The 72,089-nt window shown below is 46.6% G+C and overlaps 1 protein-coding gene across 5 annotated transcripts; it reads right to left on the reverse strand.

Annotated features, from left to right (window-relative positions):
- Positions 1–6,593: 6,593 nt before the first annotated feature.
- Positions 6,594–50,973, reverse strand: CDH3 (cadherin 3). 5 transcript variants are annotated; one of them, XM_079723579.1, is made up of 16 exons: positions 50,676–50,973; positions 50,347–50,461; positions 23,958–24,037; positions 22,616–22,741; positions 22,230–22,385; positions 22,003–22,147; positions 20,560–20,726; positions 19,776–19,904; positions 18,670–18,855; positions 16,989–17,230; positions 16,461–16,606; positions 15,443–15,667; positions 12,134–12,340; positions 9,618–9,748; positions 9,102–9,248; positions 6,594–7,471 (listed from the first exon to the last, which is right to left on the reverse strand). In XM_079723579.1, the coding sequence occupies exons 1-16, from the start codon at positions 50,733–50,735 to the stop codon at positions 7,262–7,264; spliced, it is 2,472 nt and encodes an 823-aa protein (XP_079579705.1). In that variant the 5' UTR covers positions 50,736–50,973; the 3' UTR covers positions 6,594–7,261. The 5 variants fall into 5 exon arrangements, with proteins under 5 accessions (XP_079579705.1, XP_079579702.1, XP_079579704.1 ...); XM_079723576.1 differs by having other exon boundaries at positions 22,616–22,736; positions 23,830–24,037; XM_079723578.1 differs by having other exon boundaries at positions 50,347–50,467.
- Between the last annotated feature and the right edge of the window lie 21,116 nt (positions 50,974–72,089).

Here is a 72,089-nt window from a genome sequence, read left to right on the forward strand (position 1 = left end):
AGAAGGCCTCAGTTGTCAGGTTCCAGGGTGACAAGAGACCTGCCCTTCCCTGCTCTATTGGCTGGCCCTGGTTTACTGGAAGGCAGTGTGGACCGGAATGGATGGAACCCAGCCCAAGCATTCCTGACCCACCCATCCCCTCTCAGATTGCTCTCCAGGCCCTGTCACACCCCTGCCGCTTGCTGGGCAGTGGGCACAGGAATGCTGAGGCAGCTGAGGGCTGGGCTCCACCCCTAACTTGGAGAAGGCCTAATAACAAGCCACAACAACAGTAACGATGGCAGCTTCCACTTATTGCACCCTAACTGCCAGTCAGGCAAAGCACTGAGTACTTTTCACATGTCACCTCCCAGCGGCCTCTTTTCACCCCTTTGAGAGAGGTGTGGTCTTGAGAGAAGGGAGGCTGTGGGTCACACCCACCTCTGGGACCTCTAGGGGCTGCACTCTTCACCAGGACTCTGTGCCCACAGACTTGGGGCTCCTTTCTGACAGGCTCCCCGCTCAGTCCGGGGACCCCCAAGAGAGAAGAATCTTGCAACTCCTGCCTGCCAGCTCTACAGCTGCCTGCAGGCCCGGACAGGTCCAGGCCGCCCCCTCAGTGGCTGAGAAGGGAGCAGAGGAGGGATCAGGTTTCTCCAGCTCCTGGATGGAGGCGGGATTGCTGAACCAGGCCTTTTCCCAGGGCTTCGTGAACTCAGCCTCCAGGCCGGCTGTGGAGGTGGCAGCCCAGGACTGGGCACCTGGGCCTCACCCCGTACCTGTCCGACCTCATCTCCCACTGCACTCTTGCTCGCTCCCTCTGCTCCAGCAGCCTCCTTGCTGAACTCGGCTGAAATCCCCCGCAGCACTCCAGCCTCAGGGCCTTTGCACTTGTAATTTTTACTAGACATACCTGCATACTCGCTCCCCAGTACCCTCCAGTCTTTGCTCAAATGCTCCCTTCTCAGTGAGAAATGGAATAGTTCCTGCCATATCAATAAACAAAGGATGTCACAGTCATCAACGATTGCAGCCCTCCAACATGACCTGGTGAGCCCTGAGGAAACTCAGGAAGTGAAAACACAAGATACTGGCCCCAGATGGTTGAGGTGCATATCAAAGGAATGATTTCAGTGAGCCCAGACTCTTGCATCTTCCCATACATAGAAAAGCGCTAAATTCCTTAACTTGAGATATATAGTTTTCTTTAATTAACTATAATCTTTTGACGCTCCCGACTACCTGCCCTTTGTTGCAAAACTCGTAAATATCCTGGCTCCTCCCCTCGCCTCCTCGAGCAGTTTCTCAGAGCTATCTGAAACGCTGTCCCCCGGGCTGCAGTCCTCATTTTGCCCCAAATAAAACTTAACTTGCTGGGGGGCTTCCCTGGTGGCGCAGTGGTTAAGAATCCGCCTGCCAATGCAGCGGACATGGGTTCGAGCCCTGGTCCGGGAAGATCCCACATGCCATGGAGCAACTAAGCCCGTGTGTCACAACTACTCAGCCTGCGCTCTAGAGCTCCCGTGCCACAACCACTGAGCCCGCGTGCCACAACTACTGAAGCCCGCACGCCTAGAGCCTGTGCTCCACAACAAGAGAAGCTGTTGCAACGAGAAGCCTGTGCACCGCAACGAAGAGCCCCCGCTCGCCACTAGAGAAAGCCCACACGCAGCAAGGAAGACCCAACGCAGCCAAAAATAAATAAATAAGACATAAAGAAATTTATTTTAAAAAACCTTAACTCGCAACTCTCACGTTGCACATAACTTTAAAGTCAACATCCGTAAGGCCTTTCCCGACTACTAGAACTGAACCCTCACCCCAACCCCTTACTTCCTATGCCCCATCCCAGCTTCATCTTCCTCTATAGCCTCACCTTTCACTGTACCATCCATACTACTGAGTCATCTTGTTTATTGTCTGTCTCCCACTGAATGTCAGCAGGATCTCCCTTAGACTGGGCAGGAAGGGCCTTCGCCCTGTGCATTAGAAGGCTCTGCTCTGGCCCTCCTGCCCCTCCTATGGAGCTAAGGAGCTGTGACTGCTAGAACCTGTGCCCCCCACCCTGCCCTCTAGACCATTCCCTGCATAAATTGTCCCAGGCCCTCCCCAGGTCTGTCCTGAGGGCAGCCAGCACAGCCCAGGTGTGTACTCCTAGGCCCAAGGGGTGGTCAGTGGAAAAGCTATTTGTGTAGGTCGGTGGACAGAGCCTGGATGGGTGGGCTGGGGAGTACATACACACACACACATGTGCACAAGGACCCTCATAGTGTAGGATGGAGCCTGGGGTAGGTAGAGTAGTAGGCTGACCACCGCTCCTGGGCTGGGGTCTAACTCTGCCCGTGCAGCCGCATTCTGCCTGGTACTCTAGGTGTCTGGGAATCCAGATTAAAACCTGGCCTTCCAGATTGCCATGAAGACATGCTTATCTATGTAGGAAGATAGGATATCTTTTATTTAACAGTTTTTGACCTAGACTCACATGGTAGGTGGGCCCTACACACATTTTTTTCCCCAGAGCCCCCAATATATTAGGGCTGGGATTTTTAAGTTTTCTGCATTTCTGTATCCCCTGCAACCTAGAACAGTGCCTGGTATAGAACGCATACTCAATAAACAGTTGTTAAATTAAGGAATAAAGAAGTCCTGGGGTGATGCCCCACATGCCCCAGATGCAGTTGGAAATGCTGTGGCTTTTGTGTGTCAGGACCTTAGAGTCTCAGGGTCAGGTGGGGCCAGCTCTGCCGTGGAGGCAGCTAGGCCATACCTGAAGAGCCCCCTCCACTGCCTGCCTGCCCCATGTTCCCAATGTAGCTGGAGTTTTTTTTATTCCTCCTGGTAAAAAGAGCGCATACTAGGGAATTAAGGAGACCTGGACCCCAAAACTGTCTCCGTCACTTGTGTGAAGGGCACGGCCACATGTGTGGCCGCATGTGTGAAGGGCATGGCCAGTCACCACCCGATAAACAGTGATCGCTGCCACTATCACCATCACCATCACCATCACAGTGTCCAAGGCAGTTCCTGCCACATGGCAGCCAGTGTGGCTGTTCCACCCTCAGCTTCCCTTGCCCTCAGCGGCCAGGCTGGGAGGCGCTGGCCGTGCTGTGGTTCGAGTGGATGGTGCCCTCTGCTGGGTGCAGAGGGGAAGGGCCTTCGGGGAAGCCACAGCCACCCTAACCACTGACGTCCCTTTCTGCAGTCGGAACGCTAAGGGTAGGAAGGGCTGTTTCCGCCCAAGCTGTGAGTGTGGAGATAAAGGAGCAGGACCCTGTCAGCCTGTCAGCCACCACCACAGCAGTGATAAGAACAACACAGGAGCAGCGTTCCTGAGCCAAGCACCCTTCTAAGCACTTCACAGATACTGACGCATTTACTCCTCCACCTTCCAGGTGAAGAAAGTGAGGTACAGAAAGGTTAAGTGATTAGCCTAAGTCATCATGCCTGGAGGTGCTGGGATTTGAACCTGTGCCCAGAACCACGCCTCCTCCTGGGTGGATTATATTCGTGGGAGGTGGGAGGTAGGCTCTGCCTTTAGCCAGAAGGAGTGGAGCCCCCAGTGAGTCTGGAACTGGACACAAAGGGTGTGGGCTGCCCAAGGGGCTTCCCAGGGTGACTGACTGCCCCCACCCTTTCAATGGCAGGACCATTGCCCAGCTGACCTCAGGCGCCCCCCCTTACTGGCCATCCCTCAGCATTTCCCTACCTGGGTCTTCTTGCTGCATCCCTGTGTGGGCCTGTGGTTAAGGAAAGTCCATGTCTAGCATAGGAAGCCAGGAATTTGAGGCCTCGGCTACTTGCCAACCTTCTGGGGATGAAAGCCATCCCCTCAGGCCCCTTCAGGGACTGGCAAAGCCCACCTGGTGAGATGGCTCCTATCTTCAGCCTTTTGGGGAGGAAAAAAGAGATTGTCAGGTCAGCCACCAGGGAAAAGGCATGGTGAGAAGTGAGGCCCGGGCTCTGCCCATCTCTGCCCCGCTGGAGAGATCCTGGGGAGTCCCTGCTTTTGGAACCTCTATCTTTTCCAATCTGAAAAATGACAGGGGTAGATTGGGGGCGATTTTCAAAATGCTCTGCATTTGGGTTCTTAAGGAGAAGCACTGGGAGGATGAGGCCAAAGGCAGGTCTCTGGGCACCCTGACCCCTTCTTCCCACAGATTTACTTCAATTATTTTCTTTGTTGGGTTCTGCAACTTTGGCTTTAAGTCTGGGGTAAAATCATTTAATAGAATGAGCCTGAGGGGTCCTTTCAGCACCAACCCGTCTGAACCCTGCACTTAGAATTAGGCGGCCTCGATCACAACCAGGACCACAGACCCCCTCAGCCCTCCCCAGTTGTTGGAGGGCTGGCTTTTTTCTTTTTCGGCTATACTGCGTGGCACGCAGGATCTTAGTTCCCCGACCGGGGAGCGAACCCGCACCCCCTGTAGCGGAAACACGGAGTCTTAACCACTGGACCGCCAGGGAAGTCCAAGAAGGCTGGCTTTGAAGCATGTGAAGAGATGGATGCTCCAGGGAATTTATTTTATCATTATTAAGGGCGAAAAACTAGAAGCACTAATGTCCATGGATGGTAGTAAGATTAAATACATGCCAGCACATCCAAACTAGATGCGATGGAGACAATAAGGCAATCCTTTTATGTCCTGTTATGAAAAGATATAATGCAAAATGTGTATGTAATGTATAGGGAGGAAAAGATTGGAAGGATGCACGTTCAACTGTTAGACCTCAAAATGTGAAAGATTCACATTCAGGGTAGGCAAAGCAAACATGCAGGTGGTCCCCATTGGTATGGCGGGCCACACTGGTTGCTTACAGTTAGCACTCACTCTGAGCGGTTAGCACTGGAGACCTACCAGCTGCAAATAGTTTGACTTATTATTATAGGCCCTAAAGACCAGAGTCCATTTTGCAGATGAGACGCAGGCCCCGAGTGAGAGTGACATAACGTGCATCCGCAGGTCGCAAGTGAGAGAGTGACATAACATCCATCCCCGTCACACAGCCCAGGCTCGTTCCTTCCAGATCACTCAGAGGCTGGTGGCGGGTTCCATCACCAAGGGAATCCAGATTCACCCGCAGAGACGAGGCTTGGCTAGGAAAGGCTGCTTTTTCTCCTCCACTCCCTCCAAAAATCTCAGGGGAGGAAAGCCAGCCTGGACAGTGGCTCCTTGGTTTTATTATTAGTCTCAGCTGAAGATAGGGTTTCAGGCTTTATTCAGGCTTCTCAGAGAGGCGTTTAAGATAAGGGGCAGCAGGTGTTTGCTGGTTGAGACACCTAATCCTCCCCACACAGCCTTAGCAGTAGTAGCAGCAGGGCCCTGTTAGAGGGGAAGCTGAGGCTGCGGGAGCCAGAGGCTGCAGCTTGAGGGAGAGGCAGGAGGTGCTGTGACCGTGGGCTCAGGTGCTACGGTCGGGTGAGGAGCTTTCTTAGCAGACTCAGTTCCCTTTAAACTTCCCCATCCAGGGTCTGAGGCTTCAGGACACCCACGGCCTCACGCTTCAGAGCCTTGGTCTTAAACTCACAGGTGCATCAGAATCACCTGGAAGGCTTGTTAGAAAAGATTGCAGGGTCCTGCTTGCAGAGTTTCTGATTCGGCAGGCGATGCTGACACTGCTGGTCCAGGAACCGCACGTGGAGTACCATTGCTTTAAAGAGTCACTCCTGCAGGAAGGACACATTGATTTCAACTTCAGCGACATTTTCAGCTTCACTTTGGATTCTTTTCTTCTGGTTCATTGCAAAGACAAATTTAAAACTTCGCTTTAACAAGACACACATGGAATCCCTGCTGCCTCTTCATCCTTATTCCTGCATCTGTGCCCTGGTGTTGTCAGGAATGTTCCAATTTCATTGACATCCTGGGTGAGTTCTCTAATTTTCTGTCTGGCTTGATTTTGATGATGATCAGGCGTCGTTTAAAAAAAACACAATGAGGCCATTCTTTAAAGAAGGAAGATCCCCTCAGAGGGTGATTATGAGGATTTGTTTAAAGGAAGTAATTGAAGTTAAGGGCTGTTTGGCTCTAAAAAGTACTGAATAAATGGTAGCTGTTACCAGTGAACACAAATAGTGCTTACCATGTGCCAGATGTTAATTCACTTAATCTCCATAAAAACTCCCCATTTTATACATGAAAAATCTGAGGCAGGTAGAGGTTAAGGGACTTGCTGGGAAGGAGCGGAGCCGGATCCTCCCCACTCCCTGCCTTTCGACACAGAGCCCACAGCACAGGAGAGGAAATCTTCACGTACTGCACCACGTACGTGTGCGGTCACTGGTCCAGAAAAGACATCGCCTGCAGCCCTGGTGCCGCTAAGCCCAGGGGTAAGCAAGTTAACGGTTCTCACAGAGATAGCAGTTTTGAATCTGTAGGGAGGAGAGCAGAAGGTTTGCCCCTACCTGGGCCTGTCAACAGATCCTGAGCTTCCTCTACCATCAGGAGGAAGCTAGGCGGAAGCCCGCAGGGCTAAAAGCATTTTCTCCCCCTTGCACAACTCTGAAAGTTCTAGAAAACCACTGAATTGTACACTTTAAATAGGTAAATGATATGGTGTGTGAATTATACGTCAATAAACTGCTATTAAAAAAAAAGTTCACTCCCCTGGCACCTCTGGGAAAAGTTCCTTTAATAAAAAAGTTCTAGTACATTTACAGCATTGTCATCACCCTTCCTCTACAGCACTCGATAGGGAAAGTAAAAAATAAAGGACCACCTAAACACGCTCGGTATAAAAACGCAGTAATCCATTCAAACAGGAGGCCTCGGGACCCAGAGATCAGAGAGAAATGCAATGCGTGAGGGCACGTGAGCCAGGTAGCTCTGGCCTGGGCTTCTGGAGGACCCCAGGGGCGGCTGAGGACCTGGTTCTAACTTTTTGAAAATAGCATTAAAAAAAAAAAAATCCAGATTGCAATAAGAGGCCTCTTTCTAAGGAGGAGGGTCCATTCCAGAGAGAACGTCAACATGGGGCAGTCAGAGTCGGTCCAGGCCCAGTACACAGGGCTGAGCATCTTACGGCAGGGGAGAGACTCCTGGAAATTCGGCAACCCTGGCCGAGGCTAAGAGGTTTTCACTGTTGAAATCAAACTGCCCGGGTCCCTCCATGCTGAAAGGCTTAGAAACCTGCCCCTTTAACGTCACGCCTCTTCCCTCCAAGTTGCTAAGGCTACTTCTTAACAAGCTTCGAAGTCCCTGGCCGAGGTGGGGATGGAGACCCCTTGGAGATGCAGCTGCGGGCCTGGTGTTTAGGCCCCCGGCGGTGCAGGCGGGGAGGCCTAGTCGTCCTGGCCCCCGCCATACATGTCTGCCAGCTTCTTGAAGCGGCTGCCCCATTCGTTCAGATAGTCGTAGTCTTGGTCCTGGTCTGAAGCTGAGGAGGTGAGCGAGCTCAGGGAGGCGGCATCGGAGCCGCTGCCCTCATAGTCGAACACCAACAGGGAGTCATAGGGCGGGGCCGTGGGGTCCGTGTTGGCCGCCTTCAGGTTCTGGGGGACAGAGAGCAGGGGGTTAGGAGCTGCGGGATCAGACACCTGGCAGCTGTGGGAGCCCTGGCAAGTTAACTGAGCCTGCATTTCTTCATCTGCGAAGCCAGCTCTCCCCTCCTTTAAGGTTTTGAAGGTTGAAACTGAAATAATGCACATAAATCCTCAGCACAGGGCCCAGCCTAGAGCGAGTGCTCAGTGTGACAGGCCAGCAGTTCAGGGTGGGGGCTCTGAAATCAGACTGCACACACGATGTGTAAACTTAACCTCTCCATGCCATCTCTAAAATGGGAAGACTTCTTGTAGTTTTAGAGGAATAAATGAATATACGTAAATATAAAAACACTTATTAGCGTAGTACCCGGCATATAGTGGAACACTATTTCCTCATTTGTGAAATGAGGAAGACAACAGGATTCCTACTCTGCAGAGTTGATGCAGGCAGGCATTAATTGAGACAGTATCTGCAAACTGTCCAACACAGATATTCCGGAAACTGTCTTCATCTAACTGGAGGGAAAATCTCCTGGTTATTTGGCTCCAAGGCAAAGTTGCCCTGAGCAACTTTCCCCAGCCACTTCTGTTTTTGCACAGGATTCTCAAATATGCTCAGGCTAAAGAAGAGCGTCTGACCACCAGGCTATTTCTAGAAAGCAAGAAAGGTAAGAAGGGTTCAACCCAAAGTGAGGTATCCTGACCACCCATTCAGCTCTGTGCCCACTGCTGCTTCCCTGAACTCCCCAAATCCATCCATCCTCCCCTCCTTCCTTCTTTCCTCCCTCCCCTCCCATCCCTCCCTCTTCCTTCCCTCCCTCGTATTAAAAACCTCCTTTTACTGCCTGCTGTCAAGGTACCAGGCTGTGCTAGGGTGATATCACTCATCTTCTATGTACCTAGGTTGTGGTTCTCACAACCCTGGCTATATATCTGATTCCTTTGGGGAACTAAAAAAATATCAGAGCCTAAAATAAATGAATGTCTGGGTCCCAGGCATTGATATTTTTCAAAATTCCTCAGATAAATCAAATATGTGGCCAGAATTGAGAATATCAGAGACACTTAGCTATTAGCAACAGTAGCTATCATTACCTAATACATGTTAGGTACCAGGTCAGCGGTTCCCAAACTTAAATTATCTGGGAATCTTTAAAAGAATTCTGAAGCTCCAGCCACATCCAGATCAATGGAATCACAGTCTCGGGGGGGTGAGTCAGAGGCATCCGTTTTTGATGTTCCCTAGGAGATTCCCTGTGCTAGCACTGTTCCAAGTGATCATGCATCCAATCCCTAAAGCACCCTACGACAGAGGACACCAACTTCGCTCCAGATTGGAATCACCTGAGATCTTTAAAAATTCAAATCCAGGGAGTCTGGCTCCAGAGTTTTCTCCTGACAACCACTATATTTGCTGAATAAAGAAGTAATTCCTAACCTATTCTTAACCACTCTGAAACTTAGGGTTTTATGGAGGAGGAACAGAAGCCCAGAAGTTACTCAAATATGCCAGAGGTCACACAGCAGGTTGGAGGTAGAGTCAGGATTTGAACCCAGAGCCAAGACTCCAAGCCCGTCTGTGCTCATGCTGCTGCTGCTTGAATAAAGGGCTGCCCTAGGATGGCCCCCCATGCCTCACCTCGATGATGAAGTTGCCGATTTCATCTGGGTTGGCTGGCCGTGGACGGTATGTGGGTGTGGGGATGAAGGTTGGTGCCACATCGTTGCGGAGAACCAACTCAGGCCGGGCCTCCAGGCCCCGGTGGAGTTGGGTGATGTCATAGTCCTTCATGAAAGGGGAAGGTCATGGGATGGAGAAGGACCCTTCCACTCCCCCCGTTTACATTTCACCCTAGTTCCGTACCATTTGGATGTTCCGGTTCATGGGTAGGTCTTAGAAGACAGATAATGTCAGAGATCTCTGAAAGCCCTAGTTTCCAAACCCCCTCCTCCCCAGTTAAGCACAGGTTCAAGGTCAAGGTGGCTGGGGCCAAAGAGACTAGAGCCATGGACCAGACACCCTCTCAGAAGATGGATGCTTCAGACCAGGGTCTGGTTGACGCAGCTGACATGGTTAATTGGTTGACCCAACCATCCCTGCCAGTGGCTATGGGGGCCATCCACCTCCCGACCCCCAGACCCCCCAGTGCCCCACCTGGTCCTCCTCGCCACCCCCCTCTTCGCCGTAGTAGAAGACGTTGTCACGGGTGTCGTCTTCTGGGAGCAGAAGGGGCTCCTTGATCTTCCGTTTCTTTCTCACCAAAAACAGGAGCACCAGCAGGAGGACTGCAAGAGATGGGGAGTTTGAATATTCACCCCCCAACAACCACACGGCTGGCCAGGACCCACAAACCCCCAGAGCCCCATCTAATTCTAGACCCCTCTACTCAGTAGCCAGAGCTTAACACACTTCAGTGGCCCCCTTGCACCTAGGAAAATCCCTGACTCCTCATCAAGGCTACAAGACTGGCCCCTGCCTGTCTCCAACCCTCCCTGCCACCCAAGTCTAGTCACATTGGCCTCCTCGGGGTTCCTCAAATATACCCAGCAGTCTCCCACTTCAGAACCTTCAACCAGGCTCGTGCCTCACCTGGAACACTCTCTATGCATATGCATGGCTCTCACCCTTGAGCTCTCAGCTTAAAATCACCTCCTCCTACTGGCATTCTGACTTCATTCCCCCACCTGTAATTCTGTATCATTTTACTGTCAGTCTTCCCATATTGGTGGTACTGGTCCTTAAGGAAATCCTCCTTAGTGGGGATGGGAATCTCCCAGCAGATGTTACTTTTCAACATGACTCTGTTTCAGTCACTAGGTGTCCTCTAATAACCATAGACTTTAAGTTAAAAGCAAGACAGTGCAACTTTGATATAATGCAGTAATGTGAACTTAGGTGCAAATGCTATTTTGGAATTTTAAGAGAGGGACTAGGTTTTAGTAATATGGTTTGAAAGACTGACAGTCTATTTGGACACAGTGGGGACTGGCCAGCTAGCGCCTAGTTGCTCGCCTTACCCCCAGTTAATCCCATATGAGGAGGGTACTGCCTGGCCCTCTCTATGGCTGTTTAATGTAAGAGGACAGAGCCACTGTTTAGCTTTATCCCTTTTTTTGCCTGCCGGTGGAACCACTGTCTCCCTCTGGCCAGACAAAACTGACCTAGCCTTCTTTGGGAGTCCATGGGTTCTCAGGATGCACACCCTCTGTGGGCTAGACTGTGACCCCTCCCTCACCTTTTCCTTCCCCCTGGGTCTGAGGAAAGGCAGGAGGCAACCCGGACTTCTCACCTGCACCCAAAGCTTATATATCCAGCTGCCTACTGATACCTCCATTTGGACTCTTCCCACGGTCCTTCCCAAATTGGTTAATGGAAGCTCCATGTTTCTACTTGTTCAGGCCTCGGAATCATAGATGGCTCTTTTCCTCATACCACATATGAATCTGAATCGATTCCACCTTGAAACATGACCACCTCTCCCTCTGCCACCCTGGGTCTGAGTCACAACTACCATCTCACCCCTAGATTACGGCAGTGGCTCCATATGGCAATCTGTCCCCACCCTTGGGGCCCTCTACAGCCTGTTCAGTAGGAATCCTAGAAAATTCGAGTCAAATCACATTGCTCCTCTGCTTCAATCCCGATGGCTTCCCATTTCAACCAGAGTGCTTACAATAACCTACAAGGCCCAACACACTGCTCCGCCACACCCAGCACTTCTCCGACCTCATCTCATCTCTTACTCTTCTCCCTCCTGCTTTTTCCATCCCAGTCATTGCTGTTTCCACACACAAAGCACAGAGCTGCCTCAGGGCCTTTGCACTTGATGTTCCCTAGATATCTGCACGATTTGCTTGCTCACCTCTTTCAGGTCTTTACTCAAATATCCCCTTCTCTGTAAGGCTACTTCTTGCCCACCCTACTTAAAATGGCAGACCTCCTCCCGCGACCTTCTTTTAATCCATAGCAACACCTATTTCTCTGCCAGATTATTTGTTGTCTGCTCTCTGCACTGGAAAGTAAGCTCCATGAAGGCAGGGACTGGTCTGTTTTGTTAAGTGTTGCACCCTCAGCACCTAACACAGTGCTTGCTACACAGTATGATGACTAATTAAAGCTTGGCCTTGTATTCGTATGTGATTGAATGCACGTTTTCTGTGTAAGGACAATTCAGAGAGTGAAAAAAGCAAATGTGATAGGTTCTACCTTTAGAGCAAAGAAATTAGTTTTTAACTAAACATTTCTGCTCACTAGACCAATGGCTCTCAAGCTCTAACATGCATCAGAATCCCCTGAAGGGCTTGTTAAAACACAGATGACCGGGTCTTACCCCTAAGCTTCTGAATCAGTAGGTCAGGAGTGGGCCAGAGAATTAGCCTTTCTAACAAATTCCTGGTGATGCTAACTCTGTTGGTTGGAGACCATGACTTCAGAACCACTGCTCTAGCCACTAGATGATCTGACAGCAGGGTCGAGTCTGCTCCCCAATGTATCCCCAAAGCCTGACACCTTCCAGAACCTCCATAAACATCTATGGATTGAATGACACTCCCGGAATTAAGAGTATAAGGAACAGTTGCGCATTGTTGGTGGCCCCTTAGTCTGTGAAGTTCAGGGTAGAATCAGGTCTTCTATCCTGTCCTCGGAAGGGGAAGGGTGCCGGCACTCACACAGCAGAGCCAGGACAGCACCCAGGATGGGGAGGAGGAAACTCCCCTTCCAGCGTTCAGGGCAGGTCTCCACGTGGCCGTGGCAGTCACACACGGTGGCCCTGATCACCGTCAGCTGGTCCTTGTCGCCGTGGTCGGACAGAGAAAGGTACACATCGTATGTGTCTTGCTTCAGGAACTTCTTCAGGGACAAGGCCACTGTGTCTCCTGGAGTGGACAGATAATTATTCATCTCAGGAAACCACAAATGGTGGGAACCGAGCACACCATAACGGAGGTTTGAGGAGGCAGCCTCTGCATCTGGGCAACAGGAAGCAATATCCCCAAAGCACACTAAACCAAGTGTTAAAAACTGATATTTGACCAAAGCCAAATTTACCACTGTGGAAAGGATTATTTGGATAGAAGAATAAATTCATCACTTTATTTAAAATAAATCAATAATCACAGCATTTTTTAAATACGATGTTTTTAAAAAGTCATGGCATGTAGAGCCAATAATTTCTCAGTACCATTAGCTGCTAGATTATTCCTTGCCACAAAACAAACAAACATTGTTCTTCCTAAAAGATAGCTAACCCAATCTTTTAATATTTACATTAACTGGCCACCTGTTTTCCTATTTGAAAGTTCACTACCATTTATTACTGCAGCATTTTGCTCTTGCAGTAGTAAATATAGTGTTTATACCTCAACTGTATGATAGAATTTCAGTTTCTGAAACACGTATATTCTGAGTGAGCATCAATTATTAATAAATCCAAACGCATATGACTTGGTGATGTAACTGATGTTGTTAAGCAGATCAGAGAGGGTGCTAACCTGTGTTATCCCAGCATTAGTGACAGCACACAAGTTCAGAGATGCCGGCAGTGAGGCTGCAACGGGCACTGTGCTAACCAGCCTTCAAAGGCCCGGGGCGGGCAGCAGGCAGCCACAGAGCAGAAGCCAAGCCTCAGTGCAACGGGTACCACTCTGGGGAGGGTGTGCAGCACTCCTGGAGTGGGGAGGGGGGCTGTGTTTGTGGGTGAGAAATATAGGGTCAGAGGCCTCTCTGAAGAAAGGCCTTCAGTTTAGACCCAAGTTTCTCAAAGAGGGCGCTATTAGCTTGGGTGGAACTATTCTTCATCATGAGGAACCTTCCCAAGCATTCAAGTCCTCACCACTAAATGTTAGTAGTGTCCCCCCATCACTGGGACATTCAGAAACAACCCCACGTTTCTAGCCCACCCACCCTCAGGCTTGCTGGCCTATTTCAGCAGTGACTAGGAGCCATTTTCAGTTCAAAGGCTCTGCACGCTCGCTGGGACCCTCTTAGTTAAAAGGCCAGAAGGGAGAATTCACCCTGTTGCCACTCAGCAGCGGCAGGCAGAGAGAGTTCTGTAGGCTGAATGTTTGGTCTACCAAGTGGAGAGGCCAACATGGGGTATTTCACCCAAACATCCCTCCTGCTATCCTGTTCCCACGCTGGAGGGCTGAGTTCTCAGCTGATGATGGTGCTGGTGGCAGCATCAGTGATTAAACTGACACTTACTATGTGCCAAGCCCAACTTTGACATAGACCCCAACTTTAAGAGGCAGGTTCTGTTATCCTCATTTTACAAATGCAGACATTGAAGCTTAGGGAGGTCAAGTAAGCAGCCCAAGGTCACAGAGGTGTAGAGTTTGGATTAACTCCTCTGCCAAAAAAAAACACAGTCAGATAGAACAACTAAGTCAAAACCAAGAACCGGGTATCAATGCTAGTATCAGGTGTTGGTACCACTGAGCTTTGGGCATAATGCTCACACTTGACAGAGCCAGATCTGTGACTGTTTGGGAAACAGTGGTGGTGAAGATGGCCACTGGCGTCTACCGAGCACTGATATACCAGACAAGATGCCTTTCAGGCACTCATTTAATCTTCACAGTGATTGTATGGAGGTAGGTATTATTATGGCAGCCTTCTACAAGTAGGGAAACTGCAGAACAGTGAGGTTCAGTAACTTGCCCACAATCACAAACCTGGTCAGTGGAAGGGCTGGATCTTGAACCAAGGCATTCCGGCTCCAGAGTCTACGCTTTGTCAACGATACAGTCAGGGAGGAGAAAAACTGGCTTCTAGGCCACAAGGTGGTGACAGGAGACCAACTTGGGTTCCCTGAAGGAAAGGTGCTGGATATACATCCCCAAATCACAGGAATCATAAAAATGAGACAATATGTGTGTCTGAAGCAGGTCTCCCCAGTCCTTTCTGGGCGGGGCTCAGCAGCAGTAATAGGTACCAGGCATTTCGTTACTTCGGGGCAGAACCTGAATGTTCTGGCTCCCCATTCCCCTCCTGGGGGACTCTAGCCCCAAGAGGAAGAGGAAGAAGCTTTAAACCAGAGTGAGCAGGGTTCCTCCAGGGGCCTTAGTGGCACTTGGGCCTGGATGCATCTTTCTCACACACCTGGGTCCTTGCCCACTTGATGCCAGCAAGTCCCTTCTCCAGTCCTGTGACAACTGAAAAACCACTGAAGGCTGAGGAGCTCCAGGGGGATGGGAAAGAGGAAGGACAGGGAGGTGGCTGGGAGCAGGGATGTGAGGGGGTGAGGGACCCCAGCTTCAATTTCTGCTCCACTGCTTATCCACACTGTGCCCTTGGACACACTATTTAACGTCTCTGAGCCTCATTCTCATCTGTAAATAGGGATAGAAATACTGACCACAGAGGATGGTAGAAATATTAAATATGGAAAAGTACAAAAAGCATCTTGCATATCACCAGGGTTTGATAAATGGTAAGCTGCAAAGCATCCTGGTATGGCAGACTGCCTGCATTCCGATCCTGGGGCCATCATTTTCTAACCATAATGCCCTTGGCAAGATATTTAAGCTTCTGTAAGCCTTGGTTTCCCCATCCGTAAAATGGGTGCACGTGCATGTATGTGTGAGATAACAGTACCTTCTTTACAGGGTTGTTGTGAGGATTAAGTAGCCGAATCTATGTAAAGTGTCTGAAGCGCACATAGCACACAGCAAGCATGCTCAGGCATGTTAGCTGTTATCACCGTGCTGGAGTTCTGACTCCCTCATTATGTGAGAGTGAGAAAGGCACATTCCATCTCTCTGGACCTGTTTTTCCAACTGTACAGGCAGGTGGTTGAGCTAGAATGGTCTTTAAGGGCTCCTGTGGAATTCCAAAGGCTTACACTAAGTTAATAAGCAGCATTTAACTGACATTCTTGAGGAGACTGGTAATTCGGTGACCCACAAGACACTGGGGCAGGAAGGTGTGCCGGGTCTTGGTAGGGGGCAGACACCCATCTGCCACCACCACTCAGTTACCTTTCTCATTGACCTCTGCCGTCCAGTAGATGTCCGAGTCGTGTGTGAGCCGGGCCCGGAAAGGGGAGGTGTGGGGGGACAGGTCTTTGTCTGTGATGTTCAGCACCTGAGGCAAAGGGCTTTGGTTGCAGATGGTGATCTGACGGGGTTCAGGGACTGGGCCATGGTCGTTGACATCCATCAGTGTTAGCAGGAGGGTCCCCGTGCCAGTGGTGGGAGGGCTCCCTGTTCATAATCACACACATGATCTCTTTTCAGCATGTGCCCTTGGTTGGGTTGATGAATCAATATTAAGCTCCCCCAGGACCTACCCAATCAGCCTCAGGAGGGTCCTATTTACTGTCCAACTGTAACCGTTCAAGAGCCTCTGTACACTAGCTTCATTATAGATCAAACCAGTGATGACAAATGCATGGCAAACATACTATCATTCTCATTTTGTGTCCATGGCAGACATTACTAACTGATCACAGCACAGTTGCAGCCATTTCATCCAGACAGCCACTACCAATCTATTACAAAGAGAAACCTATTGGCCACCTTAGGGCTGATGCAGTGTTTGCTGATCAGCTTCAGGGAAGTTTTGCTTCCCAGCCCTGCAGTAACCTCTCGCCTGCCTCCAGGCCTTGGTTCAGTATGTGTCAAATAGAGATGGTAATTACATCATCACCCCCAATCCTGTCATGGTGTGACATCACTAATCAATCATGCCACTTTCCAGGCAGCCCCTTTCAATCATTCACAAGGGGAAAACAACAGGCCAATTCAGGGCTCAGTGAACCCCAAACTTAGGCTGAAAGGAGTCTTCAAGATACCTCCTAACTCCTGGGTCTTAGGGAAATTGAAACCAGCCAACCCTAGGACCACCCTCTAAAAGACCCCTCTGAGAGACCCCTCTGACCTCCCAGCTAGGATTGCTGACACCGCTTCCCCACACCACACTCTGTCTGTGGAGGAGACATGCTGTGTCCTCGGCTCCAAAGGCGCTCATGTGGAGGGGCTGGGAGGAAGCTCTCACCATCGTCCGTGGCCAAGACCATGACTTCGTAGATGTTGGTCCTCACAAACTGCTCATCCTCACGGTCCAAGACCCCTGCAGCAGTGACCTGCCCACTGTCTGGGTCCATTGCTAGCCACCCTGCCGGGTCTCTCAGGATGTGGTAGCTGGAGCAGAAAAGTTGAGAAGAATCACACTCAGAATACTCAGAGTTCTGGAGTCATCATTCAAAACCTCCTCATGCCAACTGGCAGAGGGTTTCATAGGACTCAGGGCTCCTAAGCAGGATTACGTGGAAAGTGCATCTCACCCCCAAATGGGAGCCTGAGCAGAAGGTGGGGTCCCAGCAGGGACACATGAGAGGAAGCAGGAATACCTGTCCCCTGGACTTCAGCCATGTGGAGGGTAGGAAGGGAAGGCCCTGTACAGGGGTGACGTTCAAAATATTTAATAGTCTTTATGGCAATTAGAACAAATTCTGGCTATAATAAACAACCCATCCAACAGTACCCATGCATTTAGCTGAATTTAAGCCCAGCTCCTATGTACCTGATCTTCTGACTCCCCTTGTCCGGGTCCTGCGCGGTGTAGGTGCAGACAGCCTCGCCGACGGAGATGCCCTCCTGGACCTCGATGACTTTGGAGGGTGGGACGAACACGGGCGGCTCATTCACATCCTCCACATGGACCACTATGGTGGCCGTGGACGTTGGGAGCTTCACCACAAAGGGAGCCTCGTTGATCACTTCAACGTACAGGGTGTGCTGGTTTTTGGCCTCGAAATCCAAGCCCTGGGACAGAAGAGGAAGGAGGACCTGAGCCGCCATTTTGTGAGGAGGCCCCATGCAGTGCTGTGATGCCAGAAGGAAAGGGCCCACTATGAGGGGCTGGAGGCTCCCACCAGCAACAATACTGCCCCCTCCCTACCCCATAGAGCCTCCTACATTTCCTGAGTGGACATCCAGTGAGGGCTCTCAGACCACCACCCCAAAGGCAACTAGACTAGTAAGCCCTAAGCCTAGAACTGGTTCCCTATGGGGTGATGACACCCCCTAGGGGGTGTTGTAGAAACTTGGAGGAGGCATTTCTAGGTGTCCTAATGACTGGGGATGCCACTGGCATTTACAGGCTGGGGCAGGGACACAAAGAACTGTCCCATATCCCATGTGACTTGCCAATATCACCATGGACATTCATGTATTTATGGGTGTGATGTTCTGTTTATAGTCTAGAATGTGTTTTACATATAAACCGAGTTTTTGGTGTGGTTTTAATTTATACTGAATTTTCCAGGAATGCAACTTCTGAGGGGAGCTTGTAATTTGATTTGTTCAGGCCTTTCCCAAAGTTGTTTATTTGTTGTTCTGGAAAAACATCAATACCACTCGTGATATGAGTTACTAGAGTGACATATAGTATCTACTACATCTGGATGATGAGCAAGAAACTGACCACTTCGTTATGTTTTCTAGTGTACTTGTGCCCAAAGTTTTACATATGGAAATATTATCAGTAACTTTTCCTGTAAAATTCTCCTTTATTTTGCAGTTAGGGCATTCCAGTTTTCTAGAAATTATGTAAGTTAAAGAAGTTATATTATAAATGAGGTTCATTTCACACTGTGAAAGGGGTGTTACAAAGTTTTGGTTGCAAGGAGGGGACAGCCTTTAAAGTATTCTATAAAGCCCCACTTCTCAAACTGGGCCATTCTTCATAATAAACCAGGAGGTAAAAGAAATCAAAGAAAGATTGGACCCATCTTCTTGAAGCATCAATTTTATTAAAAGACTTTTTGAGAGGCAAGGGTATGCCTAACTACTAAGTAATTTAAAACATTTTACTATCCAAACACCTAGATGTGAATTATGGATTGAATGCAAAATTAGCAAGAATTCCAATAAAACAGAGACCCTCTGTGTAAGACTGACTGGGAGCAGCCACTGGACACTGGGATCTGGGAGGGGGGGCCCACTGATCTGCTTCAATTAGATCAGCAACTCTGTTTTATGAATCTGTTTTATGAACTGGGTCCCTGGGTAAGGTTTAGTTTGAACAAAGGAATTCCCCAACCCAAGAGGAATGGGAGAGTGTTGCAAGCCACTGGCCTGGTACACTCCCTGGTGAGTGGTCCAACGTATGTCTCCCAAGGCAGGTGGTACCCCCTAGTCCTGGAGGCTGCAGACCTGACTGTCCCAGGTGTGGCCCTTGTACAAAGCCCAAACCGACTCACCTTCTTGGTTGTCAGGATACCCTGGTTGCTCTCAGGGTGGGTGGTGATGGTAAAATGGTCCCCGTTGTCACCTTCCACGATGCGGTAGGTAGCCTGCCATGCCGGTGAGTTGGGGGCATCCAGATCGGTCACTGTCAGCCTCAGCAGCTCGTGGCCCACTGCGTTCTCAGGCACATGGGCCTCGTACTGTCAGCGTGGGAAGCACAGCACAGTCAGAGCGTAGAGACTGACCACCTTGAGAGGCTGTTCCACTCTTCACTGGCTGTGAATCCTCCATCCAACTCCAGGGGAGCCCCATGCCGCTCACCCTTTCCGGGACCACCCAACCCACTTATTGGGGTTTCAAGGCATGCATGGATGCAGAACATCCCAAGAGTCAGTCTCACAGCTGCTGGGACAGACCACAGCAATCTTGGGCCTGCTTTCCCTACACCCAGGGGCCTGACGCTCCAGGAATCTCACTGATCTGGGTGCCCAAGGCCTCGCCATTGAGTAGTCACCTATATCTAGCTGAGATCAGAAAGGCATAAGGAAGGTGGCGAGAAGGGCTAGGTGTCTGATTGCTCTGGGGCACTGACCAGGACCTGTTTTTGGAAATTCTAGAACAGGTGGCAAAGATGGGGAAATCAGCTGTTGAGAACAAATTTTTAATCAGGCCTAAACAATGTTTAGCAGTCAGAGTTACCTACAGATGGAAGGGGGTGGGTGTCACCTTGACTGGCACTGAGTCCTCTGTCACGTGAGGTGTACAAGCATTCACTGGGGGAATGTGGGCAGGTATAGGTGTGAGGCAAATTAGGACTTTCCATAACAACAAAGATTTTCATATTGAGCACTTGTGTACCTGGGATTGTGTTAAGAACTGGACATAGATTATTTCATTTAAAGCTGAGAAAAATGCAGCAGGAGACAATGGAATATCATCTCCATTTCACAGATTAGGAAATAGGGCACAGAGAGTTTAGGTAGTTCACCTCAGGTCACATAGCTCACAAGTGCTGGGACTGGGACTTGAAGCAATATAGGCTGGTTCCAGAGTTCCATCAGAAAGGAGACACTTAGTCCTTCATCATCTGACGAGGGAAGAAGGAAGGAAGGGGCATTACCTTCTGGGGCTCAAACACAGGAGCGTTGTCATTGGCATCGAGGATTTCCACTACGGCCATAGCCGTGGTGCTGGAGCCGTCCCCGTTCATGTCCGTAGCCTGAATGGTCAGTGTGTACTCAGGGACTCTCTGAGGAGAAAAGGAGAGTGGAAGTGGAAGGCCACTGCGCGTTGGGCCCAGCCTTGGGTGTACGGGGAGGGAAGCGGAATGTAGTCCTCCCTCTCGGTGTTCTCTTGATTCCTGACCCACTGCTTGCCCACTGCAGGAAAGACCAGAAGCAAAGGGTGGAGGGGGAGCGGAACTGTGGATCCAAACGGTTCTCCTGGGCCTGTCGTGGGATGAAGCCTGGGCATTGCCTCCTGACCCTGGGCGGATGCAGAATGGGAGCTTTGAGTGTGGATTTGGGCAAAGGTATTAATTAGGGAACAGGAGGCAACTCCAATATCCATGGAGCTAATTCTGCTTTGTGGCACACACGGGACAAATCTGGGCAATGTGCGTGCTAAGTGAGCCATTCCGAGAGGACATGAGAAAACCTGAAGAAAGTATTAAAGGTCTGCGTTTTACAGCTGCCTCCTCAGCCTTAACGAGATGGTTTGGCAATGTGCCACTGGCCCCAGGGAGCTGCAGGACATCAACGTGGGACATAGCAGCAGCCATTCCCAGCTGACTTGGGTCCCCACTGCTCTGCCCTGGGCTTTGGGGGCAGAGGCTTCCGCTCTGAGCGTCAGACCCCAGCCTGGGCTAGCCTGGGCAGGCAGCACCTTCCCGAAGGGCCACTTACCTCCCGGTCCAGGCCACTGGAGACGACGCTGATGGTGCCTGTGCTCCGGTGGACCGTGAACATGAGGTCCTTTGGCTCTTGACTATGGATGGAATAAGCAACTACCCCATTGTAGGTATTGATGGCATCGTCCTCGTCCGTGGCTGTCACCTGCATCACAGAAGTGCCTGGAGGGGAGAAGGGCTGATGAGTGAGCAACCTTCCCTTCCAGCTCCTATTCCAGCCTTGCCCACTTCTGGAACTCCGAGAGGCTACACCCTGCTCACTGGCATGGTCCCATGTTCCACTTGTGGAAGAGATTGCTAATTAGTGCCCATTTCCCATTCTCCCCTTCCTTCTTAGAAACATAATCCTCATAATCATTCTAGGCTGAGCACAAGCCCACCGGGAACCAAGACTATTTCGCTTCTTGCAGCTAGCTGTGGCCACGAGACTGAAATCTGACGAATGGGATATACAGCTTTGGGGGAAGCGTTTTTCTGAGTTAAGGGGTTTATTCTTCCCACCCCTTCCCTCCTTCCGGATGTAATGGCCAGAGCTCCAGCAGCAACCATGAGGTAATCTTGGGAATAAAGCCAAAACAGCAGAGCAACGAGATGGAAGGAGCCTAGTTCCCCACACACATTAAAGCACCATTCCAGCCTGGCTTGACCACCTCTAGGCTTCCTCAATACAAAGGGGGAAAAGGTTCCATATTGTTGAAGGTACTGTCTTTCTTCTGGAAATGTCTGTTATGGGCAGCCTAACCAACTCACATTTCTCTGCAATTCTCCACAACTCAGAGACAGAGGGGGAGGAGGAGCCCTCCTCACCAGCACGTCTTTGAGGTCATTAATGTCACCTATTTCTCTAGTCTTTTGCCAGCCCCTCTCACCCTCTTCCCCAGCCTGACAATTCATCTTCTGCTCTCTGTAAACCACATTCTAACACCTCTCAGCCTTTGCCATCCTCCTTGCAGCTGCCATTTCCCCAAAGAACCTCATGTCAGGTGCTTCATATCACACAGCAGTAGGCATGTGTTATTTCTAAACTTCACAGTTCTTTACGGTTGATATTAGCCCCATTTTCAGGTGTGAAGATTGAGGCTCAGAGGTCAAGACCTTGCCCAGGGTCACAGCAGATGAGAGACAAAATCCAGATTCAAATATAGGTCTCTGCAGCTCCAAAGCTGCAGCTGGCTGATCATCTGAAGCTTCTGGGAAATTTTCAAATACACAGATTCTGGAGCTCCACTCCAGGGTCATTCTTATTCAGGGATCTCGGGATGGAGTGGGGGAATCTGGATTTTTAAGAAGATCCCAGGTGATCTGAGGCACAGCCCAGGAAATCAGGTATGAAGGGTTCTTCCAGCCTTTAAGAGTCTGGGCTGATTCCAGAAGTGGACCCAAGGCCAGGTCTGGGCCCAGCAGACCTCTACAGCTGTGCCCTCCCCAGTCCTCTTACCGGGTAGCACCCCTTCCAAGACGCTCCCTCTGAAGACGTCCTGGGTGAACTTGGGCTTGTTGTCATTCTGGTCTGTTACAATGATGGAGATGTTCATGGGCTCTTCCACGGAGGCACCGTTCTCCGACACAGCGTGGCCAAAGAGCTGTAGGTACACAGGCCTGGGGTCAGCCTGGCACTACCCTCCCTGGGGACCTGCTTCTCATTGGATGCTAAAGGTTACTTGCCTCATACTCGGCAATTTTCTCCCGGTCCAGTGGTTTATTCAACAGCAACCAGCCCGTTTCCTTCTCTATGGTGAAGACACCCTCAGGGGGGCTATCTGCCCCAGGCCCCGTGATGCTGTAGAAAATCTTGGTGCCTCTGTCTTTATTAGATTTGAGCTGGAAGCAAAAGAAAATGGCAGCTGACAAAGTGACAAATATCTCATGATTGTAGCAAAGAACCCTCTGTGGGGAGGGGTGGAGAAGCACTGCCTGATTAGAAACTGCTCCCATCAGAGAGTTTCCCTCTGCGGGCCCCAGGGCTCAGCAGCAAGAAACCTCATATTCAGAACTTTGAATGAGAGTCCCTGAAGACACCAATGACTCCCAGGGAGAAGGCACAGTCATACCTGATGCAGCTTCTGGGGGAAGGGACCCTTGCCATTCTCAGGGACAGATATTGGCGGGACCACCCAATCTCTCTTGCGTCTTCGCAAGATACGTTTGGATGGGGAGATCTTCAATGCTTTCCTTTCCTGCAAGGAGAGAAGACCCCTTAACCCAGGTGTGCAAACAACTGGAACATACTCAACATCCTCTCACCTACAGGGGCTCAGGGCAAGGACAGAGGCCCAGATGAGTTTATTGTAAAAGAAAACTTGGAAATAATCTAAGTATTCACTTATAGAGAAGGCCCAATTAAATACACTATAATACATCCATCTAGTGGAAATTGTATACAGCTTGAAAAATAAGGAATGTCTCTCTGTGCTGGCATGGAAAGATCTTTGATATATATCCATACTTAAGTGAAAAAGAACAAGGTATGGAACAGCTTAATGTAGTTTAGTATTTTATTTAACAAACACTTACATAGGGCTTATTATGTGCCAGGCACTGTTCCATCTTTTGTATAAAAGCATGGGAAAATAAGGCATATATTCACATCTGCTTATATACAGACAGTCTGGGGGATACTCGAAGCTTATAAGGGTGGTTATCTGTGAGAAGGGGATAGGCAGTGTACTGATGTATTTTTCAGTGCAAAAAGAAGGTGCAGACATATGAATAGTATGTTAGTTTCACATAAAAGAGGACCGAAAAGTTTATTTTATACCTATACATAATATATAAATATATTTAATATAAATATAGAATACATAAATTAGAAGAAAAGAAACTGGTAACAGGGTTATCTGTGTCTTCTCTTGGAGGGGTAGAGAGGGCATTAGACAGATGGGGAGAAAAAAGGGGAGTTTATTCATTCTATAACTTTTTAATATTTAAAATTTTGAACCGTGTGGATATATTAGCTGTTCAAAAACTTAAATTAGACAAAACAAAGAAATGTGGCCAAGAGCCTCAGGTCCATCTTCCCAAAGGTTCATGAGATTGGCAGTCCTGTGTTGGGATCACCTTCACTTGCAGTTTACCGGCAGGATATGGGAAAGAAGGAAAGGGAGGTGGGACAGGGAATGCAAGGGAGGAAGGGCACTGGGCCATTACTCACAAAGCAGCTCTGGGCCCCCCGGCCTGAATCTGGCGCCCCCTACTGGGCAGCTGCAAGCACTACCCTGCTTAGATGGGTACCCACGCGCACAGCTATGGGCAACTGAGGTCTAACCCTGTGTCCTCTGCAGGGGTAGCATGGCTCACAACAGCCACAGCAACCTCGGCCTCCTGGCCAGCAGCAAGCTGGGCATGCACGGAGAATGTCTTTCTTCTCTCCTGAAGGTGGACATGGTGTTTTACCTGGACTGTTTTGTTGTTCAGAACAGTGAAGTCATCGTCAGTCAGCAGGGCCGACTCTTGCCCAGGGCAGTCCGTGAAAACTACTGTGGGGAAGGGAGGAAAAGAGTATTAGGAAGGAAGGGCTTCTGGAAGATACCCCGTGGGAGCCAAGACCTGACAACAGCCCCCTGACCGGATCAAGGACTATTCCAAGCCACTGGAGAAGGAGACTTGGCTTACTTCCTCTGACCACCAATGTGATCAAATATGAGTTTCAGATGGGCTTCTGAGTTTGGTCTCAAGAGGGCGGACCACTTCGTGGTTTGTGGGCCGAAGAACCAAAATCATAGATATTCAGTGACATTAGCCCCATGGAGTCTCCCGAGACATAGAGTTGACCCAAGGTCATAGCTGGAGGCAGAAGATTTTAAGCATTTCCGAAGGCTATGAGTCTACATATGCGCTGTATGCATCCTGCTACACCATCACCCACGCAGATCATTCTGGATAACCTCGGGTTGTTTCAGTCTGTCATGCTCCTCCTGAATCCTCCCTGCTTGGCCGCCCTTTAAACAAGCACTCTGAGTTAATAACTACCATTCGCTAATCCGGAGACTGGGCCCATTTCATCTTTACAACTATGCTGCCAAGGTAGGCATGAGCTCCTTTACAAAGATGAGAAAACTGAGGTTCAGAAGCCAGGTCAGCCTGACTCCAAGGCATACGCTAAAGAGTATTCACAACCAATGTTCTTACCCACCCTTCCTTGTGGCCAAAGCATGGAGTCAGGGAACCTGCCAGGGGCTACAACTGGGCCCATCGGCAACATGCCCTGACCCAGGCGTTCCCATAACGCTGGCCCAGACACCAGGGTTCATCAGTCTACTAGACTGCCGCACAACAAGGACCAGAGGGACAGTGCTGTGCCATGGAAAGGTCAGCGTGAGCTCTCCCAACTGTGCTTTTTTGAAAAATTGTCCTTTAGTTACAGATGATGATGACAATTGTTTTAAATAATCCTTTCCTAAAATAAGAAAGGATAACAGATGAGGGTTTTTAAACTACAAAAGTAATGTGACAGGAGCAAGAAGAACTACAATCCTGCAGCCTGTGGAACAAAAACCACATTCACAGAAAGACAGACAAGATGAAAAGGCAGAGGGCTATGTACCAGATGAAGGAACAAGATAAAACCCCAGAAAAACAACTAAATGAAGTGGAGATAGGCAACCTTCCAGAAAAAGAAATCAGAATAATGATAGTGAAGATGATCCAGGACCTCGGAAAAAGAATGGAGGCAAAGATTGAGGAGATGCAAGAAATGTTTAACAAAGACCTAGAAGAATTAAAGAACAAACAAACAGAGATGAACAATACAATAACTGAAATGAAAACTACACTAGAAGGAATCAATAGCAGAATAACTGAGGCAGAAGAACAGATAAGTGACCTGGAAGACACAATGGTGGAATTCACTGCTGCGGAACAGAATAAAGAAAAAAAAATGAAAAGAAATGAAGACAGCCTAAGAGACCTCTGGGACAACATTAAATGCAACAACATTCGCATTATAGGGGTCCCAGAAGGAGAAGAGAGAGAGAAAGGACCAGAGAAAATATTTGAAGAGATTATAGTCGAAAACTTCCCTAACATGGGAAAGGAAATAGTCACCCAAGTCCAAGAAGCGCACAGAGTCCCATACATGATAAACCCAAGGAGAAACACACCGAGACACATAGTAATCAAATTGGCAAAAATTAAAGACAAAGAAAAATTATTGAAAGCAGCAAGGGAAAAATGACAAATAACATATAAGGGAATTCCCATAAGGTTAACAGCTGATTTCTCAGCAGAAACTCTACAAGCCAGAAGGGAGTGGCATGATATACTTAAAGTGATGAAAGGGAAGAACCTACAACCAAGTTTACTCTACCCGGCAAGGATCTTATTCAGATTCGATGGAGAAATCAAAAGCTTTACAGACAAGCAAAAGCTAAGAGAATTCAGCACCACCAAACCAGCTCTACAACAAATACTAAAGGAACTTCTCTAAGTGGGAAACACAAGAGAAGAAAAGGACCTACAAAAACAAACCCAAAACAATTAAGAAAATGGTCATAGGAACATACATATCGATAATTACCTTAAACGTGAATGGATTAAATGCTCCAGCCAAAAGACACAGGCTTGCTGAATGGATACAAAAACAAGACCCATCTATATCCTGTCTACAAGAGACCCACTTCAGACCTAGGGACACATACAGACTAAAAGTGAGGGGATGGAAAAAGATATTCCATGCAAATGGAAATCAAAAGAAAGCTGGAGTAGCAATACTTGTATCAGATAAAATAGACTTTAAAATAAAGAATGTTACAAGAGACAAGGAAGGACACTATGTAATGATCAAGGGATCAATCCAAGAAGAAGATATAACAATTATAAATATATGTGCACCCAACATAGGAGCACCTCAATACATAAGGCAACTGCTGACAGCTATAAAAGAGGAAATCGACAGTAACACTTAAACACCTCACTTACACCAATGGACAGATCATCCAAAATGAAAATAAATAAGGAAACAGAAGCTTTAAATGACAAACAATAGACCAGATAGATTTAATTGATATTTATAGGACATTCCATCCAAAAACAGCAGATTCCACTTTCTTCTCAAGTGCGCACGGAACATTCTCCAGGATAGATCACATCTTGGGTCACAAATCAAACCTCAGTAAATTTAAGAAACCTGAAGTCATATCAAGCATCTTTTCTGACCACAACGCTATGAGATGAGAAATGAATTACAGGGAAAAAAACGTAAAAAACACAAACACATGGAGGCTAAACAATATGTTACTAAATAACCAAGAGATCACTGAAGAAATCAAAGAGGAAATCAAAAAATACCTAGAGACAAATGACAATGAAAACACGATGATCCAAAACCTATGGGATGCAGCAAAAGCAGTTCTAAGAGAGAAGTTTATAGCTATCCAAGCCTACCTCAAGAAACAAGAAAAATCTCAAATATACAATCTAACCTTACACCTAAATGAACTAGAGAAAGAAGAACAAACAAAACCCAAAGTTAGCAGAAGGAAAGACATCATAAAGATCAGAGCAGAAATAAATGAAATAGAAACAAAGAAAACAATAGCAAAGACCAATAAAACTAAAAGCTGGTTCTTTGAGAAGATAAACAAACAAACAAAAAGTAATGTGAACATGATGAAGTATTCAAACAGTATATAAGAGTATAACATTAAAAAGTAGAATTCCAAATAATATCCAGACTATACAATGAACTCCTAAAACTCAAGAACAACAAAAAACAAACAACCCAATTAAAAATAAATAAATAAAAAGGCAAAGGAGTTGAAAAGACATTTCTTCAAATAAGGTATACAAATGGCCAATAAGCATATGAAAAAATGCTCAATATCATTAGTCATTAGGGAAATACAAATCAAAATCACAATGAGATACTACTTCATACCTACTAGGGTGGCAAAAAAAAAAAAGTAAATAACGAGTGTTGGCAAGATGTAAAGACATAGGAACCCTCCTGCACTGGGAATGTGAAATGGTGCAGCCACTGTGAAAAACAGTTTGGTGGCTCCTCAGAAGGTAAACATAAAATTACCACATGATCCAGCAATTCTGCTTTTAGGCGTATACCCAAAAGAACTGAAGTAGGACCTCAAACAGATACTTGTACACATATTTTCATAGTATCACTATTCACAATAGCCAAAAGATGGAAACAACACAAGTGTCCATCAAGAGATGAATAGATAAACACAATGTGGTCTATACATACCATGGAATATTATTCAGTCTTTAAAAGGAATAAAGTTCTCATGCTGCAACATGGAAGAATCTTGAAAACATTATGCTAAGTAGGATAAGCTAGTCACAAAAGGGCAAATACTGCATGATTCAACTTATATGAGGTACCTAGAATACTCAAATTAATAGACATAGAAAGTAGAATAGAAGTTACCAGGGGCTGGAGAGAGAGGGGAATGGGTAGTTATTGTTTAATGGGTACAGAGTTTCTGTTTGGGATGATGAAAAAGCTCTGGATACAAACTATGGTGATGGTTGCACAACAATTTTAATGTACTTAACGTCACCAAATTGTTTAAAATGGTTAAAACGGTCCAATTTTATGTTATGCACATTTTACCTCAACTAAAAGAAAAAGTAGAAGTCTGATGTGGGAGTGTAAAATGGGATAGTCATTTTGGAAAACTGTTGGGCAGTATTTGCTGAAGCTAAATATACATGTTCCCCAAGACCCAGCAATTTTACTTTGAGGTATAGACCCAATAAAGATACAAGACAAGTATAATAGTCACAGCAGCACTGTCTATAATAGCTAAAGACTGGAAATAACCCAAATGTCCATCAAGGTAGAATGAATAAAAATATGGTGGAATATTCATATAATTAAATGAGTCAACCACAAGGACATACAACATGAATGAATCTTACAAACATGGTTGAGTGACAGAAGCCAGACACAAGAGAGGACACGTGTATGATTCCATTAACATGAAGTTCAAAAGCAGGTAAAACTAACTTGAGTGAGAGAACTTAAGACACTGGCCATTTTTGGGGAGAGGGTTAGTGCATGGAGGGGAGGAAGATGGAGGGCTTAAAAGCATACAGAGCTGTCTTCAGCTCCCCAGAGCCCCAGAGCTCACACACAGAGGCAGGTTCCTTCGTGGGAAGGCTGGAGAGTGCCCCTGAGAAAGAGAAGATTGCTTAGATACCAGCCCTGCCTCCTTGACGACATCCCCACTGAGGAGTCATGGGCTGTGACAACATGCTCGGCCGGTGGGAGGAGGGGAAAGAGGGATCTCGGCCTGAGTCAGTTCCAAAGGGTCCCAGGGGCAGGGAGATTCCCAGGGTGACCCTGCCCTTTATCTCCAGCACACAGCTTTGTACTCTCATCTTCTGAGGAATCTTGCTTTGCCTTTGGGCTAAAAAAGACCAGGAATGATATGTGGCAGAGTTTGAATCATCTTAATACAGGGCAAAAGTTAAATAACCTATGGGGCATTCACTCCATAGATTTTTTATCCAGCTATGCAAAATGTAAGCAGAATGTAGAACTGCATATATAGTATATATAACTATGCACAGGAAAAAATTTTAAAAAGACTGGAAGGAAATGAAGCTTCCCTATGACTGGGGTTACCAGCTACTTATTATCTTTATTTTTCTGTAGGTCCAAGTTTTCTCTTAACATGAATTGTGTTCCCCCCCACTCAAATTCATGTGTTGAACTCCTAATAGCTCAGAATGTGATTATATTTGGAAAAAGGGCCTTTAAAGAGGTGATTAAATTAAAATGAGATTATTAGGGTGGGCCCTAATCCAGTATGACAAGTGTCCTTATAAGAGGAGGAGGAAATTTGGACACAATTACAGAGAGAAGACTATTTACAGACACATGGAGAAGACAGCCATCTACAAGCTAAGGAGAGAGGCCTCAACAGAAACCAGCCCTGCTGACACCTTGATCTTGGACTTCTAGCCTCCTGAGTTGTGAGAAAATAAATTTCTGTGTTTAAGCCCCCAGTCTGTGTGCCTTTGTTACAGCAGCCCTAGCAAACGAATACAGCAAGCATCAATCTCAAGAGCCGAGAATCCCTCCCATCATGAATTACTATTATTAACAGCTAACATTTGTGTGTTTTTTCAAAATCTGTATGAATTTTTAAAATAAAGTTATCTATTTATGGCTGTATTGGGTCTTTGTTGCTGTGTGCGGATTTTCTCTAGTTGTGGAGAGCGGGGACTACTCTTTGTTGCGGTGCATGGGCTTCTCATTGCGGTGGCTTCTTTTGCTGCGGAGCATGGACTCTAGGCTCGCAGGCTTCAGTAGTTGCAGCGCACGGGCTTCAGTAGTTGCGGCATGCAGGCTCAGTAGTTGTGGCACGCAGGCTCAGTAGTTGTGGCGCACGGGCTTAGTTGCTCCGCAGCATGTGGGATCCTCCCGGACTGGGGCTCGAACCTGTGTTCCCTGCCTTGGCAGGCGGATTCTTAACCACTGCGCCACCAGGGAAGCCCTAACATTTGTATACTTTCTCATTTAATCTTCACCAAGCACCCTATAAAGTAGATTTTAACGCCCATTTTCTAAATTGGGAAAATGAGGAGTTAAATGCATTCACTGAAGTTACATAGCTAGGAAATGGAATGGCCAGAAGTGGTACCTAGACCCGTCTAGATTGAGTCGTTTATATAATATGGTTATATTATCTTTCTGACACACCTGAGAGTTTGTTTTCTTATCTCCTCCCTAACCCCCATTACCTGTGGTCCTTCTCCATCTATTGAAATAGCAAAGATTGATTTTTAGATGCCCAGTGAGGCAGTGTGTTATTTGGAGAAAAGTACTAGACTCAGGGATAATAACAGTAACTCTCTTACAGGTAGTTGTGAGGATTAAATGAGAATAAATGTAAAGAACTGACAAATAGGATGCATTATGGCCAGGTCTGCTGCTAATACTATTAATAGTGATGGAGACCCCATTCTTGTGCAGGCACTGACTTTAACTTGATGGGTGATCCTGGGAAATGCACTTGAATTCTGTGGACCCAGAATCAACTGTTTGCTGAAGGTTTTGTTTTGTTTTGTTTTTTGGCCATGCCGCATGGTTTGCGGGATCTTAGTTTCCCGACCAGGGATTGAACCCACGCCCTTGGTAGTAAAAGTGCGGAGTCCTACCACTGGACCTCCAGGGAATTCCCATGTTTGCTGAAGCTTTGAGCCTAAGGCCTGTCTTCCCTTGGTTTGAAGGGAGAGAAGCATGTTATAAAAAGATGTATTCAAGAATAGTAGGGGCTTCCCTGGTGGTGCAGTGGAATCCACCTGCCAATGCAGGGGACACAGGTTCGAGCCCTGGTCTGGGAAGATCCCACATGCCGCGGAGCAACTAAGCCTGTGTGCCACAACTACTGAGCCTGTGCTCTAGAGCCCACGAGCCACAACTACTGAAGCCCACGTGCCACAGCTACTGAAGCCCACGTGCCACAACCACTCAGTCTGTGCTCTAGAGCCCATGTGCCACAACTACTGAGCCCGCGTGCCACAGCTACTGAAGCCTGAGCACCTAGAGCCCGCGCTCCGCAACAAGAGAAGCCACAGCAATGAGAAGCCCGCACACTGCGACGAAGAGTAGCCCCTGCTCGCTACAACTAAAGAAAGCCTGCACCCAGCAACGAAGATCCAATGCAGCCAAAAATAAATAGATTAGTTAAAAAAAATAATAATGGGACCAAAGACACTTTCTCCTTGATGTAAAAAGAAGAAAAGCTTAAAAGGGAATACCTAAACTCACTAGGTGATTCAGCATTGCTTAAAGCTGTGTTAAGGATACATGCAAAGGTCCCTCAAAACTCTGTTAGTTGGAACCATCAGCATGTTGATGCAGAACTTGAATTAACTTATTAGGAATTTAGGTTTTCTCATTTGGAAGATGAAAATTAGACTTCACAGAGTCATCTTGAATATCAAATAAGATAAAACCACAAAACCACAAATTTGTAAACCCCAGAACTTTATACGGACTCATAACACATGAGGAAATGGGGGTTCAGAGGTGAGATGGCTTGCCCAACATCATACAGCTAGTGAGTGGAATTAGAATTAGAACTCGGGGTGGTCATATTCTAAAGTCAGGTTCTTCAACACAGCATCCATCAAGAACTAGTAGAGTGTTTCCTAAGTGCCCAACATTCTTCTAAATACTAGGGATGCATCAGGGAACAAAATGTGTATCTTCAAGTACCTTTAAGTTCTTATAGGATACTGCCTCCTGTCCAAAATCACCTTTCCACAGCTATCTACCAAACTAATCAATAATGCATGGATTGTAACAGCAAAAGTCCAGACAACCTAAATGTCCATCAATGACAGATTAACTTTGTGTAATGATAAAATCTATACGAGAACACTATGCAGCCATAAAAAGCTGTAAAAGATAAGGAAGTCCCTATGTATTGACACGGAAAGATCTCTAAGACATATTGTTAAGTAAAAAAAAAAAAGATATGGGGACTTCACTGGTGGTCCAGCAGTTAAGGCTCTGCGCTCCCAATGCAGGGTGCCTGGGTTTGATCCCTGGTCAAGGAACTAGATCCCACATGTCACAACGAAGATCTCTAATGCGGCAACGAAGATCTCCAACACGGCAAGGAAGATCCCCAACACGGCAAGGAAGATCCCGTGTGCTGCAACTAAAGACCCGGTGCAGCTTAATTAATTAATTTTAAAAAAAGATATGGAGCAATGTAGTCTATGCTAACATTTGTATTTTAAAATAAATACTTCTGGAAGGTGACCCAAAAAACTGGGTTTATGGGTGGAGAAGCTAGTAGCTAAGCAACAGGAAAGAGACTTTTAACTGTGTACCCTTCTGAATTTTGACCCATGTGAATGCATTAGCTATTCAAACACTGATAAAAAATAAAAATTAACTGTCACTTTTCCCATTCTTAAAACAGCCCTCTTCCTAAGGGAAGGTCTTCAGCTAGCAGAGGGGCTGGCCAGATAAGCCTGTCAGGTTTTTCACTTAATGAGTGCCTCTCAATGAACTCTCCAATCCTCTCCCACCAAGTTACCCAGCAGGGGGCTAATGCCTTAATCCCCCAAACTCTAAAAGCTGCCAGAAACCCAGAAATCGTCTTCCTGCTGTCTACAAAATGTGCCCACCAGGAATGTATGGTACACCTCACTACCCTGTTTGCTGGCACATTTCCATTGTTTTATGGGTCCAAACATTTGTAGCACAGTATCTGGGCTGTCCATCTATTCTTAGAGGGGACAGTGCCAACAATCAAGGAGAAGTCAGTGGTCAGGTACTTCAATTGTACGTGCCTCCCAAGCAGGCTGTACATTCCAGTTGCCCCATCAGCCCTCAGCCACATTCAGCTGGATGCAGAATACAACCAAGGGGCATGAGTCAGGCAGGCAGGAACAAGCTTCAAAGACCCACTCTGCCCGAGACACCCAGCTAAGTGTTTTCTTATCCAAGTCCTCAAAAAATAACCCACAAGGTAGATACTACTCCCCTATTCTGACAACTCAGGAAACAAGAGACTGCCCTGGGGTTGAAGTTCCTCAGGAAGCAGCTTCAGAGAGGAGAGCAAAGTACACGAAGCCCCACAACTCGGAAGCAGCAGGACCAGATTTCAAATCCTAAAGGCAGAGGCAGATGAGTGATGAAGAATACGGGATTTGGAGTCCAAAAGACTTGGGTTCACATCCATGTCATGTGAATGTACAGAAGCTGTTTTCTCATCTGGAAAATGGGAATAATACCTACCTCGTCAGATTATTGGGAGGAATAAGTGGGATAATGTTCACACAGCACCGAGCACTGTGTCTGGCCCAGAGTAAGCCCCCAATAAGAGGGACCTTTAGCCTACTCACAATTAACCAGGGCTTCTGACTCCAAGTCCATGCCTCTCTCTACACCATAGAGAAACCATCTCTCAGAGTGGGCATGGGGTTAGTTACAGCCATGTGCTTTACCTAGAGGCTGAAGCACAGAAGGGAAAAGGGGATACACAGGACCAAAGAGCGTAACGGGGAGCTGGCTCAGTCTGCATTTGGAGAGGACTGTTTCATAGGGGCTGCTCCATGGTTTATTGGGAAAGGCAGAGGATGGAGACCTCACAGCCAATCTGACCTGCCCAGGGAAACTCGCTGAGGCACCTGTAGAAACATGAGCAGTTTTCTTTGTAAGCCATGAGTCACACAGAGGCTGGTAAACGGTAAGCCCTGGGGCAGATCATTACAACTTCCTCCCAGATGCTTCTTGGCACTACTGGCTTGTATCACTGGTTTCAAAATGAAGTTGATCTGAAACCAGGTCTCATCATTACGCAACCCCCTTCTACCCTACCTTCTCACAGCTAGCGAAGGAAGCTGATTCCCGTTCCTGACTGCAGCCTAGCTCCACAAGGCCACAAATCTTGGCCAAGTCATGGAGGCATGAATGGGCTCGTGTCAAACTCTTTCTGGGACAAGTTGGTGAGCACTGACGAGCACACGGGGCAATAGTTCAGATCCTAAGGCTGAAAAACAGAGACGTAAACATAGCTCTTACTTCCACACCCACCTAGGACCTTAAAGTCATTTGACAGCTTTGTTTTTTTGGGTTTTTTTTTTTTTTTTGCGGTACGCGGGCCTCTCACTGTTGTGGCCTCTCCCATTGCGGAGCACAGGCTCCGGACGCACAGGCTCAGCGGCCATGGCCCACGGGCCCAGCCGCTCCACGGCATGTGGGATCTTCCTGGACCGGGGCACGAACCCACGTCTCCTGCATTGGCAGGTGGACTCTCAACCACTGCGCCACCAGGGAAGCCCGATTTGACAGCTTTAAACTCAGTTTCTTCCACAGAGATTCTGAACCATAAAGTCGATGAACCTGATGAAGATATAGGTATCTGTACCACTATAAAGTGATAGGTTTCAGCACTGAGTCTGAACATACAATTCGTACTATACTGTTGGGGAAGGGAGTTAGTAACCTGAGACAGCTTTTAGAGATTTTTTTTTTTTTTTTAATCAGAGTTCTGTGTATCTGCACTAGATAGAAACATCCAAGGGAACCAGGAGTCCCTGGCCTGTGCTCAGAGCTCCTCTCTAAAGACCGTCCTGCCAAGCCTGGCCTCAGATCCTGAGCTGGCGCCACTATAAAACTTGGGCAAGAAGGGTTGAGTCCCTGGAGTACTAGAGCTGTTGAAAGAAGAAAGCTTTTTAAATAGACTTTTAAGAATTAATGGATATTAGGCTGGGAACTCATCCCAGGCCTGCTTTTAGGTTGGAGTTGCCTAGACACTTCCAAACTCTCAAGGAAACACCCATGAAGGTCAGAAGCTTGTCTTCTCAGCCATGACATACAGGTGCTATGTAGTCCCAATGTCCAACCTTACTGGATGTTCTGGCAAAATAAAACCACCCATCTCTCAGGGGTAAATGTCCTTCAAGTGATCAACACTTGATCACTTGATCACTTGACAGTTTTCCTATTGATCTCTGGGCATTTTAATGAGAAGGGAAGAGTAATATCAATTTGAAAGTGTTGTGGCCAAAAGGCATCTTGTTGGGGAATGAGGGAGACACTGTCAAAGGTGTTTCCATTCTAGCTTGGTCTAGAGACACACCTAGCTTATAAAGTAAACAAACTTGTCCTTGTAGCTATCACTACCTTCTGTTAAGGGACTGGGATAAGAAGGTGCAAGGGGAAAGTATGTGGCATTGCCTTGAAAGAAGATTCTGGCATTTTCCTGAGTAAAACTACCCGTAGAAAAAAGTACACTTACTAAGAAATACAAATTAAAAGGACAAATGTTGTGAAATACTTAGGGAGTGGATGCTGCTATATATTGTTAGGGGGTGGGGGAAACGTAAATTGACACAAACTTTTAAGCAATTAAGCCTTAAACAAGTCCTTCGATCCAAGAATTGTGCCAGGAAGTCATCCAAGATGTGACAAAACCATACCTGCATGGATGTTCATGACTGTTGCTTAGTGTTTAAAAACAAAGTCTCAACAACTTAACTTTCAACAGAATACTTAATTACGTGTGCTACAGTCACTCAAATGTCTCATCTACAGCCTTAAATATTATTAAAAAGTATCAAGGAAAAACAGCGCTCTGCTCAGGGGAAAAAGGTCACAAAACAGCCATTTATTTATTTTTATCGGAGTAAAATTGCTTTACAATGTTGTGTTAGTTTCTGCTGTACAATGAAGTGAATCGGCTATATGTATACCTATATCCCCTCCCTCTTGGACCTCCCTCCCCATCCTTCCCCCCATTTAGGTCATCACAGAGCACCGAGCTGAGCTCCCTGTGCTATACAGCAGGTTCCCACTAGCTATCTATTTTACACATGGTAGTGTACTTACGTCAAACCTAATCTCCCACTTCGTCCCACCCTCCCCTTCCCCCCGTGTCCACATGTCCATTCTCTACATCTATGTCTCTATTCCTGCCCTACAAATAGGTTCATCTGTACCATTTTTCTAGATTCCACATATATGCGTTACTATACAATATTTACAAAGCAGCCACTTACAGTTTATAGCTTGAGTCTGACAATCATAAAATATTAATATCTTTATACTCGTTAAAAAAAAGGGGTGGTGGTGGAGCTGTGGCACCAGGAAGGCAGACTAGCTCTCTCCAGAACCAATGACTTTCCAGGCCAAAGAAGCCCAAGGGGGACTTCCCTGGTGGCACAGTGGTTAAGAATCCGCCTGCCAGTGCAGGGGACGTAGGTTCGATCCCTGATCTGGGAAGATCCCACATGCCACAGAGCAACTAAGCCCGTGCGCCACAACTACTGAGCCTGAGCTCTAGAGCCCGCATGCCACAACTACTGAGCCCATGAGCCATAACTACTGAAGCCCGCGCGCCTAGAGCCCGCGCGTCTAGAGCCCGTGCTCCGCAACAAGAGAAGACACCGCAATGAGAAGCCCGCGCACCACATGAAGAGTAGGCCCTACTTGCTGCAACTAGGGAAAGCCTGTGCGCAGCAACGAAGACTCAACACAGCCAAAAATAAATAAATAAATAAATAAGTTTATTAAAAAGAAGTCCAAGATTGTGGAGGGTGAGCAGAATCTGATCTGAGGAGACTAATGGGCAGAGGCTGCAAGGCATGCGGGTGGGTGGGCGGGTGGGCGGGCGGGCGGGCGGAGCGGGGACATGGAGAGCCTGCGAGGCATGCTAGGACCCCAAGGGGCTATCCCGTGGCATGCCGGGAGATAAAGCACCCCACGTGTCCTGCCACAGCCGTTTGTCGCCCTCAGAGGAGCCAGACTGATTCCCTAAAGCAGAAAGCAGTGCAAGTGGACCTGCCTCCCTGGGTGTTCGTGATGATCTGTCACCACAAGATCACTCCCTTGGGGGATGCTAAGAAGTCAAGCACAGGGCTGGAGCTGAAGCGCTTGGTGAAAGGCATTCTTAAGTGGCCACTGGCGCAAGGAGCAGCTTTACACAGATGACAGCTCCTGGACAAGAGCATGACCCTGGGAGAGTGTGGCTACGCCTGGCAGACACCTCCATCTATACACCATTCACCCTGCCTGGATCTTCCTGCAGATGGCGCCGATGGGGCATTTGAGGCCCTCAGCCTGTAGCCCTTCTCTGATCCACTGAAGTAGAATATGAAGCTGGATTGTTAGGAAAGCCAGGCAGGAGGGCGAGCTGTGGGGCAATGAAGCAGTGGGACTCGGGCCCTCTCCTTCAGATCAGATATCTTCAAGGAAGACCTGATTAGGGAAATGGACCCGGAAGATCTATTAAAAATGTTCATTTGAAATGACTAAGGTCCTTTATGGGTGGTGGGCCTCCATTCTGCTTATCTTCCAGTTTTTCCATAGTAAACATGTATTTGATTTGCAATCAGAATGAGATGTTGTGATTTTCCCCCCCTCTGACTAGTATATGGCAACCCCATGTTGTTAAGGAGAAAGCAATTCTTTCTAGGGGAGTTTTGCCTCTCTGCAGAAAGCTCTTTGGAAAAGATCTACACTACTCAGGTTCTTCCTCACGCTTGGGAGCTGGGTCCTCCCTTATAATCCCCAGAGAGAAACCCAAGCTGAGCTATACTTGACAGCACTCTGGGAGTTCCAAACATGGCTGACTCAAAGCTCAGTGTTAGGTGTGCTGTCAATGATTCCCACCCTCAAGAATGAGAGCAGAGATCCCAGCGATCAACCTGGGACCTCTGGGATACCAATTAAGGGTCTGGTGGGTAAAAGTGCTGCACATTGGCCCTGCAGCTTTGGGCAAGTCACTTCATATTTAAGCTGTTAACAGTAAGCACTCAACAAATATAAGCCCTTGGTAATTTCCAGTATCTAAAATGGGAACACATACACACACACCTAGGCTCTTGTTAGGGCCAAATAAGACATATCGTGCTTTTTAAAGCACAATTAAGTATTCAAAACCAGGGACGGTAATTTAAAAAGCAAAACAAAAGAAGAAGGTAAAGGTCCTTCAGAATCCTGAGATAAAAAGAAAATGAAGAAAAAAAAAAAAAACGATCAACTTCCATTGAGACAAGCATTGGAAGTTAAATTCAAAATGCCATGCTTTCAGGAATTCCCTGGCAGTCCAGTGGTTAGGACTTGGCACTTTCACTGCCAAGGCCCAGGTTCAATCGCTGGTCAGGGAACTAAGATCCCTGCAACCTGTGGGGGCAAAAGCAGGCTGGAATGCCATGCTTTCATTCACATTTCACTAGTTTGTTTCTTCTTTTAGATCCTCTCTAAAAGAGATATATTCACCTCTTCATAGTGACCTTCACGATATCGCAACCGTTCCCAAATACAACTGATAAAATCACCTGGAGAACTTTAAAAAAAACTCAGATTCCCTGCTTCCAGCCCACTCATCACTTCTACTGAGTCCATTTCTGAAGGTGTATTTAGGGAAGACAGCTTATTGGTTTTTTGTGGTATTTTAAAAAATAAATTTATTTATTTGTTTTATGCTGTGTTGGGTCTTTGTTGTTGCGTGCGGGTTTTCTCTAGTTGCGGTGAGTGGGGGCTACTCTTCATTGCGGTGCGCGGGCTTCTCATTGCAGTGGCTTCTCTTGTTGCAGACCATGGGCTCTAGGCACATGGGCTCAGTAGTTGTGGCTCGTGGACTCTAGAGTGCAGGTTCAGTAGTTGTGGCGCGCAGGCTTAGTTGCTCTGCGGCATGTGGGATCTTCCCGGACCAGGGCTCGAACCTGTGTCCCCTGCACTGGCAGGCGGATTCTTAACCACTGCGCCACCAGGGAAGCCCAGTTTATTGGTTTTCTAAAGTTCCTGATTCTCACCTTTATTTCTCGTAAGCAGGTAAATTGGTATGGATTTTTGAGGGCACTTCAGAATATGTATTAAAATTCAAATGTCCAGATTCTTCCTCTGACCAACATATATATCTGTCTTTTCAATATCTCCCCCTGGATGCTTTAAAGGCATAATCCATAATCTTAAAATCATGTCAAAAAGAAAATTCATGTTCTTCTTTACTCTTGCCCTAAATATGGTCATTTTCCAGTGTCTCTCCCAGGGAAGAGTACATCAATGCACTCAGCTACACAAATCCAAAATCTGGGCCTCAGAAGCAGCCCAAAGTCTGTGTCTAGAGTACCTGGACTCAAATTTTGGTTCCAGTGACAGACTTTGGGCAAGTATGTTTCCATATCTAGAAGGTGGGAATGACGCTAGTAATACCTACCTCAGTTAAATGAGTTAATATTTAGCACAGTGCCTAGTGTATTGTTATCTAGCATCTTCTTCCTTGACCATTTCTCCCTCAGACTCCCTTTCGCAGTCAATCACCAAGACTCATGCCTCTCCATCTCTACCTCCCCAACCTTAGTACTTACTATATCATTTTTAGCCTAAATGAGTACAAAATCCTCCATTTTAAAAAAAGGATCTTTTAAAAACGAAACAGATGATACATTTGAGAAAATAAGATCACTTCGTTGTTTGAAACTCATCAATGAGGTGCCATTGTTCTCAGGATAAAACCCAAAATCTATAATGTGCCCAATCCCTGTCTCCATTGTCTAGCCACAATGGTCCTCTTCTTAAGTGCATCATAACCCCTTACCACGGGGCCTTTGCACATGCTGCTCCTTCTGTCTAGAACAATGTCTCCCTACATTCCCATTCCAATTCTACCCAGTTAACTCCCAACATCTTTCAGATCCTAATTCGAAAGTTACTTTCTCAGGGAAACTTTCCCTCAACCCTCCCAAAGTAGATCAGTTTCCCCTGTTAAAAACTCTCCTAGCTCTATGTAACTCTCTTCCATAGAATTCATTACAACTTGTAATGATATGTTTACTTGCTATTATCTAATTGCCTATCTCCCTTACTAGTCTCTATAATGCCCAAAGGCAAAGACTGTGTTAGAATCTGCTTATCACTATATCCCAACACCTAGCACAGTGCCTGATACAAAGTAGGCATTCAATAATTGTTGAATGAACTATGAAAGTCCTTTGACCCAGCAATTTTTCTTCTAGGAATGCAGTCTAAAGATGTAAGTATACAAACTAGTCTAGCTGTAACAACACTGCTATTATCACTACCACTAACACCTGACATTTATTTATTTACTACACGCTTTTTCATACCCTAACTCATTTAATCCTCACTACAGCCTATGAGATCCCCATTATTACCCCTATTTTACAGATGAGGAAACTGAAGCATAGAGGTTAAGCAAATTTACCCAACCCTTACAGCTAGTAAGTAGACAAACAGATTTAACCCAGGCACAGCGGCTCTGGAACTCCAGCTCAGACACTCTATACATTATAATACAGTTATATTTTATGCAAACTTCAATTGCCAAAATTTGAAATGGTGCTGTAAATATTAAAGTCTCACTTTGTATGCAAAGTTTGAAGAAATGCAAATCTCCCAAATTAAGAAAAAGTGTAAAAAGTCACATAATTTCAACACAAGAGAGACTAGGGCTTCTCTGGTGGTGCAGTGGTTAAGAATCCACCTGCCAATGCAGAGGACATGGGTTCGAGTCCTGGTCCAGGAAGATCCTACATGCCACGGAGCACCTAAGCCTGTATACCACAACTACTGAAGCCCAAGTACCTAGAGCCCGTGCTTCACAACAAGAAGCCATGGCAATGAGAGGCCCACACACCACAACGAAGAGTAGCCCCTGTTCACCGCAACTAGAGATAGCCTGCATGCAGCAACAAAGACCCAACACAGCCAAAAATAAATAATAATAAATAAAATAAATATTTTAAAAATCTTAAAAAATATACAAGGGAGACCAGTGAATTGTAAGCATCCGTCTAATTCCCTTATTCCACACACATACACTTCACATATGTTCATAAGAGGACATAAGTCTTGAATCATAGAGTTATGAATTATTTGAGGTTTTCAAGGATAAATCTTTTACATCAGTGCAACCACCCTGTGCAAGACTGTTTATTGCAGCAATATTTGGGTTTAAGAAAAAACCCATAAGCCCCTCTTGGAAAATAAGATCAGAAATGAGTATTCTCTTTAAGAATGGAAATCAACTTTTCATCAAAATGCTTGCTAACTAGATTTTGAAAACTAAAGAGAAGCTTGAGAAAAAATGCATTTTCGCTTTGACTGAATGGTACACTCTCAAGCTTTCAACACCCAAGGAAAATAATGCAAGTGCTAATACATTTGATAGTTCACTTCTGAGTTATGCAACTTAAATTAAAAAAATTTTTGATTTCAAATACTTTTGAAACATTCAGATAACTAAACCTTAAAACAATGGTTAGTGTGAAAACTAATGATTTTTAAATGGTATAGTAACCTTATTAAGCTTACCTCAAAGCCTGTCTTGAAGGTATCGTTCAAACATAAAAATTTAATTTAATTGAATGGGGTTAGGAGGAACAATTCATTCAATCATCTTTCTACAGCAGTCTTTCCTAATAAGGTGATTTCTGACAGATTTCTAAAAATTCAAACACTTCACAATTTTTATGTTAACTCCTCCCCACTTCCACATATGTAAAAGATAAAAATAGGGGGTTAGCTAATAAATCATGGTATATCTACCATGTAGAAGACTATGGAGCTGTTAAAAGCAAGATAGATGTGTACTTACCAGTCTGGAAAGATGCCTGTGATTCAGTAAGTTAAAAAAAGTAAGTTGTAGGATAACATTTGTTAAGTATGACATAGTCCAATCCTTGTTTTAATAATTCCTGTGTGCATACATAAGTTCTTTGTCAAGAAAAAGGTCTACAACAGTTGTAGAGAACACAGATATGGACACCAAGGGGGGAAAGTGGTGGTGGGGTGGTGGTGGTGGTGGTGGTGGTATGAATTGGGAGACTGGGATTGACATGTATACACTGATGTGGATAAAATAGATAACTAATAAGAACCTGCTAGGGGCTTCCCTGGTGGCGCAGTGGTTGAGAGTCCGCCTGCCGATGCAGGGGACGCGGGTTCGTGCCCCGGTCTGGGAGGATCCCACATGCCGCGGAGCGGCTGGGCCCGTGAGCCATGGCCGTTGAGCCTGCGCGTCCGGAGCCTGTGCTCCGCAACGGGAGAGGCCACAACAGTGAGAGGCCCACATACCGCAAAAAAAAAAAAAAAAAAAAAAAAAAAAGAACCTGCTGTATAAAAAAATAAATAACATTAAATTCAAAAATTAAAAAAAAAGAAAGAAAAAGAATTCACATTAAACTATTAACTGTGCTTACCCTACCGGAGCAGAACTGAGGAAGAGAGAACTTTCACGTGTTTATTTCTGATTTGCTTCTGTTGAGACGCAATGGAGTTCAATGGTTGAAGCTCAGGCAGCTTAGATTTGAATCCAAGCTCTGCTATTTACTACTTACATGATCTTGGGCAAGTTACTTAACCTCTCTGGCCTCAGATTCCTCATCCATAAAATGGGGATAGTAATAGTACCTACACTTCAAGGGATGTTATGGTGATTAAACAAGGTAATACACATAAAATGCTAAGAGCTGTACCTGTCACATAGTACATGCTATTATTTTATTGAAAAACATTGTTTTTACAGTGAATAGATATTCACGTATTAATGTGAAATTACAACCAACGAGCCCAACTCTACACAAACTATATAGAATAGTATATACGAAAGAGGGTGTGATAGAAATAAAAAGCTCCCTAGGCAATCCTGATAGTCAGCCAAGCTTGCAGACTGCTGACTCAAAGGCAGGGGTAAACCAGTTGGAGTGTGGCTGAGTTCCAGTTGGGGAACACAGGAGAATTCTGGAAGCAGTAAAAGACCATAAAAGACAAGAAAATGGCAGGTCTTGAAGCCCTGGTGGGAAGCCCTGGCTGAAGCTGACTCCACAAGGAGAGGGAAGGGTGTGGGCCTGGCATCTTGTTCTGGCTTGTGTGTGGGGAGCCCTCAAGTACCTGTTTTTTCTCTCTGCCTGAAGCTACAAGATGGGGCTCGTTGTGAGAAGGCAGGCAGCCTTAAGCAAGACACCCAGGTTCGTAGCTGAGCCCTCCAGCCCTGCTCTCTGTCTGACCAACCAGCAGTCTACCTCCTCACGTCCAGGGCCACGGAGGCACTTCCCACACAGGGGAGTTACAACATCAAGGCCGAGGAGCTGGGACCAGAGTAACTTGCCTCAGGCCTAGAACCCCAATTTCCCTTGCCTGTGCCCAGATGTGCACCATCAGGCCTGTCCTCACTGCTGGCTTTGACAAGAATCTGAAGAACTTCCGAGTGGACCTGGACTTGGGGGTGGGAGAGAGTGGGGCTGCCAATTTGGGGGGAGGAATCTTCTTAGAAAAGCACACATGCACACAATTAATTCCCAGGGAGCAAAGACTTCTTAAAGTTAATGTGAGGCCCTGAAGTCGGACCCCCCCTGGGCAAGATCAACCTCCTTTTAGTCTCCAACACAGGTTTGAGGCTTGGTAAGAGAGATGTAATTTCGGACTAATCTTATGTGCTCTTGAACAAGCAAAAGTGGGGTAACAGATTGAGGAGGCAGAGGAAAGCCTGGGGTCGTGCCTCCCCAGCCGCATCTCGCCCCTGAGATACCTCAGAGTCCTGAGGGAGAACAGCTCTCCCCTCCGTCTTGGGTTCTGTGTAGCCCAGAGAGGCTCTCGTGAGGGGGAAGCAGGCACCAGCCCTCCTGCCTCCTGGCGGTGCGGCCCTGGCTCCGAGCCCTCTCCTCAGATGTCAGCGACAGAGCCAGAGCTACGAGCTCCAAGGTGGGGTAAAGGGAGGAAGGAAAGTGTTCATTCGGCATTCCTTCCCAGGATACGGCATTTTGGTTCGCTGAGCAAGCAGCAGGACCCCCGTACCCCTAAGTCCACTGGGACCGTGGCAGCTGCAGCCTGGAGGGGATTTTGTCACCTTGAGGAATTTGCAGGCTACTGATGCGCTAGGTAAGCCACAACCACGTGGGTGCCCAGATTTGGTTGGGTGAGGAGGAGGCGGCAGGGCATACCAAGCTCCTCCACTCAGAGCAGGGCTGGGGGAGGTCCTCAGTGCTGGGAGGAGGGGGTGGGGTGAGGAGAGGAAGAAGATGAACAGCCAGAAGCAGATTCTCTGCTGAGAGCTGACAGTGAGAGCACTGTCAGCTATTGGGCCTGGGATCTGAACCCTCCTTGTTCCCCTACATGCTAAAAGGGAGGCTGGGGTCCTGGAAAGACGTGTCCCCTCCTCATCCCCTCCCCCATGACTCCAGATCTTGGTGATTAACAGAGGCCAGTGGAGGGAACAGCAATTCAAAAGGCTTGGGTCAGATGTTAACTATTTCCAATCTTCCTCAGCTTGGCTGAGGCCAGAGGACTCACAACTCTGACTCCCAAATGGTTAGTACCTCGCAAGTAGGAGTCCAACCTGGTTCAAGCCCTAACTCCACAATTTACTAGCTGGGTGACCTTGGATAAGTTACAAAGTTACAAGCCTACGTTTCCTATCCAGTGAAATGGGGCCAGTTCCACTCCCCTCATGGGGCTTTTAGGAGGATTAAAGGGGCTTATTACATAAAGTACATAGTGCAGTTTCTGGAACTCAGTAAGCTCTCCAGTAAATGGTATTATTAAATGTGTTTGTTTGTTTCATTTTGTTTGAAAGCCCTTCCTTGCCACCCCTGCTGCCTGGTAATGCCAGGTAACTAAATGAAACCAGGGGGAATATTCAACTGCGGCTGACCACGTCATCCTTGGGTCTGGGAAAAGTCGGGAGTCGAGAAGGGGTGGTGGATGTGGGCCCAGGGTCCTGGATCCAGAGGAGACTTCAGAGACAGTGGCCTGCATGAGGGCACAACTGGAATGTCAGCCACATCTCCTGCCTTTCCCAAACACCACACTGCCTCTGTTCTGGAGTGAGGGAAGTTCCAAGCTGGACTGGACCCTGCCTACTTCCCTTCTGTTGCTCCCTACCTTACACTCCATGGTCCAGCCAAACTAAACATATTTAAGTTCTTGGACCCCATATGCTGTTCCCTTGGCAGGAACACTCCCTGCCACCTCTCATGTCCCAACCCCTTCCCCAGCCTCTGGCTTGGACATCACTTCTGCCAGGTGCCCTCCACCTCCAAGAACATGTCAGCAGCCCTTCCTATGTGACTCTATATTTTTCCTCCCACTTGATTACATGCATATATTACTTATTTTGTCCATCTCCCTCCACTAGCAGGTGAATGGCCCACAAGCCTGGGTTTTGTGTATGTTTTGCTCACTAATGTATCCCCGGCACCTAGAACAGTACCTGACACTTGGTAGGTGCTCAATAGATATCTGCTGAGTGAAGGATTCACCAGTAAAATTGCCTGGTGACTGATTTGCTTCCTCCTGTGGTCAGGGAGCTCACTGAGGTTGAGGAGCTGTGGGCCTTGCCTGCCTCTCAACTTCAAGTGCCCAGTAGGTACTCAGACGTTTGTTGGCTGAATGACCAGTCAGCTTGGCCTTGAGTCTCAGACACCTCACTGCCTCTATAATGACGGAGGAGCTGCATTCGACCACCTTGGCCATATGAGGAGGCTGCTGCCTAGCCACACACCAGCCAGGATAAAAAATCTCCACCCATGAAGAAGTTCTCACCTTAAAAATTCAGGGCCCTTTCCAGATTCCCTTTCTACTTTGGGGAAAGTAACAAGCATTAGCTTAAGGACAAATAAAGGGAAGGACTTCTCCCCCCAAACAAAGGACGTGACCAAGTACCTAATAAAAAATTGCTGTCTCTTAGCACAGGGCCAGGTGGGAAGCAAGAAGCCAGAAGGGTCGGGTCTGGTAAGGAGACTGTTGGGAGAGGGAGATGTTAGAGTCCAGAAGAGACTCAGCTACTTCAAGACACAGAAAAACTGACTTCTCAGTACTCAGCCACAGTACTGAGATCCCCAGGTAATCCTCAGTTAACCCAGCAATTACGCTCCCAGGGATGTCCCTAACTGATCCGCCTATGCAGTTTCCCTGGCACAATGGTGTTCACAGCAGCACTAGCTGTAATAGCCAAAAAAATGGAAACTCCTCAAACGCCCACCAACAGCCGAAGTGTGGATGGTCACATGATGGAAACTATAGAAGAATGACAATCGACCACAACTACATCCAGAACTGTGCAAGAATCTCACAACGTGCACTGAAAGAAGCCAGATCCAAGAGGATGTTCTGTATGATTCTTTTACATAAAGTTCAAATATAGGCAAATCAATCCATGGTATTTGAAGTCCAGATAGTGGTTTTCTTGGGGGAGGGTAAAGATGGGGAGGGAAGTGGCATTTGAGGTGCTGATAATGCTGTTTCTTGATATGTGTGCTAGGTACATGGGTGTTTAAGTGTGTGATGTTCATCGAGCTGTATGTACACTTATCATCTGGACACTTTCTTCCACATGTTATTCTTCAATAACAGTGGTTCTTTGCATGGAGATCATTCAGCCTCAGGACCGAAGCCTCCACTGATTTGGGGAGACAGGCCCTCTGTCCCTCCTCCTCCTCCATCATCCTCCAAATGCTTTGCAGAGCTATCGCTTCCTAGAGACTCATTGCTCATGGTAAGCCATGCTTTCCTCACACAGCAGGGAGGTGAGGGCACCCTGCACGGGTAACCTAGGAACAGAGTGCCATGTGAGGAGATGAGAAGAGAGACTAGAGGTTTGAGACCTGCTCCCCAGACACCAGCTAACAGTGATGTACGTCGGACTTTGGCAACCAACCCTACTCGGCTGCTGAGCCAGGAAGGCAGCTGGGTGGGCTGGAAGCCCCAGTTCCTAAATATTCATTCCACAGAGGCAGATTATTGGGCACCATGGACTCCCCCTGGCCTTACTGCTGACTGCCCCAGTGACCTCACACCAAGTTTCTTACCCTCATTTTACAGTTGAGTGGGAGTTACCATCACCTGCGTGGCAAGGCTCTTATAAGCATAAAAAGTAACTAATATTAGACAGTCAGCTCCACCAGGGCAAGGTCTTAGTTTTGTTCATTGTTTTAGCCGCCATTCTAGAATAGTGCCTGATACATGAAGATGCTAAATATATGTTTACTGAAAAAATAAAATGTAGAAAGAGGGCATAGCCCGGAATGGGAGCTCCAAAACAAAGGGCAATTTTTACATGAGTTGAAATAAGCAAAACCATCTTGAAGTTAACTCCTGCTCAGTCAGATTTATTACTGAACTTTGAAGTTTTCTACCAAAGCTAATGAGGGTTAGCTTTAATCTTACCCAAACGCTGACTAAGGGTGAGCTGAACCTGCGGAGGGGGCCATAATGACGTACTGGATTTCTTTTACTGTAATTAAGCTGCTTCTCTCAACTGTTCTCCATGAAGGGTGTACAGACCACTTTAGGTCACTCACTTTAATCACTGCACTAATACCACGAAAGCTCCTTCCTCCAACCTCTCCTTTGTCTTTGCTCCTAGACCACACTTGAAGGCAGACCCCAGACTGGGGGGTTGGGGTGGGGGGAACATTCCTGCTCTACCTCCTTCCAGATTAACCTCTCACTCTTGGTCTAGGCAAGCCTGGCTTCACCTGACCCAAGCCCCCATCACTAGGACACTTAAGAGACTGTATTCAAGCTGGTTTCCTCTGCAGGAATGTTTCTGGAAAACCCTAGGATGAAAAGGAATAAATGACTAAGCGCTCTTGGGGTAGGGAGCTGCTACTGGTGGGATTTGGTGCTCCAACATTCCACTTCTTCATTTCATCCACCTCCTACTTTCCGGTGGTAAAAAAAATGCCAGGGAACTTGGGAGTCAGAAACTTCCATTCAAGTCACATCTGGTCACTGCAGAGATGACTTTGGGGAAGCCACAACCACTGAGGTTTCATCTGTAAAATGGGCAGAACTTCACAAGATGGTCATAATTCACACAAATACCTACTGGGACCTATTAAGCACCAGGTCCTGGGCATTAACCTAGAGGTAAAAGTCATGTCTGTGACCCTCAAGGAAGCTCACGAGTTTAGCCTAGGGAATTGAATCCATTAAGCTGTTCCTGTGTTTCTCCACCTCTAAAACCTGCAGCAGGGCTGGGCTATAGGGTTTCTGAAGTCCCAACTCTGGGATTAAGAGCTCAAGTTGTTTAAATGTACATCACCAGCTTCAAGAGAATGTCAGGAGGATAAAGCAAGCTCAGAGCTGTGCAAATGCTTTGAAGAGGAAAGTGCACATACAAACAAGGTATTAATTATATCAGATAATTTCTTTGAGCTCAACTTCATAGACACCTGTGAAATTCATAACCCAGGGGCGAACAACAAGGGCAACTGTTCCTTAGCTATAGGGAAACTGTTGTCTGCTTGGCCAAACTTGAGAGTTTGTATGTACCCTCAGGACAACCCTTTCAACATGGCTGGATCCAGGCTGGGGCTCCTGTGTATGGAGGATAGGGAGCTGGGGTGGAGGTAGAGATGAGGTCAGCTGCTGAGGACTAAGAGGAGAAATACCACTATTTTTTGCCGGGGAGTCCCAATTTATTGGGACAAATTGGGCCCAGAAACTTGCTTTTATTTAAAAAGAAGGCAGCATCCCATTTCACAGCAAGACTGCTCTAAGAACTCGGCATGTTGCAGGGAGCTGCACTCAAGGTTAGCCAAGCACATTAACCCACGTTTTGTTTTATAACCTAGGTGTGCTCCTGGCATGAACCCACCATTTTCACAACCATAAACCAGACATCCGAGAAAGCAGAATTTTCTCAAAAGGTTTAAAATGCCTGACGTCACCGAGAAGCACTTGCCAACCGGACCGTGAAATCGAAAACCTGATCACTGCTTCCCCCCCAAGAACCTCAAGCTTAGTGAAGTGACAGTTAATCTGATATTTCTTGCTTCAGTAAGAAAGATAAGGCACAGACAACACTCAGAGCCACAGCCTGCTCTCCCAGACTGTAGTCGGAAAACTTGACAATGAGGGGGAGGGTGTACAGATTTGGCAGAAGTCTGGTTAGCAATAAAGCTTCCTCAGGGAGCCGGAATCGGATTTGGGGCCCTGCCCAAGTTAACATTTTTACAGGTTGGCTGAGTTGAAGTTTGTTAGCCAGTCAGTAATAAACCCATGTGCAAGAATTTAAAGTTTATGAGGCATGGCCTCTTAATGCTTCTCCTCAGCTCCCCTAGAGCCAAGAGTTTAAGGAGCTTGGCCTAGCCTGGGTGTTAATTGTTTTGTCAATATGCAGAGTTATGTGGGGGGAAAAGAAGAAATAAAGGCTTCTACAGAACTCAAGGCCCCCACTCCTCTTTTGGAGAAACAAATGAGAGCCATTCTGTGCCTTAGGCAGCTCTCCCGCACATTCAAGCTGTGGGAATTTGTACCTGGGGTGAGGCGTATGCTGATGGGGGCATTAGAAAAATGCTAGGTGGCATAGGTTTTTTAATTGCTTTGAAATTTTTAAACTTTAGATCCCCTACCCAGAAAAATGCATACAAGTTCTTAAACAATTTCACAGGTTAAGGATCCTCTGGAAGCCCACCCAAGGATCCTGGGACACACCTCTGTTTAAGAACTTGGGTTTGATCCGGTGGAGGAACCCGCACTGCCCTGGATGGAAGGAAAGAGGCCCCCATCAGCCGTCAGCTGCCTGGATCTCATAACACACTGGTTCTGAGCACCAAAGTAAATCCCACCCCCTCAAGTTTTTAAACTGTAGAAAAAACTGTGAGATCAAAAAAGTGCTTTGATCCCCCACCCACTGCCCCTACAACTCAAGACCTTCTTGCTCCTGGACCCCCACTCCTTCAAGGGCCCTAACATTTCAGTCCCAATACACTGGGGGTCGGGGGGTGTCCCCAGTGAGTGATGGCCCCAGTCCAGGTGTGCCAGGCCCAGTTTTCAGGCAGGCTGCAGGGGCGCGGGCCCTCCGGGAAGGGCAGGGTTAAGAGTGCATTCCAGCTGCCGGGCAAGAAGGGGGGCGGGGGAAGGGAGCGCGAAGAAGAGAAACAGACCTGGTCTGTCAGTCGGAGACACAAAGCACGGTACACAAAGGGGGCCCGAGAGGGGCGAAGGAGGCTGCCCGGGGCACGGCTCATCCCCACACCTGCGCGGGGGTTGCGGGAGGAATGTGGAAGGCGCATTCCTCCGCTGGGGCCAGCAGGGGAGAGCTTCCCACGTCCGGGCTGGGTGAGCGGCTCAGCCGCCCCGCACCCCGAAGAAGGGGGCCCAGGTCCGCCGCCGCAGAGGGGCAAGGAGGGGCTGGACGTCAGAGGGCGCTACGCTCTCCGGCCTTTCTCTCCATACGCCCACCCCCATTCCAGCCCCGAGGATGCTTTCTGCGCCTCCCCCGCACCTGAGGAGGCGCCAGGAGCCCCCAGCCGCAGCCCGGACACCCCCAGCGCAGCCCCCGCCTCGAAGTTCCGCCAGGCGGGCCCCCGTGCGGAGGGGTCTTACCATTCCCCCGCGCCCGGCCCCGCTCCAGCTCCGCGCCTCGCGCCTCCAAGGTCACTTGAGCTTCCCCGAAGCTTGCCCGGCACGGCTCGGAGGCCGCGCGCGGCAGCCAGTAAACCTGCGCCTAAGGGAAGAGGGGGAAAGAGGGAGGCTGGGTCACAGGCGTGCCCGGCCCTGCATACCCATCCCGGGGAGTCCTCACAGGCTTTCCCGGACAACCTTGGCCCCAGGCAGCCCAGTCCGGCTCTCTCCCCGACGCCACCGCCGCGTGCGGACCCCGCCCGCCCTTTGAGGAACGTCCCGGCAGGGGTCAGGGCAAGGCAATAGAGTACCTGGAGTAGGAGGAAGAAGCGGAGGAGGAGGGACGCGAGAGGCCCACTAGGGAGCCCCATGGCTGGAGAGAGAGGGGTGGAAAGCTGCCGCGACAGCGGGCTAGTGCTCCGCTAAGCTCAGCGCGTCCCTTTGAGAACCGCGGCTCGCGGGAGCCAGCGAGGGGGGAGGCCAGGTGAGCGCAGGTAGGTGCTGATTGGTCCAGCGCCGCAAGGTCCCGCCTCCTCGCAGGTGGGGCCGGGGCTGGCTCTGTGGAGGCACCCCGAAGCCCCCACACCTCACTGTCCTCTCCCGCGCCCCTCCTGCGTTCTCTCGGGTTTTCTGGAGTTGCTCCCGGCAGAGACCCAGGCCCTGTCTCGCAGATTCTGGGTTCGAGTGGGGAAAAAAAAAAGGCAACCCACTCTCCGCCGCACACGAAGAAAATTGTTCTGTGCCTTGTGGAAAATAAAGTGGAGATGCATCTGAACCCGACTGGAAACAAAGGCGCCCCATTCATGCTCCCCCGAGGCTCTCTGTTATCCAAGGCTTTGATGGAGGCCGGGTGTGTCTGCCCCACACCCGGCTACAGCGGGGGGCGGGCGGGTACCTCCTGCCTCTTTCCCCACCTCCCACATCAGCCTGCCCCCAGGACTCCGAGTGTTTAAAACTGGCAGTGAGGTCCCGAGAGACGGTGTTACAGAATCTGCTACAACTTGCGGAAAACTCATTACTTCCCTGGCACAGCCGAACATAAGGAGGCTGGGAGAGAAGATCCCAGAGTTCGAAGCCGTGGTGACGCCAAAAGGTGCGAGGTAGAGGGGTGGTTATTAGCCCCATCACCTCCAGCAAGCTTCCCACCCCCCACGTAGGATATAAATAATTAACAATGTCTCAAGTTTTGTAAAATGCAAATAAAGGCATTTTAAAAATCGCGACTGTTTTTATTGGTCTAAAAAACCTACTATAATCTAAGTAAAAACTGCTGGCTGCGAGAAGCAGCCTTCCAGTGAGTCTCCCTACGAAGCAGCTCTTCTGTATCCTTACTGGGGGACATGCGACGGAGCTGGAATTCGTTCCTCTACTTCAGACCCGAAGTGCTTTACCCGTGGCGGCACGCAAGTGGGCCCCGGGCCCTGAAACGGTCCTGAAACTCAGTCGCTCCACACTGCACGCCCTCTCCCCACCGAGCTGAGTTTTCCCAGCCAGTCACAACCTCCTGTTCCCTGAGGCCTCCCCACCTTCCCTAGCTGTCTTGAGAATCTCAGGCTGACTCCTCAACACTTGCCTTCCTCCTACCCATCTCAGATTTAGTTTGAGGAGGAGACTAGAGTCTCCAATTATAGAGTTTTTGGCTCTCAAGGGCTAGCCTGGAAGCCTGCCTGTCCTTCCCACCACCAGGCCTGTGGCTAAGAGGGCAGTTTGCGTTGCGATCGTGGGAGTCCTCTCTCTAGTCGACCATGGGCTCTGGGGCCGCACCACCTGCGTTCAAACCCGGATTCCATCACTTATTAGCGCTGTGACCTCAGGCTAGTGAAATAACCCCTCTGAGCCTCAGTTCCACACGCATCTAGTGGGGCTATTATGATATCTGCCCTCTATAAAGTACTAGGATTGAATGAATTGATACATATAGAAGAGGATTAAATTAGCACGTTTAAAACGCTAAACTCAGCACTTGGCACAGAGCAAGTGCCCAAATGTTGCCTGGTATTATTGCTTTAGGATCCAGCTCCTTTGTCCTCGGCCTCACGAGCCGTTTCTTTCCTCTATAGCACCCTCACGTTCCCCAAACTAAGAGAATGAGAAACGCTGTAATCCTTCAATTTCACGGCTGATGGTAAAGCAAGCAATTGGCATCTGGTATCAGGGGAGCGCTCCGTTATCCCGCCTGTGGTCCCGGCAGCTGGGGCTTGGGGATGCACGACGCGCAGAAGCCCGAGGCTGCTGGCTGAGCTCCAACCCCCCCGCCTCGCTCTCCCGCAGGGGGCGCTTTCCGTGCCCGAGGGGAGGTTAGATACCCGCGCAGAGGCTTTTCGAGGCTGCGCAGGCCCCAGACAGTACCTGGTGGCCCCGCCTATCCTCGCCCCGCAGGTTCCTTTGCGCCCGCCGGGAACCAGATGCAGCCATTAGGTGGACAGTTAAACATCAACGTGCGTCGGGATACAGGTCCTAATTAAGTAAACACCTGGCTGGAGGGCAGTTTGCGCACGCTCATTTCCGCCTCCTTCCAGGGCACTCAGCATTCCGGGCGGGGGCGGGGAGGGGCGAGGAGAAATTGAGAGTCAGCTCTTCTGCCTGCACTTTGGACCACACTGCTGTCTTCTCTGCAGCTCCCTTAGTCGGTCGGCCGTTCATTCATTCATTTAAGAGATATTTGCTGATAGCCTGTTGTGTGCCAAGCACTGGAGATACAACAGTGAACGAAGCAAAAACATCCCTGCATCCTTGGACCTTCCATCACAGAGTGTGAGGGTTCAAGGAAACTAAATAAGTAACTATATAGCATGTTAGATAATATGTACTATGCAGAAGAACAGAATGGGAAGTGCACGGAACAGAAGGTAGAGCCGGCTGGAAATTGTAAATAACATAATCTAGAAGGTGTTTAGGTCAGGGTCTAGTGGGAGACAGAATCCAGCTCGGATGGTTCTAGTCTTAGTGAAGGGACTAGAGGAATGGGCAGGGTTCAGGAACCAACAGGGGTGTAGAAGGTCCGGAGATCAGCAGCAAGCAGAAAAGCAGTTACAACTTGGAGGACTGGAGGGCAAAGGGAGGAAATGGTCTCATTGGGAGTGGGGGATTGGAGGGGAGGGGGGGAGCTGGAGAGCTGAAGCGGAGGACCACCCTTCCCAAATGCAGCTGTGGTCCAGGAGGGACAGGCCACTGCCCAGAGCAGAGCAGGGAGGATGTGGTGGGGGGGAATAACTCAACATCTCTCTCCTTTCACCCTTCATCTTCTGGCATTGCCTGCCATGGACCAAACCCACCCAGAAGCCTGAGGGCAAGAAAGCCCAGGTGGTGGTGTCTGTAGGGGTCATCTTCCCAGGCACAGGGCAGAGAAGAGAAAGGCAGAAAATGGAGGAAGGGCTGATGAGCAACGGGGAAAGCCCAGAGGCCTCCTTGAGAAATGAATAAAGCCTGAAGGAAGTGAGGGAGAAAATTACGTTAAGCATATCTAAAGAAAGAGTATTCCAAGCAGAGAAAATAAGGCAAAGGCCCTGAGACAGTAGATTACTTGGGACAGGAGGGAAAAAAAAAAGGCAATGTGGCTGGAGCGGAGTGAGCAAGTAGGAAATGAGTCAGATTTGGGAGGGTGAGAAACAAATCTTGTACAGCCTCATAGGCTACTGTAAAAACTTTGCCTTTTACCCTGAGCGGGAGGGGAGGAAGACACTGGAGGCTGTGAGTAGAGGAGTGGTGTTGAGAAGACTACAGGAGATGAGGGCAGAAACAGTGAGGTCAGTTGGGATTCCACTGCAATAAGCCAGGCAAAAACGGAAATGGCTTGGTTCAGGGTGGTCATTGTGGAAGGGGTAAGAAATGATAAGATTAAAACAAGCAAAATAAAAAGTGTTGGTGAGGATGTGCAGACATTGAAACACTTGTGCACTGTCAGTGGGAATGTCAACTGGTGCAGCCACTATGGAAAACAGTAAAACAGCTACTAAAAAAAATTAAAAATAGGATTGCCATATGACCCAGCAATTCCATTTCTAGGCATATACCCTAAAGAATTGAGTGTAGGGACTCTAACAGATATTTGTATAATACATCTATGTTCATAGCAGCATTATTCACAACAGTCAAGAGGTGGAAGCAACCCAAGTGTCCATTAACAAATGAATGGATGAACAAAATGCTTAATAGGTACAGAGTTTCAGTTTTGCAAGATGGAAAGAGTTCTGGGGATGGGTGATGGTGATGGTTGCACAAAAATGTGAATGTACTTTATGCCACTGAACTGTATGTTATGTGGACTTTACCACAATTTTTTAAAGTTACTTTAAAAAAGTGATCAGACTCTGGGTGTATTTTGAAGGTATTGCCAACGAGATTGGCTAAAGGATTGGATGGGGGTGTGAGACGGAGCAGGTCAAGGATGACTCCAGGGTTTGGGGCCTGAGCAACCAGCAGGATGGCAATACCATTTCCTGACATGGGTAACGCACATGTAGTGGACACTGTCCGGGCACTGCTCAGATCCCCTGGGATCCCTTTGTTGGTTTCTGAACTCCCCTTGTTTGGCTTCTGTGTGCTGATTCTCCCAGCAGCCTGTACATGTGAAGGGCCAGAGGCTTGCCCTTCAGCTACTGGGGTCCCTTTGCCCTTGCAAGGAAGTGCCCAGGAGTTCACTTTCCCAGCCCTTAGCCAATGACCAAGTGGTGCTGGAATGTGGAAGCTGAGCGCCGGTCCGCCTCCCCCCAAACTCCCAGGGGTAACTTACATCCAGCATCCCCTGCTGGATCAGGCTGAAGCTACCCTCCAGGGACTTGGTCTGAAATCACACCCTTGCTTGGCTTCTTGCCCTCTTTATCTTGCTTCTCCACTCCCTCACCAGTTCCTCCTGGGAGCCCTTCCAAATGTAATAAGTCACTCAGGTACGTGAATCCTTGTCTCAGGGTGAGCTTCTTGGAATCTCATTGCAGGTAGAGCAAGTTTGGGATTAGGGGAAGATCAGGACTTCAAGGTGGGGCATGTTCAGAGATGCCCAGTAGTGGCATGTTGAGGAGGCTGTGGTTGGAGACACGGGTCCAGGGGAGGCGTCCTGCCTGGGATATACCTTTGTCACAATGGAAAAGCATCTATTTGTGGAGAAAGACGTGCCCAGGGAGAACCCTGAGCCTCTGGGGGCCTTCCCATCTCCGCCAGAGCATGGCCTTTTTCAACACAGATGTTCATCCCGTCCCAGATGCCTTCCACCCAGACAGGGCTGGGACTCTTTCACTCATTTTGCTCTTTCAGAAAGAAGCGCACATTCCCTGTGCTTCTTGTCTACATTTCACATTTAAACACGTGCTACTTACTGTCTTGTGGGATCTCTGGCATTGTTACTTTCATCTGAGGGTCCTTCTGCCTCACTCTCCAGTACCTCTTTTCCCCTCCTTGAAAGCTCCTGGGGTCAGGGATCAGGATGAGCAGAGTATCACCTCTGCAGATTTCCCCACAGCACCCTGCCAGCCGAAGGCCTGTGGCATTTAAGTTAGGGTTGGCAGACCTATGTCTGAATCTTGCCTCTGAAAACGACTGCCTGGGTGATCTGGGGTGAGCTCTTTAATCTCTCAAAGTCCTCTGGAATGAGTAATTCCTATTTGGTGAGTGATGGTGAGAATTATCCCAAACTGAACTGACCTTCCTCTGCAATTCTGCTCCTCCCACAATCTTTCCATCTCAGCCTGAGGCAATTGCGTCCTTCCAGCGGCTCAGCCTGCGCCGTCTTTCACTCTCTGACTCATCTGCTACCACTTGTTCACTCTGCTTTTTCAGCGCTGGCCTCCCTGTGGTTCTCCGAACACACCAAGTGTGGGCCTTTGCACAGTGCTTCCCTCTGCCTGGATCGCCCTTGCCCAGATGTCCACCCGCCTTTCTCCCTCACTGCTTCAGGTCTCTGCTCAAATGTGGTCCCTCTGAGAGGCCTTCCCTGACCTCCCTACATGGAGAGCCCTCTCTCATCACCCTCTTTCCCCTGCTTTATTTTTTTTCATAGCACTCATAGCACTTAATAGCACTAATCTATTAGTACACATATATATTTTTTTTTTCGGGGGGGAAGGCAACATACAGTAATGATTAAGAGCAAGGACTCTGGAGTCACACTGTCTGGCTTTGAATCATTAATGCAGCTCTTCCAAGCTGTGAGACCTTGGCCAAGTGACTTTCAACTCCCTTGTGCCTCAGTATCCTCATCTGTAAAATGGGATAAGCATAACAATACCTTCCTCATAGGTTATGGGTTAATATTTGTAAATCACTTTGGAACATAGCAAACCTAAGTATTCATTAAATTGTATTTATTGTCGCTCTCCCCCCACTGAGTGTATCCTCCCTGAGAGGCAGGGATTTTTGTCTGCTTTGTTCATTGCTGTACCCCCAGTACACAGAACAGCCTGGCATAAAATAGATACTGAAATATGTATTGACTGAGTGAAATCAAGAAGATAATAACTGTTAAGCATCTGGCAGAGTGCTAGAAGCAGAGTAGACACAAAATCAATGTGGGTTCCCTGACCCACCTCACAAGAGCTGATGTGAAATCCAGTGAGCTAATAGGCAGGAAAGTGTTTTGCCAAGTGTCACACAAATAATACAAGTCATAATATAATGAACTACTAGCACACTCTGGATTCAGACTCTAAGTACTTTCATGCATGATCTCACTCTCATCCTCTCAACTCTACATGCTAGTTCCCTTTTCACAGACGAGGAAACTGAGATTAAATCCCTTGCCCAAGGCCACACTGCTAGGACAGAGGCAAAGCCACAGTGCAACCCAGTTCTGTCTCACTCCGAAACTCATTGCCTGAATCAATTTCCAACGTATTATTCATCAATGTTTGCCGGAAGAATGAATTTGGGGAGCAGGTCTTTGGTATATTAGGAAGAATTGCACAATATCTGATCTTTTAAGAACCTCTTAAAATAAACATATTTGCCTCTGGTCCAAGGTTAAATTCTGGGTCCTCCAAGAAATATTTAGAAAGAGCTTTTCTGCCCATTTTTGGTAGCAAAATTCCCAGAGCTCCACTCCCACACAGCACACTTACAGGGTTGTGTCCCAAAGACAAGCGGGTGTTTTCCAATCTTTTCTAGGAAGTATCCTTAAAACTGGGTGCGGGCCTATTCCTGATCCTCCCCTCCCCTGCCCAGTGCCCCTACAAATGCTTCCACAGTCTTACTTCTTTATGTCTGTTCCTGAGCTTTCTGGGACCCTCCTTTCTGCCCAGTGATGTCTCCGGCCAGCTTTCCCATCTATCACTTCTTAATCCTTAAAGGTGCTGAGGCAGCTGATCCCCAAAGAGAAACCTGATCCACATACCTTCCCTTTCCTTGAACCTCGGGCAGGGCTCCGCTGCACCGGTGAATTTTTGCCAAGACCTGAGCTATCAGTTTCCAGAGATAAGAGGCTAAGCACTTATGTATGTGTATACACTGAAGGCACAGAATCGATTAATCAATAAGCACTCACAAAGCCCTGAATCCCTGTGGTTGGCTAAGGTCTAGAGACTTTGAGAACTGTAGGGCTCAAAAAGACCTTAAAGAAAATAATAACAACAAAATAATAATAATCTGTCCTCAGAGACATTCTTCATCCTTCCCCTGAAAGGCAGGGGTGATCTCTGCAGATGAGGTTTCCCAGGCTCACTTGAGAGATGACTTCCTGCTGGGTTCAGCCAATAGGAGGCACTAGTGGGAGACTGGAGGGTGGGACAAAGGGAAAAGCCGGGGTATGCCTCCTCCTTCAGCTGTTTTGATAATGGCTGTGTTTAATCTACAGCTACAGCTCCTGCTGTCAGTCCAGGTTCTGCCAGACTCTGGGCTCTGGAAACACCACCATTTCCCTCTCTTTCTCCTGCTAAGGGGTGGATGACTTCTTGCTGCCTAATCTCTAGGTTGTATCACTGTCCCCTGTTTGGCTTCTTAGCCTCTCCATCACCTCTGCATTAAGTTCCCTCTGCTTTAAATACTCCCAGTGGTTTGTCTTCCTGATTGGACCTTGACTGACAGAACAGTTAAAACTTACCCAGTACTTACTGTGGGACAGACACTGTTCTAAGCGCATTATGTAAATTAACTTATTTAATTCTACCATCTGAGGAATGATTATATTTTACAGATGAGAAAACTGAAGCACAGAGAGTCTGATCTACCCTAATGAGATACCAAATCTGGATACGTATCAAAAATTAACTGCCAGGAAGCTAATTAAAAATAGAGGAGGTGATGGACGCCATCCTGGCCCTACTGAGTCGGACTCACCAGTCCATGAGGCCCAGGAATCTGGAGGTTTAATAAGCTCCCTAGGTGATTCTGATTCAACTAACCAGGCACCCCTCCATGAACTGGTAGTCATGAAACCCTGACCTCATTTTGGCGATGAGGACAGTAAGATCCAGATCAATTGTACAGCAAGCTCTGTGGCAGACAAAAACACCGCCAAGGACAGTGCTTTCTGCTACTTCCACTGCCTTCTCCTTCAAGGTCACATGGCTGGTTCTGATGTTTGGACTTGCCCTCCCCAGGAGCCATCTGAAGGTACTTCTTATTAGAAATGTTTTGGAAAATTCAGTATATAAACAGATGTGTAGGGCTTCCCTGCTGGTGCAGTGGTTAAGAATCCACCTGCCAATTCAGGGGACACAGGTTCGAGCCCTGGTCCAGGAAGATCCCACATGCCGCGTAGCAACTAAGCCTGTGTGCCACAACTACTGAGCCTGCACTCTAGAGCCCGCGAGCCACAACTACTGAGCCCGTGTACACAACTTCTGAAGCCCACGCGCCTAGAGTCCGTGCTCCACAACAAGAGAAGCCACCGCAATGAGAAACCTGTGCACCCAAAGAAGAGTAGCCCCCGCTCGCTGCAACTAGAGAAAGCCCGCATGCAGCAACGAAGACCCAACGCAGCCAAAAATAAATAAATAAATAAGAGGGTTAACCTAAATTATAAAACAAAACAAACAAAAAACCCCACAGATGTGTATGCAGAATTGCTGAGTGGTGATCAGTATTTGGGAAAAGAAAAGGGAGGCAATTTAATCCACCTAATCTCTTATTTTCAGTCCTTTCTGAATAACTTTGGAGAGATAGTTAACCCTCCCCTCATTCTACCTTCCCCATTCTGACCAAGACTGTGGTCAGGCCAACAATCTATATTTTTCAACAGGGGCCCAAGGTGATCTGCCAATTTGGAAAATACAATCAAAATCCAAAATGTTCAGAGTCTGAATGGACTTCTGTCATTGCCTTTCCCCGCATGTCACTGCTGTATTCCCAGCACCAACAAACAGTGCCTGGTACACAGTAGGTGCTTAATAAATATTCACTGAGTGAAATAACAGTAATAATTATTCTTGCATTGTGAAAATATTTTCTGTACAGTTATTCACTGATCCTCACGATGGACAGAATAGATATCAGAGTCCTCATTTTACAGAAAATGAAACTGAGTTCAGAGAGATTAGGTGACTTACCAGGTCACACAGCTAAAGAGAAGTGTCAGAAGCTCTCTCTGTGAAATTCTCCCCTCCCAGATGATGGTGGTAAGAAGGAACACAGGTGGAAAAATGCAAATATGAATGCAGAATAAATTACCAAAATAGAGGTCAAATTAACTCGATAAGGATAAGAAATTCTAGCATTTATCACTGGAGGAAGAGATTAGAGATTCAAAGATTCCAGGAGCTACACAAGTCCCTCTATCTCTGGACTCTTAACTTTACTGTCATTAAATTCAAGCAATCCTTGCTTGCCTGCTATATTGGTAATAGTAATCCCCCTCTCATCCCTTATGGTTAAATGCTAAGTGCTTTGTATATCTTATTCCATTTAACCCTATTATCTCTCTCCTGAACTACTGCAGTAGCTTTCCTTCATCACCCTCCAATCTGTTTTCCCCACTTCTGTCAGACTGATCATTTACAACTGCCAAGTCTGATCACTTTGGATCTCTGATTAAAATCCCTAAATGCCTCCCCACAATGCTCTCTCAAGGTCCTGCTTGGTCTAGGCCCCACCTATCTCTCCATTCATTACATTCAAGAAATATTTATTGAGTGCCTACTATGTGTCAGATGCTATTCTGAGCACTGAGAATGCAATGGTGAATCAAATAGACAAGATCCTTGATATCATGGACTTTGTAATAAAAACGTAGAGAAGTAAACAAGATAATTACAGACTATTGAAAGTGCTAAGAAGGAAAAAAATAAAGCAATAAGATAGTTACTGGGGAAGCCCATTTTTTTAAAAAAAATTAATTTATTTTTGGCTGCGTTGGGTCTTCGTTGTTGCACGCAGGCTTTCTCTAGTTGTGGTGAGCGGGGGCTACTCTTCGTTGTGGTGTGTGGGCTTCTCATTGCAGTGGCTTCTCTTGTTGTGAAGCACGGGCTCTAGGTGTGCGGGCTTCAGTAGTTGTGGCATGTGGGATCTAGAGGGCAGGCTCCGTAGTTGTGGCACTCGGGCTTAGTTGCTCCACGGCATGTGGGATCTTCCCGGACAGGGGCTCTAACCTGTGTTCCCTGCATTGGCAGGCGGATTCTTTCTTTTTTTTTTTTTTAACATCTTTATTGGAGTATAATTGCTTTACAATGATGTGTTAGTTTCTGCCTTATAATAAAGTGAATCAGCTATACATATACATATATCCCCATATCTCCTCCCTCTTGCGTCTCCCTCCCACACTCCCTATCCCATCCCTCTAGGTGGTCACAAAGCACAGAGCTGATCTCCCTGTGCTATGCGGCTGCTTCCCACTAGCTATCTATTTTACATTTGGTAGTATATATAAGTCCATGCCACTCTCTTTCTTCGTCCCAGCTTACCCTTCCTCCTCCCCATGTCATCAAATCCATTCTCTATGTCTGTATCTTTATTCCTGTCTTGCCCCTAGGTTCTTCAGAACCTTTTTTTTTTTTTAAGATTCCATATATATATGTTAGCATACGGTATTTGTTTTTCTCTTTCTGACTTCACTCTGTAGGACAGACTCTACGTCCATCCACCTCACTACAAATAACTCAATTTCGTTTCTTTTTATGGCTGAGTAATATTCCATTGTATATATGTGCCACATCTTCTTTATCTATTCATCTGTCGATAGACACTTAGGTTGCTTCCATGTCCTGGCTATTGTAAATAGAGCTGCAGTGAACATTTTGGTATATGACTCTTTTTGAATTATGGTTTTCTCAGGGTATATGCCCAGTAGTGGGACTGCTGGGTCGTATGGTAGTTCTATTTTTCATTTTTTAAGGAACCTCCATATTGTTCTCCATATTGTTCATCTTTGTTTTTGCCTGGTCCTTATACCATGAGTATTCTATACTTAAAATTTTTCATAAAATCAACTCACTTTTAATTTAAACAAATTTACTTTAAACATTTACTTTAAAAAGCAATATTACTACAGTACATCAAATGGGAAACCAATACCACTTGCCATGACTAGAAGGTAACTGATTTAAAAATCAGTACAATGAAAATAAGACACAACATCATTAAATTCTAGCTGGTTATTACTGCCTGCTGGGGGCTGAGCCTGGGACCAGCTCTGTTTAAAAAGGGAAATCATGAAGTGTTAGATATCAAAGACATATCAACATCAAAGGGAGACTTTCTCCTCGAAGGACTAAAAGAGAATTGAAAGGAAAATAATTATTTCTCTATGTGATTTAAAAACACCTACTACCAGACATAAACTCTGGGGAACATATCTTAGAACATTTTTTTTTTAAGATATAACTTGCACTTAGTTGAGTGCACAAATCTTAAATGTAGATCTTGATGAAGTTTTACATATGTATATACCAGTGTAATCACCACCCAGCTCAAGATATAGAATTTTCCAGCAAGGCCAGCACCAGGCTTTAAACATAACAGATAAAGACTGTGTCCTCATGGAATTTATAGTTAGCTCCTCCTGATACGTATACCAAATGCCTAGTATGGTGCTAGGACATGGTAGGTGGTCTCTTTCTTTCTTTTTTTTTTTTGGCCTATCTATATATATATATTTTCTATTAGTTTTCTGTAAAGAGTGTGTCTTATTTGTGAGTTAAAAACCAGTCTTGAGGGGGAGGAGTCAAGATGGCTGTGTGGGAAGACGTGGAGTTAGTGTATCCCCACAAGTAGGGTGCCTGCCGGCTGCTGGTGGGGAACTCTAACCCCCAAGGAGACAGGAGGAACCCCACAGTGAACCACTAGGATGTAGGGGGAGTAAGGGGGAAGGAGAAGTTGAGGCCAGACAAGATTGGTGCCCCTGAGGCCACGGAGATCAGGAGAGGCACTGGGGAGAGGAGTGTAGGGCGACTGCTCCGCCCACTCGGACACGGGGAGCCTGCTGGGCTCCCAGGTGAGGTCCCCCGCCCTCTGAGACCAGGGGTGGGGGACACGCTTGGGCCCCTTCTGTTCCTTGAGCCTAAGCCCCACCCCCCCACAGCCCCCAGGGTTTTCCAGTCCTGTGGGTCCTGAGCATTGGTCCCGCCCACTGCCCAAACCTCACCCTTGCTTAGGCTCTGCTTTCCACAGCCAAGGCCTTTCCCACCGCCCTCCTTTTTTTTTTTCTTTCCTTTTCCCTCCTCCTCTTTTTTACTATTGTGGTATTGCTGTATCTTCTGGTTGTTGATTCATCTATACTTTTATTTTTACATTCTTTCTAACATATCTGTTAGTTTCCTAGCCTAATTTTATTTTTTACTTTGTTATTTTTCTCTCTTTTTTTTTGCCACCCCACGTGGCTTGCAGGATCTTGATTTGCCAGCACGGGGTTGGGTGGAAGCTCCTGCAGTGGAAGCTCTGAGTCCAAACCACTGGACTAACAGAGAACCTCAGACCCCAGGGAATATTCATCAGTGTGAGGTCTCACAGAGTTCCTCATCTCAGCACCAAGACCCAGTTCTACCCAATAGCCTACAAACTCCAGTGTTGGAAACCTCAGGTTAAACAACCAGTAGAACAGGAACACAACCTCACTCATTAAAAAAAAAAAAAAAAAAAGAGAGAGAGACAGCAAAAAAATATGTCACAGATGAAGGAGCAAGGTAAAAATCTACAAGATCAAATAAATGAAGAGGAAATAGGCAATCTACCTGAAAAAGAATTCAGAGTAATGATAGTAAAGATGATCCAGAATCTTGGAAATAGATTGGATTTATTCCATTTAAATAGAATGGAAGCACGGACTGAGAAAATACAAGAAATATTTAACAAAGATCTAAAAGAACTGAAGAACAAACAAACAGAGATGAACAACACAATAACGGAAATGAAAAATACACTAGAAGGAATGAGTAACAGAGGCAGAAGAACAGATAAGTGAGCTGGAAGACAAAATGGTGAAAATAACTGCCAAGGAGCGGAATAAAGAAAAAAGAAGGAAAAGAATTGAAGACAATCTCAGAGACCTCTGGGACAACACTAAACACATCAACATTCAAATTATAGGGGTTCCAGAAGAAGAAGAGAAAAAGAAAGGGTCTGAGAAAATATTTGAAGAGATTACAGTTGAAAACTTCCCTAACATGGGAAAGGAAATAGTCACCCAAGTCCAGGAAGCACAGAGAGTCCCATACAGGATAAACCCTAGGAAAAACACACCAAGACACGTATTAATCAAACTAACAAAAATTAAATGCAAAGAAAAAATATTAAAAGCAGCCAGGGAAAAACAAAAAATAACATACAAAGGAATCCCCATAAGGTTATCAGCTGATTTTTCAGTGGAAACTCTGCAGGCCAGGAGGGAGTGGCAGGATATACTTGAAGTGATGAAAGAGAAAAACCTACAACCAAGATTACTCTATCCAGCAAGGATCTCATTCAGATTCGATGGAGAAGCCAAAAGCTTTTCAGACAAACAAAAGCACCACCAAACTATCTTTACAACAAATGCTAAAGAAACTTCTCTAAGTGGGGAAACATAAGAGAAGAAAAAGACCCACAAAAACAAACCCAAAACAATTAAGAAAATGGTAATAGGAACATACATATCAATAATAACCTTGAATGTAAAGGGATTAAGTGTCCCAACCAAAAGACACAGACTGGCTGAATGGATACAAAAACAAGACTCATATATATGCTGTCTCCAAGAGACCCACTTCAGACCTAGGGACACATACAGACTAAAAGTGAGGGGATGGAAAAAGATATTCCATGCAAATGGAAATCAAAAGAAAGCTGGAGTAGCAATACTTGTATCAGATAGACTTTAAAACAAAGACTGTGACAAGAGATAAGGAGGGACAACTACATAATGATCAAAGGATCAATTCAAGAAGAAGATGTAACAATTATAAATGTTTATGCACCCAACATAGGAGCAACTCAATACATAAGGCAAATGCTAACAGCCATGAAAGGAGAAATCGACAGTAACACAATAATAGTAAGGGATTTTAACACCACATTTACACCAATGGACAGATCATCCAAATAGAAAATAAATAAGGAAACACAAGCTTTAAATGACACAATAGACCAGATACATCTAACTGATATTTATAGAACATTCCACCCAAAAGTGGCAGAATACACTTTCTTCTCAAGTGCACACGGAACATTCTCCAGGATATATCACATTTGGGGTCACAAATCAAGCCTCGGAAAATTTAAGAAAATTGAAATTGTATCAAGCATCTTTTCTGACCACAACACTATGAGATTGTAAATCAATTACAGGAAAAAACTGCAAAAAACACAAATACATGGAGGCTAAACAGTGCGCTACTAAATAACCAAGAGATCACTGAAGAAGTCAAAGAAGAAATTTTAAAAATACATAGAAACAAATGACAACGAAAACATGACGACCCAAAACCTATGGGACGCGGCAAAAGCAGTTCTAAGAGGGGAGTTTATAGCAATTCAGTCTCACCCCAAGAAACAAGAAAGGGGCTTCCCTGGTGGTGCAGTGGTTAAGAATCCTCCTGCCAATGCAGGGGACACAGGTATGATCCCTGGTCCAGGAAGAACCCACATGCCACGGAGCCACTAAGCCCATGTGCCACAACTACTGAACCTGCGCTCTAGAGCCCACAAGCCACAACTGCTGAAGTCCATGCACCTAGAGCCCATGCTCTGCAACAAGAGAAGCCACTACAATGAGAAGACAACGCACTGCAACGAAGAGTAGCCCCCACTCGCTGCAACTAGAGAAAGTCCGCATGCAGCAATGAAGACCCAACACAGCCAAAAAAATAATAAAATAAGTTTAAAAAAAAAAGGAAACAAGAAAAATCTCAAATAAACAATCTAACCCTACACTAAAAACAACTGAGAAAGAAGAACAAAGAAAACCCAAACTCAGTAGAAGGAAAGAAATCATAAAGATCAGAGCAGAAATAAATGAAATAGAAATGAAGAAAACAATAGCAAAGATCAATAAAACTAAAAGCTGGTTCTTTGAGAAGATAAACAAAATTGATAAACCCTTAGCCATACTCATCAAGAAAAAAAGGGAGAGGACACAAATCAATAAAATTAGAAGTGAAAAAGGAGAAATCACAACTGACACTGCAGAAATACAAAGGTTTGTAAGAGACTACTACAAACAACTATATGCCAATAAAATGGACAACCATGTAGAAATGGACAAATTCTTGGAAAGGTACAATTTTTCAAGACTGAACCAGGAAGAATTAGAAAATATAAACAGGCCTATCACAAGTAATGAAATTGAAACCATAATTAAAAACCTTCCAACAAACAAAAGTCCAGGACCAGATGGCTTCACAGGTGAATTCTATCAAACATTTAGAGAAGAGCTAACACCGATCCTTCTCAAACTCTTCCAAAAAATTGCAGAGGGAGAAACACTCCCAAATTCATTCTACAAAGTCACCATCACCCTGATACCAAAACCAGAAAAAGATATCACAAAAAAAGAAAATTATAGACCAATATCACTGATGAACATGGATGCAAAAATCCTGAACAAAATACAAGCAAACAGAATCCAACAGCACATTAAAAGGATCATACACCATGATCAAGTGGGATTTATCCCACGGATGCAAGGATTCTTCAATATATGCAAATCAATCAATGTGATACACCACATTAACAAATTAAGGAATAAAACCCATATGATCATCTCAATAGATGCAGAAAAAGCTTTTGACAAAATTCAACACCCATTTATGATAAAAACTCTGCACAAAATGGGCATAGAGGGAAACTACCTCAACATAAAGGCCATATATGACAAACCCACAGCAAGCGGGTGGGTTTGTCATTGGTGAAAAACTGAAAGCATTGCCACTAGGATCAGGAACAAGACAAAGATGTCCACTCTCACCACTCTTATTCAACATAGTTTTGGAAGTCCTAGCCACAGCAATCAGGGAAGAAAAAGAAATAAAAGGAATACAAATTGGAAAAGAAGAAGTAAAACTGTCACTACTTGCTGACGACATGATACTATACATAGAAAATCCTAAAGATGCCACCAGAAAACTACTAGAACTAATCAATGAACTTGGTAAGGTTGCAGGATACAAAATTAATGCACAGAAATCTCTGGCATTCCTATACACCAACAACGAAAAATCAGAAAGAGAAATTAAGGAAACACTCCCATTTACCACTGCAACAAAAAGAATAAAATACCTAGGAATAAACCTGCCTAAGGAGGCTAAAGACTTGTACTCTGAAAACTATAAAACACTGATGAAAGAAATCAAAGATGACATAAACAGATGGAGAAATATACTATGTTCTTGGATTGGAAGAATCAATATTGTGAAAATGACTATACTACCCAAAGCAATCTACAGATTCAATGCAAACCCTACCAAACTAGCAATGGCATTCTTCACAGAATTAGAACAAAAAATCTTACAATTCGTATGGAAACACAAAAGACCCCGAATAGTAAAAGCAATCTTGAGAAAGAAAAACGGAGTTGGAGGAATCAGGCTCCCTGACTTCAAACTATACTACAAAGCTACAGTAATCAAGACAGTATGGTACTGGCACAAAAACAGAAATATAGATCAATGGAACAGGATAGAATGCCCAGAGATAAAGCCATGCACATATGTGCACCTAATTTATGACAAAGGAGGCAAGAACATACAATGGAGAAAAGACAGCCTCTTCATTAAATGGTGCTGGGAAAACTGGACAGCTACACATAAAAGAATGAAATTAGAACATTACCTAACACCATACACAAAAATAAACTCCAAATGGATTAAAGACTTAAATGTAAGACCAGACACTATAAAACTTTCAGAGGAAAACATAGGAAAAACACTCTTTCACATAAGCCACAGAAAGATCTTTTTTGACCCATCTCCTAGAGTAACATAAATAAAAACAGAAATAAACAAATGGGACTTAATTAAACTTAAAAGCTCTTGCACAGCAAAGAAAACCATAAACAAGACAAAAAGACAACCATCAGAATGGGAGAAAATATTTGCAAATGAAACAACAGACAAAGGATTAATCGCCAAAATATACAAACAGCTCATGGAGCTCAATATCCAAAAAGCAAACAATCCAGTTAAAAAATGGGCAGAAGACCTAAATAGACATTTCACCAAGGAAGACATACAGATGGCCAAGAGACACATGAAAAGATGCTCAACATCACTAATTATTAGAGAAATGCAAATCAAAACTACAATGAGGTATCACCTTATGCTGGTCAGAATGGCCATTATCAAAAAAGCTAGAAACAATAATGCTGGAAGGGGTGTGGTGAAAAGGGAGCCCTCCTACACTGTTGGTGGGAGTGTAAACTGATACAACCACTATGGAAAACAGTATGGAGGTTCCTTAAAAAAGTAAAACTAGAACTACCATATGACCCAGCAATCGCACTACTGGACATATACCCTGAGAAAACCATAATTCAAAAAGAGAATTATGCACCACAATGTTCATTGCAGCACTACTTACAATAGCCAGGATATGGAACCAACCTAAATGTCCACTGACAGATGAATGGATAAAGAAGATGTGATATATATATATATATATATATATATATATACATATATATATACATTGGAATATTACTCAGCCATAAAAAGAAATGAAATTTAGTTATTTGTAGTGAGGTGGATGGACCTAGAGTCTGTCATACAGAGTGAAGTAAATCAAAACGAGAAAAACAAATACCGTATGTTAACGCATATATGTAGAATGTAAACAACAACAAAAATGGTACTGATGAACCTAGTTGCATGGTGCAGGACAGGAATAAAGAGGTAGACATAGAGACATAGAGAATGGACTTGATGACATGGAATGGGAGAATGAAGCTGGGGCGAAGTGAGAGTAGCATCGACATATATACACTACCGAATGTAAAATAGTTAGCTGGTGGAAAGCAGCAGCATAGCACAGGGAGGTTGGCTCGGTGCTTTGCGATGACCTAGAGGGATGGGATAGGGAGGATGGGGGGGTGCTCAAGAGGGAGGGGATATGGGGACATATGTATGCATATGGATGATTTGCTTTGTTGTGCAACAGAAACTAACATGGTATTGTGAAGCAATTATACTCCAATAAAGATCTATTAAAAAAGGAAAAAAACAGTCTTATCTGAACTTACTATTTTCCAGAATGTCTAATCCAGAACCTATCAATCAAAACCAGAAAGAACAACTTCAGGATCTCCCTTTGGATATAAAACCCAGGCCTGAGAAGATGAAAGTGTCCAAACAGAAGAATCCAGGAACCATTCTGTCAGAGATGCAAACAATTCTCTTGATTCCCAATTTCCACCTGGACCCCACTAACCTGCATTCTGTAGGCCCTGCAACAGCCTTTACTTTCACACCCTTATACACAGTAGCTGAGAACACCAAAGCCGATTTATCTGCCCTCCTCAACAGCAAGACAAAACATCACCAACAAGTCTTTAAAAATTCAAAGAGCCTGATAAAAAGTCCTCCATTCGGCATCTGCCATGAAGGAAATCGCCTCTGGCCTGTGCCTCTGTTGGGCTCCCCCCTTTCCCAGACACCTCCTGTACAAACACCCCTCCCCATGGTTTCCCTTCAGCTGCTTGCAGGAGGGTGCTACGGCGCCTTGCTGGGGGAGCTGGAGGAAGGGGAACCCCTTAAATTCCGATGAGCGAAACTAAGGAGTTGTTCTTCGAGCACGTTAAGGATCAAAGCCTGAGATCTGAAGCTTTGGCAAGAATACAGCCACCTGTGGGCCTGGGTGGGCCCGAGCAGGGAGGCCCTGGATAGCCGTGCCAGGTGCTATGCACACTGGGCTGAGCCTGCCTGTGACAAGGCAGATGTCAGGACTGGCCCAGGAAGATCAGGTCCCCAAGCAGATGCTGCAGAAAAGGAAGGATTTGGAACCATTGTAATTAATACAGGAATTCGGGTTGGGGCTGGGGAGGCAGTAAAGAATAAGGAAGAAAAAAACACTTATATTCTCACCAAACCAAATTAACCAAAGTTGGCATTTTAACTTCTTTGCTTCTAGTCTTTTTCCTATGCATGACTTTAAAAAAATTATACAACTAGTGTCTTTTTGTATAATAAGAAAAAAGAACATTGTGATTAAAGCAAAAATCCCTCTTGGACTTCCCTGGTGGTGCAGTGGTTAAGAATTCACCTGCCAATGCAGGAGACACGGGTTCAAGCCCTGGACCAGGAAGATGCCACATGCCATGGAGCAACTAAGCCTGTGCACCACAACTACTGAGGCTGCACTCTAGAGCCCAGAAGCCACAACTACTGAGCCCACGAGCCATAACTACTGAGCCCGCGTGCATAGAGCCCATGCTCCGCAACAAGAGAAGCCACCGCAATGAGAAGCCTGTGCACCGCAACGAAGAGTAGCCCCCACTCGCCGCAACTACAGCAAGCCCGCATGCACAGCAATGAAGACCCAACGCAGCCCAAAAAATAAATTTATTTAAAAAAGCAAAACTCCGGGCTCCCCTGGTGGCGCAGTGGTTGAGAGTCCGCCTGCCGATGCAGGGGACATGGATTCGTGCCCCGGTCCGGGAAAATCCCACATGCCACGGAGCAGCTGGGCCCATGAGCCATGGCCGCTGAGCCTGCACGTCTGGAGCCTGTGCTCCGCAACGGGAGAGGCCACAACAGTGAGAGGCCTGCGTACCGCAAAAAAAAAAAAAAAAAAAAAAGCAAAACTCCTTCTTGATTTCTACTTAGATGGCCATTCCCATCTTTGCCTTCAAAGAGGCAAATGCTCTGAGGTGTATTTATGTCCTCCTCCCTGTATTTTAAAAATACCTTTATGTAAATGTTATAGTCCTATGACTTGCTTTTTCCAATACAATCATATATTTCTGAGAATTGTCCAAGTTGGTATACAGGAAATTTACTCCTTTATCGCCCCCAACATACATATATATATATATATATATATATATATATATATATATATATATATATATATATATATATATAATTAATTAATTAATTGTTTTTTTTGGCTGTGTTGGGTCTTTGTTGCTGCATGCGGGCTTTCTTTAGTTGCGGCGAGTGGGGGCTACTCTTCGTTGCTGCGCCTGGGCTTCTCACTGCGGTGGCTTCTCTTGTTGCAGAGCATGGGCTCTAGGCGAGCAAGCTCTAGAGCGCAGGTTCAGTAGTTGTGGCGCACGGGCTTAGTTGCTCCGCGGCATGTGGGATATTCCCGGACCAGGGCTCGAACCTGTGTCCCCTGCATTGGCAGGCGGATTCTTAACTTCTGCACCACCAGGGAAGTCCCTCCAACACACGTATAAACCAAACTTTGTTGGTGAGCATATCAATAGCCAATACCAACAGTCAACACTTAATAGTATTCCTCTCTACCAGAAACTATTCCAAGTCCTCTCGGTGTATTAACCCCTTGAATTTTTTTTTTTTTTTTTTTGGTGGTACGCGGGCCTCTCACTGTTGTGGCCTCTCCCGTCGTGGAGCACAGGCTCCAGACGCACAGGCTCAGCGGCCATGGCTCACGGGCCCAGCCGCTCCGCGGCATGTGGGATCCTCCCGGACCGGGGCACGAACCCGTGTCCCCTGCATCGGCAGGCGGACTCTCAACCACTGCGCCACCAGGGAAGCCCAACCCCTTGAATTTTTACAAGGACCTAGGAGGACATAGGGATAAGTCAAATAAATTCCTCATCAACACACAGCTGGTAAGTGGCAGGGTGGGATTTGGGGCCCAAGTCAGAGGCCCACTACACCATCAGGCTCTTACCCACTACATCATCCAGCCTGCACTTGGGTTGCTTCCTAGTTTTTTGATCGTGCAAACAAGGCCTCAGTATTCTATCAGTTAGCCATTGCTGGGTAGCCAAGCATTCCTAAAACGTTGTGGCTTAAAGCAACAACAGTTTGTTATTTCTCATGATTCCGTGGGTTGACAAGATGGTTCTTCTGTCCTTACCTGGACTCACTTAGTGGCTGTAGTCAGCTAGCAGCTTGGTGGGATGGCCTACGATGGCCTCACTCACATGTCTGGAGCCTCAGTTGTGATGTCTGGCCCTCTTTTTCCAGCTGGACTTTGTCATATGATGGTGGAAATGTTCCAAGAAAGTAAGTGCAGAAGGTCTCCTGAGGCCTCGCTCAAAACTTGGCAATAGTCACTTGTGTTGCATTCCATTGGTTAAAGTGAGTCAAGAGACCAGTTCAAATTCAAAGGGTGGGAGAAGAGACCCCACATTTTGAAAGGAGGGACTGCAGAGAATTTGTGGCCATTTTTAATCCACTGAAGTAACCATCCTTATATGTATTCCTGGT

Source organism: Hyperoodon ampullatus (genome assembly GCF_949752795.1).
Source record: "Hyperoodon ampullatus genome assembly, chromosome: 18".
Lineage (NCBI taxonomy): Eukaryota > Metazoa > Chordata > Mammalia > Artiodactyla > Ziphiidae > Hyperoodon > Hyperoodon ampullatus.

What these genes read in the sequence shown, in the direction of transcription:
- CDH3 (XM_079723575.1), bottom strand. Translation starts at nt 50,735, where the DNA reads ATGGGGCTCCCTAGTGGGCCTCTCGCGTCCCTCCTCCTCCGCTTCTTC. An exon ending in GGGCCGGGCGCGGGGGAATG is followed by an intron (nt 24,041 to 50,346) that starts GTAAGACCCCTC and finishes CCTTCCCCACAG; the next exon opens with TAGTTTTCACGGACTGCCCT. An exon ending in CCAGTGGCCTGGACCGGGAG is followed by an intron (nt 19,905 to 20,559) that starts GTAAGTGGCCCT and finishes TTTTCTCCTCAG; the next exon opens with AGAGTCCCTGAGTACACACT.